General features: G+C 32.7%; 5 protein-coding genes across 7 annotated transcripts; 2 read left to right on the forward strand and 3 right to left on the reverse strand.

Annotated features, from left to right (window-relative positions):
- Positions 1-2,928: 2,928 nt before the first annotated feature.
- On the reverse strand, positions 2,929-10,055 carry LOC114418509 (phospholipase D gamma 1-like). The gene is made up of 10 exons (XM_028383892.1): positions 8,181-10,055; positions 7,806-7,922; positions 7,288-7,482; positions 6,178-6,426; positions 5,999-6,067; positions 5,733-5,880; positions 4,895-5,043; positions 4,388-4,567; positions 3,831-4,028; positions 2,929-3,411 (listed from the first exon to the last, which is right to left on the reverse strand). Exons 1-10 carry the CDS (start codon positions 9,708-9,710, stop codon positions 3,118-3,120), a joined length of 3,129 nt encoding a protein of 1,042 aa, XP_028239693.1. The 5' UTR covers positions 9,711-10,055; the 3' UTR covers positions 2,929-3,117.
- An 8,322-nt stretch (positions 10,056-18,377) lies between these two features.
- LOC114418510 (subtilisin-like protease SBT1.1) lies at positions 18,378-21,585 on the reverse strand. Of its 2 annotated transcripts, none has more exons than XM_028383894.1 (2): positions 21,459-21,585; positions 18,378-20,904 (listed from the first exon to the last, which is right to left on the reverse strand). In XM_028383894.1, exon 2 carries the CDS (start codon positions 20,897-20,899, stop codon positions 18,608-18,610), a length of 2,292 nt encoding a protein of 763 aa, XP_028239695.1. In that variant the 5' UTR covers positions 20,900-20,904; positions 21,459-21,585; the 3' UTR covers positions 18,378-18,607. The 2 variants fall into 2 exon arrangements, with proteins under 2 accessions (XP_028239695.1, XP_028239694.1); XM_028383893.1 differs by lacking the exon at positions 21,459-21,585 and adding an exon at positions 21,287-21,452.
- Positions 21,586-26,296: 4,711 nt separating this feature from the next.
- Positions 26,297-29,680, forward strand: LOC114419566 (receptor-like protein 7). The gene has a single exon (XM_028385279.1). The coding sequence runs from the start codon at positions 26,319-26,321 to the stop codon at positions 29,649-29,651; it is 3,333 nt and encodes a 1,110-aa protein (XP_028241080.1). The 5' UTR covers positions 26,297-26,318; the 3' UTR covers positions 29,652-29,680.
- A 1,896-nt stretch (positions 29,681-31,576) lies between these two features.
- LOC114418511 (putative receptor protein kinase ZmPK1) lies at positions 31,577-35,658 on the reverse strand. The gene is made up of 2 exons (XM_028383895.1): positions 35,129-35,658; positions 31,577-33,729 (listed from the first exon to the last, which is right to left on the reverse strand). Exons 1-2 carry the CDS (start codon positions 35,620-35,622, stop codon positions 31,800-31,802), a joined length of 2,424 nt encoding a protein of 807 aa, XP_028239696.1. The 5' UTR covers positions 35,623-35,658; the 3' UTR covers positions 31,577-31,799.
- A 10,218-nt stretch (positions 35,659-45,876) lies between these two features.
- On the forward strand, positions 45,877-54,422 carry LOC114418512 (lysophospholipid acyltransferase LPEAT2-like). 2 transcript variants are annotated; one of them, XM_028383896.1, is made up of 14 exons: positions 45,877-46,423; positions 47,675-47,855; positions 47,950-48,009; positions 48,626-48,789; positions 48,881-48,944; positions 49,025-49,090; positions 49,992-50,087; positions 51,160-51,204; positions 51,579-51,649; positions 52,778-52,844; positions 53,210-53,260; positions 53,444-53,554; positions 53,639-53,686; positions 53,789-54,422. In XM_028383896.1, the coding sequence occupies exons 1-14, from the start codon at positions 46,026-46,028 to the stop codon at positions 53,948-53,950; spliced, it is 1,584 nt and encodes a 527-aa protein (XP_028239697.1). In that variant the 5' UTR covers positions 45,877-46,025; the 3' UTR covers positions 53,951-54,422. The 2 variants fall into 2 exon arrangements, with proteins under 2 accessions (XP_028239697.1, XP_028239698.1); XM_028383897.1 differs by having other exon boundaries at positions 51,160-51,195.
- The last annotated feature ends 13,477 nt before the right edge of the window (positions 54,423-67,899 follow it).

Genomic DNA, 67,899 nt, shown 5'->3' on the forward strand with positions numbered 1-67,899 from the left:
AATGGCCCATGTGGTAGCAGAGAATATGCTGGAAAATTTGCTGCCACTAGATCGGTCTAGTATCTTTCTCATAAAGTTGCATTAGTTTTGAGTTGGAGCTTGGTTTGTTGTGTCTTTCTGTTGGTCTCTTTTGATTTTGGTTTTCTGGCCTTTGTGGCAGTCTTTCTACTGACCATAAATCTAAAGAGGGTAGAGTGGCCCAACTTGGAGGATGAACTTTGGGTCCATCCAGATGCTAATGGTACTAATTTCTGTAACCTATAGTCAAATACTTTTAACTCTACAACATGAAGGAAGAATTGTGAAGTGAAAAATAGGTGACAAAACATTTTACTTTATCTTAAATACTGTTATAAAGGAATTTTTCTTTACTATGTGTAATAAAATAAGGAAATACTTAACTGTGTTTTTTTTTATAGAAAACTTTATTACCTACGAAAAAAACAAAAAGGAGATGAAAGAAAGGGCAATGGGTTTTTTTTCTTACCTGTTGCAACTTGTTCATAGTTTCATTTCACCTTTTGACTTTGAAATGCAGTTCTCAACTCAATTGCATTTACTATTTAATTGTGTTTTCAATTCAATTCATGCAAACCGCAAAGCTCTCAACCCCAATTGCATTTAATGAAATCCTCACTAATAGTAGCACCCTTCTAAAGCTACTACATTATTGAATAAAATATTAAATGACGTCCAGACACAACAAAATGTAACCTCAAACAGACCGAAGAGTTAACAAACTCAAATCCCAATTAGATTGAACTGGTAGGACTTTAGTTATTTTTGTTGTCACAATTAAAAATTCATATGACAGTATATTAGGAGGAAGGGGTCAGAGTAGTCAAAGCAAAACCATGTTTGTATCTAAATGAAAGGTTTGAAGTTAGATAACATTGTATTGTGAGAGGATGGACTAGAGTATCTTTAACGATGCAAGTCTAATGCGTTGCTTACCGTAATTATTTTTAACTTTTTTATGAGCATAATTTTTTTATATATATAATTTAAGCAACTTTTTTTCTTCATTAATGTAACGTTGTTGTCTCTGCCATTTTTTGGTGACATGTGTTATATCAACTCCTACTTTGAAAATAAAAGTTCAACATATAAACAACTAGTGAGACTCAAGTGCAGCTTTCTTCTTCTTCTTCGATGTAAGGAGCGGTTCCTTAAATGAGGAGGAATCTGTCCTTATTAAGAACCCCTCCTCAGCTTTATTTAATGATATTTTGAGAGAAGATGTGAATGTTCAATAAGAAAAAGTGCTTGAGCAACTGAGAATAAAGTTACTCTTAATAATATGCCAACGTCACATTTATAAGGATAAGTAGTCAATTAACACACTACGCCACCTGTTATTAATAATTTGGTAACATAACAAAAAGGTTTCCTTACTATTATTAGGTAAAACGGAATGTCAATTAATCAAAGAAATTTAGGTAGAAAATTACAACTTTCATTGAGAGTCTAATCAAGCCCTGCTTTCTCCTTCAAGACGGAAACATTGATGTTTAGTTATTGGAAACTAAGTGAAATTCATATTATAGTTTCGTGAAATTATGCAATTGATCAAGAAAAAGGTAAATTAATTAAATAATGTAACAGCATCCGTCAAGAGAACTAAGAACAGTAATACTTGAGATAAATAAAATAACAGATCCACATATAATTGCTGAGATCAGAAAATGGAACACAATCCAGATGATGATTTGATTTCATATCAAGCTTAGTAACTCTCTAAGTTACAATTTTACACAACATGGTGTTCCCGGCCGTCATCTAGTCTCCTGATAAGGAGTGAGGAATAATATGTAGCATTTACCGTAGCAAGTGGGGTTTTATATGTATACAAGCAAGGAAAAAGAATGAAAAAAGATTTTATTAGTAATTTTGGGTCATATATATATATATATATAATGAGTTAGGATCATTATATAATTAGTTAAAATATTAAATAGGTTTAATTAATATAAAAATATGACTGAAGACATATATGTTATGAAATGATAATTATGTAGATACCAGTAATATTTGATGGCCAAATTATAATGATCAAATGTGGGATTAACAGATGCACTATCTCCCTTCAACCCTTTGAGCGAAATGTGACAATAGGGGTTATGGCCCACATTTGTACAAAGGAGTCACAACACAGTTTCTCTTTATCCCGTCACCGATCAGAATAGAGAAAATAAAGAATATTATGCACAAAGAGATTTCATCATCATTCTATTAGGGCTAATCCAACTTCTGTATACATATTTCATCATGATCTTGAGCATGGGGATACAAAAAGATTCTATTCATTTCTGTATAGTAATTTCTCTTTCTCTACATGAATGGAAAACATGTGATTAGGATTGATAATTGTCTGTTACTGTTAGAAAGAAATTAGGTTGATTGATTGAATCCATATATTTGAAATTAAATCCCAACATTTGGTATCAGAGCAACCCCATACTTATTCATGCATGATGTTTGGATAATGTTTTGAGAAAACAAAATAAGATTATCACATTATAACAGAATGAACAATGATATAAAATGATATAAAGGGTGATTAGTAACATCAAATTAATATGACAATTGAAACACATGTAGAGTAACGCTAAGGTGCAGGCATAACAATTTGATGTGTTAATTGGGTTATGCATTTTAGGAGTATCATGCACATATTTCATGTTGTGGGATAGTAGGTATAAATTTAAATGCATCATTTATGTGTTTGTTGTTATTTTTAGAGGCCACTGCAATATATTAAAATAATAATAATGAACTTCTAAATTTAAAATAAATAAATAAATAAAGTTACAATAATTTACTCAAGAAACATTTTAAGTTTGAATTTAGTGCATCAATGTTTAGAATTCACTTATGGTATATCATTTTAATTATTTAGCATTTAAAAAGATTAATTGAATCAAGATATCACCAAAGTGATTTCTCTTGTGTAGATTGTTCACCAGAAAATGTTAAATGTTAACGTGTGTGATTATTTATATGAATGATGATTGGCCCAAAAAAAAGTTATCATTTAATTAAGTTACATGCACACCAGTGATTTACATTCATCCTATTCCTATCCTAATGGCCAGCAACGTGAATGTAAAAAAGTAATCAAATGGTTAGATTCTCCTGAATGGCAATGAATGATCCTACAATCTTTCCTCCCACATCCGGAAACTCTTCGTGGCCCGGGAGGGATCTTACCTTACCCTTTCGATCGACTTCTACCGGGTACTTGAGCAGATGCCCTGTCATTTCTGTTACATCATTTGATGCAAATTGCTTCCAGTTCAGCTCACCCATTGTTCTAATCCTACTAACACATTCAAGGCTCTCTGGTTGTAAGAAGCAGTCTTCAATCGTACCCGTATGTTCAGCCCAAAGTGACATCCTATATCCATGGATCTGCATGGTATTGGTCAGGAAATGTGTATTAATATTAACAAAATGTAAAACTAACTGTGTGGTTCACAACCCATATTCTTTCCCTTCGTACCAGAAACATATATATTAGTAAAACAGAGACGCTAAATTAAGAACTTTTAGTTCCTTAAAAGTTAGATTGACATGCATATTTGGATTCGAGGGAATTAGAGAAACATTAGAGAAACCAAAGTAAAGCCAAAGGTGGTTTTGTGGCCTGAGGATCAAGAGGGTCACGTTGGCTGGTTGATTGGATTTAACTCACCTAAAGTGAAACGTGCATAATTTGTTATACATGTAATTTATCACAACTTCAACTATTCATTTTTCAATCAGTGGTTGTCATAAAGGCTTAAAGTAAATGTGAGAAGCCACTAAGTACAAACTTAAAAAATGCTTACTTGCCCACGAGGATGATACTGGCTTCTTGCCCAGGTATGATGAGGTTGGTACGCACCCATTGCAATCTCGGTGTCCCTTGTTCCTTCCATAGAGCGCTGGTTGATGTTTGCAGACCCCAATATGACATATTCATCATCAACTATCATGCCTTTTGAATGAACATAAATCATGAAACGGCGATTGTTTCTACTAAATGCCTGGACAAAGAGCACCGGTACACAAGTTTAAAATTGCATTAACCAAAGGGAGATTGCATGCCACAAAACAGACGACTAAGATGCTTATATTGATTGTTAGAATATTTGTTTTACTAGTAAGACAAGCATTTCACAGAATTAAGAAAAAACAATTAAGACATTTGGATAAATAATATAACAGCTTTTCACAGTTTACACAACAAAATAACAGTTTATAACGAGCTATTTGGAAGCAACTTTTTTTTATTCATCGGTACTAGATATCTATAACTATATACGAATCACTGTTTCATGGCACTATGGAAGCAGAAAAATGTAACTGAAAAGGGAAGAGGGGATGGAGAGAATAAAATTCATACTTGTGGACTATTTGCTGGCGGAGGAGTTCCAGACACAGTGATATTCTCGTACATATCTATGGCCTCCCTATTGCCAAGACAAAAAAAGTTCAAATAGTCTTGTGGAGAGAATGCTGTTTCAAGCCCAACTTCAACCAAAGCCTTGTAAATTGTCTCATACATCATTTGCATTGTTTTATGCTGAAATTTTTATAAAATAAAATTCATAGTAAGTATGAAACTATAAAAAAGAAAACTATATTTTGGAAGCAACATCTTTAACTAAAATAGTAAGAGAAGTAGGGAAGACACGATACTTTTAGTGTATATTCTGGGGCCAGAATTCACATAACTACAATCCACTTATAAATTAGTTGTTCCAGCTTCACACAAGTTTAAGTAATTTCTTATATTCTGATGAGTAGAGAAATCAACAGATCAACTGAGCATTCAAAATCTCAATTTATTAGCAAGAATTCAAGTGGCATAATATGAAAGTTGGCCTTTATCTTCTGCGAGGTAGCATACCTGCCAAAATAGAATTCTTTGGGTGGCAGCACCAGTTGGAACACCCTCTGGCCACATTGGAATAACAATGTACACTGCAAATCTCTCATTTGCCCTTATCTTTGCAGCAATCTTCAGCGCAATTTCCATAGGAATTAAATTATTAGCACCTGCAAAAACATGCAATTTTAACATTGAAAGGAGATATTTGAAATAAATGTAATTAACCTCATTAATTATTCATCTTCACCATGTTATGTTATACAGAAAAACACTAGGAGTGTCTAGTGGTGAGGAGTTCAAGTAATTTGCAAGAGGTCATAGGTTCAAACCTCCTTGTCATCAATGTAGCCAAAGAAAAAGAACACAGAAAAGATACAGTTTATAGGCGGAGGCTTGTCATTAATGTATAAAAGGCACTAAATATTTGATCACACATCTGAAAATACAAATGCAAACGTTAAATCTTCACTTTATTAACTTTTAAAGGAAACCATGGGGATTTATATTTCAGTGAGCTTTGGCTACAAATAATTTAAAGATATGAAAATAGATATATCAGACCAGCTATGACATACTCATGTAATTTCTAGAGAATATGATATATATAAAATGCACAAAACATAACACATCATAGATTTGAAAGGAAATGATATTTTTTCTTTAATATAATTTTCAATTCATTCAGTTTAATTCGTAAAATAGTTCTACATAATGGATTTTGGCATTGGACGCTTTATCCATACAAAAGCTGATATACCGGGATAATCTATTTATGTTCTACAAAATCTTCAGCACACTAAAAGAAGGAAATCTTGAAGCAAACAAGCCACATGTGTTCAGAAGAGGAGTTCCATACCAAGGTCTTTATGTTGACTCCAATTATATGAAGACCCAATGAAATATTGATTCTCTATATAAATGTAATGTTGTGCAGCACGAATGGCCTTTACATATGCTGTATGTATGCTCATGTCAATCAGCACATTCTTCCCACATACTAGATTCTGCAAAAACACAGTAATGTTTAACTATCCCATCATCACACCTAAGATGGCTCAAGTATGACGAATTGAAATCTAGCACGTGTAAGAAAACTTAGAAACATTAAAATCTTTCACTCACCATGCTTGATGCATCTTTTGGCTCCTTTGGAAACCCCTTGACAGAACTTGAATCAATTGAACGGAATATCTGTATTCCAAAGCATGTACATTAAATAGTTACATTTAACTAGTGTAAATGAGAAAATAAACTGCTTCTAGAAATTCTAAATATTTATTCAGTACTAATTGAGTAAATACCTGAACATGCCATGACTCAGGATTATCATCACCGACACTAGGAGCATTAGATGAACTAATAATATCTCCGATTCTGTCTAGCTTAAGCAACGCATCATCATATGAACTCCTCAACTTTTGAATCCCTTTTGGTTTTGCGGCTCTTAACCAGCGCTCCTCAAAGTTTTTCAAAATGTCGTAAGCTGCTGGACCATCAATTTTAGAATGCAAGTCATGCCATGGCTCCCGTGGACAACCACCAGTATTACCCTGTCATCATCAGAATAAATTGTTCTTCTTGCTTTGAACTTTGTTTTAAAATTGAAACTTAGGGGGTGTTTGGTAAGGGAGAAGTTTTTTCATCCCTAGAAAACATGATTCCTGGGAAAGTCGATTCTTGGGAATTATGATTACGGGGAGAATGTGTAAAATACGTATGGTTAGAATTAATATGCTTCCTGGGAATTAATAATTCATGTAAAACACATAACTAAAACTTTCTCTCCACACGGGCAAGTTGGATTCTTGTTCCTTCTTTGGGAATGTTTTTGCGAGAAAGTGAGCTAAAATTGATTCCCAGAAATCATAGTTTCTGGGAATCAATTTTTTATTAATTGCATACATAAATGAAAATCATAGTTTCCCACTTTAAGATTCTTGTGAAAGTAAAAACTTTCAATTTACCAAATGCCCCCTTATTGGTTCCTAGCTACATACTTCCATTGTATTTAAGTTGCAAGATTCTAAAGCTAAACTAGGATACCATCTCTGTCATAAATTTGCAGGAGCGTTTTAGATGTGCAACAAATATGAAGTAAATTTACACATTCAAAGCTAGATAGAACCAACACTTTACATAATAGGTTATACATGTCATTGGCAATGCTAATTTTACTGTTTAAAGTGTGTTGAACTGATCACTGAATGCATTTCAAAAATAATCTCTTTAATCTCCCCTATACAAGAATACAGAAATATTTCTTTGTTGTAATTTGGTTTCTTCTAGAACTACTAAAATTTGGAGTTATACACCTTTGTGTTTGTGGTTTTATTCTACACACTTTTGTCATTCATTTTTTATCAAATGAATGTGGAATAGTGATCATGCAACCAAACCGAAATATATATTACCGTGAAAGTAGGGTTGTGATAGTCATCCTTATGCAGTGTCTGCAGCGTCCTAAACAGAGGATGGTGGGGAGTATCATATCGCCCATCACACAAATCAAGTCCGCCAACAAATGCTACTATTTTTCTTTGGTTATTTCCGGCATCAGCATCCACAATTACAGTTTTCTGATGATGTGTATATATTGTTCCAACTTCCTGATAAATGGAAGAAGAAATTAATGTGGAACTCTAGAACTGAAATTGTAGAACTATGCAAAAACATATTTAGAGATCCAACGTAAAAATGAAGATAAAGTACCACCTACTAAAACCGAACCTTGCCATAAATGCTGAATTTTTATGAGAAAAAGTTCGGCAAACTACCAAATGGGATCAACCTATCAGTAGTAATATGTGCTACATAAAGTATGCTGAACTGGGCAAAGGAGAACATCATTTAAATTCTTATAATGCAATGAATCAAGGGAGACAATAAATAAAAGTATTTCGATGTGAGTAGAATGATTGTCAAGCCAAACCTTTTGTTTTGCCCAGCTATGACGTTTTGCAGCAATGCGAGGACAAAGCAGCACGTGCACAGAAGAGTGCTTGAAAAATCGTCTAGTTTCCTCATCATGAGTTGCCATCACACCATCCTTCAAAAGAAATAGAATGACATACTTAAGATAACCACATACAGCAAAAATGTCCACATGCAGACAATTGCCAATCAAGTCCTATAGTGTGTTTGGATCTCCATTGGTAAAGCTCAAATTGACATTCAAGATAATCCAACACATTCTTTCCTGTTCAACTGACTTGGAATGAGTGTAAACAATAAACCAAACACACACCTAATCCTCCCCAAAACAGAAATGCAGTAATAGGTAACACCAAAAAATTGCTTTACTAACCACTTTGTAACCTAGAATGCTTCTTGATGTAGGGTCATCCCAAATAAGGAGAAGCACTCTTACTCCCTCCGATGACTTAGACCTCAGAATATCACCCAGGGTGAACTTTGATGGATTTCCAGGATCCCTTACCAGCCTAACTTTGTGCCACACCGACCACCCCGTAATGTAAATCAAACGCTTAGCTCGATTTATGGCGTCAAAGATGTCAAGCCAACACTTTCCATGAGCATAATACACACCATTATCAAGCACAACATTAGGGAGGCAACCATCTGGAACATGAGCATCTTGGTATAGAGTAACTGTTCCACCTTTCCTCAATGGAAAATATGTGCCAGGAACCCCAATGTAGTCAGGACCAGCTCCAACTCCTTGGTAATACATGATAAGTGTATGCATTGGAATGTACTGAATGGATACCATCAAAACAGCACCTGGCTTACAAGGCTTACCATTGCTGTTCAGGATAGGGTAGGTCCCTTGTACCTTTTGCCCTGAGTATATTTTTTCCACAGGAATTGCCACAACGCCAATGAGCTGTGAACCCACCACATCACTGTCCTTCACAACAAAATGAACTTCAGCAGCATGGTGTGCAACAGGAACATAGAAATGTTGCTCCCACACAGGATTCTCACTATTGCTAATCACAAAAGTCCTACCAATTACAGCATTTGACACAGAAATTGTCACATAAGGATCACTAGTAATCTTCCGGCTTACCGTTCCTTCAATCTTGTTGCTCGCAACAGTACCGGGGAATCTACCAATCATGTCCTCCAACGTCTTGTGGAACATGTCCATGTTTGGAAGGTTTTTGGCTCCATGAACCCAAATATCTAAATTCCCATGGAGGAGCAAAACCCTCAGAGATCCTTTGTGCTGAGCCGGCACAATCTGCAAACTCTCACTATTCACTGAGTCATCATTATTATCTGAGAGCCTAGAAGGATCCCCCTGATCCAAACTTGAGGAGGAGTAGCTAGAATAACCATAAAACTCATCCCTCCTATCAAGATATAGAATTGGTGGGGAATGTGTCAAGGGAGGTGCACTTGGGAGGTTATTATTATCTGACAACCTATCATTGCTCATGAGATCATCCAAAGTAGGGTAAGCAGCAGAGTGAGGAGGGTTATAACTATCACTAGCGTGAGAGTGAGACACTCCACCTCCTGTTGTGACACTCCATTCTGGAGGGACTCGGTGAGGGTAAGGATAAGTGTGAGGTGGCTGAGGCATAGGATAGTCAAAGGAGCCATGTGATGAGGTAGATGGAGGAGGAGGAGGAGGAGGAGGAGGAGGGTATGAGGAATAGTTTATGGGGCTAGAATAAGGGGATGAGGAGTGTGGTGGTGGAGGAGGTGGGGGGTATGGGTAGTTTGAGTTGTTATTATGAGGAGGGTTTGTTGGATGTGGATATGGATATGGATATGGATATGGTGGTTGAGCATATGGATCATGAGGAGGGTATGAATAAGGGTTGGGATACCCATATGGATGTTGTGAAGAACCATAATTGTCCATTGATCAAAGCAACAACAACAACTCAGAATTGAATTGGATTATTTATCAGTTGAACTTCAAGATTTGATCTTTCATGCAAAAGGGCCACACCCCAGATGGAATTGACACAAAGGGTATTGATAGCACACGGCAGAATGAAACATAGAGGAAAAATAAATGTGCTGAATTGAAACTAATCGCGTGAAAATTTGATGGAAAACTTTGGAGATTGATGATGGTAATAATACCAATAAAAAGAAGGAACTTGTATGAAAGAGAAGAAATTTGCGAGGTAAGAGAGGGAAAGGTTTATGATTTGGAAGGTTCAACGAAGAAGAAGTTGAAGATGCATTGCAATTGCAGCTCGTGAGAATGGATCTATCGCTTTTTCTCTTTTACACATAGCAGGTCAGCTTGGTCCCACACACTGGCAACTTGAAACAAGGCGTCTTTTCATGTATTAACTGAAAAAAAAATTAGTATCTTGAAAATAAAATAAAAATCTATTTTTTAAGAGGGGAAAATATAAAATATATCTAATTCTTTCTTTATTTGAAAAATATATTATACTTCTAATTTATAAGATTCATTTACCAATGATAATATCTCGTTTTATTCATTTTGTTTTTGGTGAATATGTTTTATTGATCCTAAAAGTGTTTAGCTAATAAAAAATGATTGAATTATTGGTCTGCTTTTTTGCTACAATTTATTAGTCAATTTGAATTTAGCTATTAAATGTTTAAATTGAGCTTAAAAAAATTAATTTTGACATTTTTCAATAAAAAATAGACCTTAAAATATATAATTTAGATTAATTTAAATACATACTTTAATCATTGATAATTATTTAAATTAATTTTGTCAAAATTAATTCTATCAAAATTTAAACCAAACGAATTCTAAGTCTAAGAACATTTATTATATGTAATAATAAATTTAATTGTAAGCTTAAATATAGGTAAATTAGATTTAACATTTTATAAATTGACATAAAAAAAAAATATAATTATGGGTATGTATATAATGATGATGAAAAGATTACTTTTAAATAAAACTAAATGTATTTAACGAATTATAATAATCTAATTAAATTTAAAAGTTCTTCTATATTTATTTTACTTAATATATATTTTCATATAAAATGTTAATTTAATAGTATATTAAAAATATTCTAAGAAACATTTAATAAAAAAATTAAAAATAAATTTAGTAAATCAAATTAAATTTCATACTTAATACTTTTAAATAGAAATGACAATATCTATATATGTATACACATATTTGCATACTTATGACGCATATGGTAATGTATAAGGTTAATAATAATAAATGAAAGTATTAATTAAAATAATTGCTATAAATATAATAACAATTTATTCTTAAATAATTTAAATATAATATTAAAAGTATACACACCCGTAAATATTTTAAAAAATAAATATAATTTTAGTTTGTCCAAACTCAATTAATTAATAAATAAATAAAATTATAAAGATAATCGATTATTAAAATTAATATTATAATCACTTAAAAAAATTTAATTAAAATTTATTATTTTTCACTCTGATAGTAAATATTATTAGAAATTAAAAATTAAAAAAAAAATATTTTTCACAGCAAATGATATATATGGGCGCGTACGCCGAACGAGATGATAATAATGATCTATTCCACTTATAGTAATCTGGATCCATTTATCTCACTACTTTTGAAAAAGTTAGGATTAAAATGACATATTAGCACGCCATACCACACGGTTGCTAAGAGAGAGAAAATAAATTATTAAATAGAATACAAATAAAAGAGTACAGCATTTGAGTTTGAGTTTGAGTTTGATTGCCACTTTTGTTTTACATGGAAAAGAGAATAGAAAAAGTTGGAAGTTGGAACTACAAAAAATATCTTATTCTCTGTGAGTATTTGTTAAATGTTGGTTGGGGTATGAGTCAAAGCTCAAAACATTTTTCTAAGGCTCTCAAGTCTTAATAACGGAAAATAACGCCCTAGTACGGCATACATACATACATACATTCTGCATAGTTTATTTATGCAGATTGCATTGCTAATTGGCCCTCCACAATATGATAAATACTCCCCGCCTTGTTACCATTGTCAAACAAGGCAACCAATTCAATTGGATTCTTCTATGAGGTGTTTCATTCCAATCAACTGAGACTAAAATGAATCTTATTATATAATTATATAATATTGTATAAATGTTGCCACATTTGAGATTGGCAAATAAAAAATGTATATTAATATTTTTAAGGTTTAAAAATATTTTTTTTTTATTTTTATCATTTATATTTATTTGGGTCTTGAAAATATTTCTTTTAAAAATATTCTTGATTTTTTAGAAAAATCTATTTTTGTACTTGAACTTTCCATCAAACTTAATTTTCATTTCTATAATTTCTATATTTTCAAATCAATGAATTTAGTCTTCAAAATTTTAAAAATATGTAAATTTAATTCATCTTCTAACTTTGTGGTTATAAAAATTATCAATAAATGTTAAATTTAAATATAAGAAAATACTAAATTTTTATATATTTTAAAAATTAAAGAATTAAACTCATTAATTTAAAAATATAAGAACTGAAATAAAAAACTTAAAGGACTAAAAGTTATTTTTTTTATTTTTTTTTGTCGTTGATTTGTACTTTTATACATTGCTGACATGATTAACGATTAGTAGTGATGTGAGTAAAGACTATAATATAATAGTTCATATGATATTCAAGCGTTAAACCTAACCCTATATTAGTTCAACCACACGGTTAGTGGTGTTTACAACATTAAATGATATTCAAGCATAAAGATAATGATTTGTTAACAATCTTTGGGACGATTAGGAAGGAAATAAAAGAAAAAGAGAAATTGATGAATATAATGGGTGATGTGATAATGGGAAAAGAAATAAGAAAAATATAAGTTGAGTATAAAAGTTAGATTTCGAAAAATTTAGGATTATAATAAACATTAAAAGAAAATATTTATTAATATCTTAATTAATTAAAATCATATTATTTTTTTAAAAGATAATAATAACACCTTTTTTCAGAGGAATACTAATAATAATAATAATAATAATAATAACACCTTAATGGTATAAATTATGTTGTATGTTTTTTCTCTGTTTTTAAAAGGATTTAATTAAAATGCACTGTGGTATTTGACATGTCATAAGCACTTAGTGCTTCTGTTATGATAGTTATAGTTACACTCATCAATATCTATGTAAGGACTATTGCGTTATGATTTTGGCGAAGTTCCATCAAACCCAATCTTGTTAATTTGTTCCAGTTCGACCCCTATGGACCCAAACCTTAATTAAGTCCATAAGCTTTCAGGAACACCAATACCTTGTCTTTACATCCTATAGAAGACTCAGGACGCCTATTATATCTCACTCATAGCAAACCTCATGCATATTTGTTATGCAGTTAACTAAATTAGTTCCTTGAGGCAACCACTGATGCACATCAATCATACAACCATACACATCTTCAAGTTTATCAAAAGTGTACCTGGTAGAGGACTCTTCTTTCCTTCTAGCTAGCTCAAGTCTATCTCATCATATAATATAAACAACTAGTGATACTCAATAGAGTGCAACTTTCTTCTTCTTCAGTGAAAGGAACGGTTCCTTAAAATGTTGGAGATTAATGTGGTGTAACCGAGATTCTATTGTAATCTTTTCTTTTGTACCTCTGGTACCAGTTATAAAATTTGTTTGCCTATAAAAAAAATGAGGAATCTGTCCTTATTAAGAACCCCTTATCAATTTTTTTTAATGTTTTTTGAGAAGATGCTCAAGCAACTGACAATGATATGCTAATGTCACATTTATAAGGATAAGTAGGCAACTAACATGTCTTGTTACATGTTATTGTTAATTTGGTGGTCAGATAATAAAAGGGTTTGCTTATTATTATAGTTATAACACTTAGTTTTTGGATTAATAATTGCATGAATTTCCAAAAGTCAACTAATCTGTTTTGTTATTTAGAAGGGAAAATTTCACTTATTTCAATTTAGTCCCTTGAAAAACATTTTCCCTTCATCATTGTCACGTTTAAGCTTCATACACTTGTATTCAACAAAATCATTATTAACGTAAATTGGTTGACAGTAAAAAAATCAAGTAAAATTTTGTAACTTCCAATGGTGTCAATATTTATTTTTCTTAAGGCATCAAGCGATATGTCATCATTTATTGTGACGACTTGAGGACCACTAGGACATTCAAACAATATTCCTTCAATGGTGAAATTATGTCACCATCTGAGTATATAAGAGCAAATACACTCTCCACGTTTTAAACAATATGGTAAATATTAAACAAAGGTATGGCGTTGCGTCAAATCCCTACTCCTCTTTATATTAAATGACTTATTATTCTCTTGTGACTCATATCATATCGACAATAAATAGATCTTGAAAGAAGTGGTGTTCAATAAATACGTTTAAGAAAAAAGTAGTCTCAATCAATAAAAAAGCAATAAATGTAACGTTGTAATGTTCAATAAAAAAACACATTTAAGTTTCAAACAAATGTGTTTTTTATTTTATTTTTTTTAAAAACACCACAACAAGATTTTGTTGTGGATAATTTTTTATCCCATCAAAATAAGAATTGTGATTTCATTTTGATAAGGGGGTGTCGCAAAATATAACAACAAAATTACGATTCTGTTATGTTAGAGGTGAAAAAATACAACGAAATCATGATTTCGTTGTATACAAGGGAGAGGGACGAAAATTAATTGATAACAAAATCACAATTTCATTGGACGTTTTATTCAACGAAATCATGATTTCATGAAAATGATATTTTTTGGAAATAAAAAATATCTCAATCCCTGGATAGGGGCCAAGAGCAATTACCAAGGAGCCAATAATAACACCCTTCTTCAAAACACAAAAGGAGCGCATGTGATTTTAATGGGTTGTAGAAAGAAACACCTCACTTACACATGCAATAGTACTAAGTTTTGGCAACTCAGGATCAACTTGAACTAATGGTTAATTATATATAAATGTTGTTTTATTTTATTTTATAATAAATGATTAAAAGAAGACAACCGTAATTATGCATCAACTTGAACTAATTTATCATAGTACTTGCACATTTATAAATTAAATTATTCATTTAAAAAATATAAGAATTAAATTGTCAAAAAACCATAATACATAAGCTAAATAGACTATTTACTCACTTGAAAAACAAAATTAATCATATTTATTAATATAAAATTAACCACGTGTGTCATTTAATAACTCCATGACACTACCAATCACTAAAGAAGTAAATATAACCACTATTAGATATTTCAATAATGTAATGACCCAAATATCAATAGTTACATATACAATTATGTTCACTTTTTAAATCGGTTATAAGATAAAATTAATTTCTCTTCCTATCTATTTAATAATATTACATTTGTATTATCCTTTCTTGTGCTTAATATTATTGCTTGTGCCTTGATCACCCATCTGCATGGTAAGTTTTAGGGGTAATGTTGGGAAACGTTATTTTCTAATAGAACTGGAAAATGTTATCTAAATAAAGTCATCACTAGGGATATGTTGATATTTGTTTAGCCTGTTATACATTTATACTTTTAATGCAATTTACTATTTTAACTCTGCAAAGGAATTTGAGAGATAAAATAGATAAATTAAACTCTTTCATGTGGGGGGAGCAAAGTTAGAGTATACTAATAGATGCAGATGTAAATTAGAATGATTATAAATAGAAAAAAATCATTAACATTACATCAAAGAGTAGCTCTAGTAGGCTAAGTTCCCAACATTTTCATCTTCTGAATTTTCTTTTACAATAATATTGGATTTTCACATCTTTTTTGTCTTTAATTAGTTAATTTAAATTCTTGTTTAATTTCTCCTCTTGTTTGATTAAACTTTCTACCAATTTAAGTTCTTGTTTTTCTCATAACCTTTTCGTGTCAATTTTCTTTAACTTCTTTTATTAATAAAATATTCATCTACCTAAGTACAAATAAAGTTTCTGTAGATTTGACACTCGAATTTTCGTTTTAACTTTACACAAAACCTTCGATCTCTCCTTACCTTCCCCGCATTCCGCCATGCCATTGAGACACTCACCAAGAGTTTCCAGCACCGACGAGTCCTTCACGACCAAACCCTCCCACTCCATGGCCAAGTGCAGCAACACGACCTCCTCCCACGTGTACAATGTCTTGCAGAGCAGCTCCGAGGGGGCCCCAACTCCTTCCTTGCCAACCAACGAATTTGACGTCTTCACGACAGGGGACATGTTGATGACACGGTGAGAAACAGAGAGGGGAATGTGGGGGTTGCGAAGGAGGGAGAGTTGGCAGAGCTTGTTAAAGACGAAGTGGGAGTCGGAGTCGGAGGGGAAGCCAATTTGGAGGGTCTTGAGGTAATGGAATTGGGAGGGGGTGGGGAAGCCAGTTTGGAGGGTCTAGGATTTTGCCAACGCCGATGTTGGAGCCCCACATGAGGTAGATGGGGTGGAAGAGAAGGAGGGAGGGTGGGTGAGAGGTGGTGGAGCAAGATAGTTCGCACGATGGAGGCGGCGGGAGAAAAGGACAAAGGGGAAGTGGAACATGTCTATTGGCAAAGGAGAAGACGAGTAACCAAGTGGGAAAGGAGGAAGCCTTTGCTTTTGACCACCCTTCGCAGGATTGGGGCTTAGGGTTTTCATCAGTGAGGGAGACGATTGTTGAAGAATGTGAGTGGGTGTGAGTGAGAGAGATGCATGCCTTTTGAATAAGTCAGATGTATTTTCGAAGATGATTTTTCACAAAATTGATGTAGTAATGCGTTTTCAAAAATGATTTTGAGAAAATTATCTTTGAAAAGTTACAATTATTTATAAAAATGTCACCGCATTTTTTTAAAATGATTTTTGTATAACCATTGAGGTAGTAGATTAATGATCCAACCAGTATAATTTAAAGACTAAAAATTTAATTAGCCCCCTTTCCTTTATATTTAGAAGGTTCAGATAAGTTTTTAAATTTTTTAATGGGTTAACCTTCTGTTCAAAAGGTAAAATGCACGCTTTGACATGTTCTCTTTTGCATTCACGTTGTTAGTCGTACTTGGAATAATAACTGCAAAAAGCATCCCTGTAATCTTCATTTTAGTCTTTGCTAATGTGTCCATGATTGGACAGTCATGGCAGATTAAATACATCACACATTTTCCAACGAAGTTAGTGGATCAGTGATGGAATCCAATTTTAAGGATTTATTAATCATTTTAATTACTCACATAATTTCAGGACCAAAAGTAAGATTTACTCATTAAAGTTTTGATAAATTACATACACATTTATAACATTACAAGGTTGTTCAAATCCACACTTTTGATTTTTCTATCAATAATTATAATTCCACATCAAAGTTATAAAATTATGGTCATTGATTTAGTTGAGGTAATGAGTAGGTTAGTAATTAGTCTGATTTGATTTAGTATATATTAAAAATTAAAAATTATATATATATATATATATATATATATAATATAAGTATATAATTAACATTATTTGATTAAAAAAAATTCACTCATACTTTAAAATCCAAAATAACAATTGAAGTATTAAAATTGATAACGCAAGTTCACAAATAATAATTCAATAACACAATTGTACAAGTCACGAGTTTTAATAACTAGTCCGGGTAACTGGATTTATTTCAAACTGGCCGGATCTGACACTGGGTCAAATGCATGACCAATCTAATAACAAAATTGATCTGATTATGCCACCAGATTCCAATTGGACCGGTCTGATAAAGCTTTTGAAATATGTTCCACACTCTAGCTTCTAAATGGCACCCTTAACTTTACCCGGATTAAATCCAAATAACCTGACCCTTATGAGTTATGACCATCTGGCCCAAAAACCAACATCTTTGGGTTTATTTTGGTTTCTCTGACTCTGTGGAACACAAATATGCATTTGTAAATGTAACTTTTAAAGAACTAAAAGATCTGAATTTAGCTTCTGGTTTACTTATATATGTTTTTGTTAATGTATCAAGTGAAAGAGTACGGGTTATGAATAGTTACAATATTGTTGTGGCTTAAATACATTTTTATTTTTAATAAATATTTGATTTATTTATTTATTTTTTAATAAATTTTTATTTTAAGTTGAGTCTCTAATAAAACAGTAATTTTATTTTTTATCATTAATATTTTATTTTAATTCCTAATAAATTAATGAATTTTGTTTTAATCTTAACTACTTGGAACAAATGAAAAAATTATAAAAAATAAATGCAAAATTTTTTAATTTATTGGTAACTAAAAAAATTATCAAGAATAAAAAACAAAATTATTATTTTAATAAAACTAAATGCAAAATAAAAAAATTTAGAAAACAAATACGTAAATTAAATATTTATTAAGGATCAACAATATATTGAATTCTATTTATAATATTAATACATGACCTGACTGTAATTCTTTGTGACCTTACACCATGCAGATCTATGGATATAGAATGTCACTTTGGGCCCGAGCATACCGGTATTATTGAAGATTGCTTTCTACAACCAGAGAGCCTGGAATGTATGTGTTAGAAGGGTTAGAAAGATAGGTGAACAGAACTGGAAACAATTTTCGTCAAGTGATGTAACAGAGATTAAAGGACATCTGCTCAAGTACCCTATAGAAGTTGATCAAATTTTATATGATATTGTTTAACTATGAGTGATAATTTCACAACAAAGTGTGTTCTTTTTATTCTATAAAGTTTAAAGATGGTAACAAGGTTACAACAATAGTACTGTGACGGATCATCATTCATCAAGTAAAGTTCCCCTGCTAGCTAAGAGCTTAAAAAATAGTTTTATGCTTCTCTGAAGTCTCAAACGTTACAAAGACCTTTCCTATTATTGCCATGTTACTGCTATAGGACTCCTAACAGTATATTTATCTGATACCCAAGTAAGTGATCCAAATGATGAACTGCCAGCAATTGCTGTTCTTCCATATGAAACAAAGGTCACTTTATAACTCAATTTGTCACCAATTTTTCTGAAACTAATATTCCTTGGTTCAACCGAGACAGATACTCCCTTTGGTTCTTCCACTTTCACTGCATAAGAACTTGAGGGCTTCCCAACATTTGTGACTACCCTCTTGTATGCCACACTAGCATTTCTAGCACTCGTGCCAAATAGCACAGCAAATGAAGGGTAGTTCAAGTCACCAGCATGAAGAGCTGATTTTTTGGCACATTTAAAATTACCTTTTGACAGTATAGCAATCTGGGAGGATGTGTATTTCAAACTGCACAAGTAATTTAAGTAATCTTTGGTGGTGATGTCATAGACTAACCCTGGATCAGAAGCTCTTTCAGGGTTAACATGGCCTGAACCAAATGCAAAAGGGTCAGCAAATGCAGAATTGTTTGAACCGTTGTCGGCAATTGGAGCACCTTTGTTGTTTGATGTGGAAGCAGTAGTCATGAGAGCAGATTTGATAGCTGCAGGTGACCAATCCTTGTGCACAGATTTAATCAGTGTAGCTATGCCACTAACATGAGGACATGACATTGACGTACCTGAGACTATGTTAAATAGTACACTTCTTTTGTCACTCTTGAGCATGCTTGGACTAGTTGTGGGGGGCCAAGCAGCCAAGATGTTCACACCAGGTGCAGTTACATCTGGCTTGATCACATCTGGGCCCACAGCACTTGGTCCTCTAGAAGAAAATGCAGCCATAACTGGTGCTGGGTCTCCATATGTTGTCCCTAGGAAGGAAATTGAAACTGTTGGTGCTTTTGCTGAGTGAATGTAGCTTCTGATTGTTTTACTTGCTGAGGAACCTAAGGATGTGGCTGGCAAAACATGAGGATCAGCAAAAAGCTCTTCTCCTTGGTTTTCTGAGTTGAGTAGTATCATTCCTGCCCCACCTGCCATCTTCACTTCCTCTCCCTTTCCGGTTCTACTATTTATTCCACGTTCGCAGGCGACTATTTTTCCTTTGACAAACTTTGGATCAAGTGAACCTTTGGTGCAATACTGTGCTGTCCTTTGTGCTTTTGAGGAGTTTCCATACACAAGAGGCAATAGGTTTGTTTGCTTGCCTTTGTATAATGATGACCCTTTGAAAACCTTTCCATTCCCAAGCTTCACTTTTGTTGGAAAGCTTCTGTCAGTGTAGCTAGCAGCAACAGTCATGATCCATGGGGCAACATTTCCAGCAGTTGAACTAGAGGGACCAGAATTGCCTGCTGAACAAGAAACAAAAACTCCTTTTTGTGTTGCTCCAAATGAGGCTATGGCAATGCTGTCATTGTAGTAAGGTTTAGCAATGCCACCTAAAGAGAGTGACAACACATCAACACCATCAGCAACAGCTTGATCAATAGCTGCCAATATGTCAGAGTTAGCACAGCCTAAACGCCAGCATACTTTATAAGCAGCTATTCTTGAGGTGTACCTCATTCCACTGGCAGAACCGCGTGCCAAGCCGAAAAGGCTGGCATTGCTCACCATGTTACCAGCTGCAGTTGAGGCTGTGTGTGTTCCATGTCCTTGCGCATCTCTCGCGGAACGATAGTCCAATGTTTCATTGATTCTTCCAGCAAATTTTTCATACCCTTGTAGAAAGACTCTTGCACCTACAAGCTTCTTGTTACAACTTGAGGAAGAGAAGTTGGTGCCTGCTTCACAAGCACCTTTCCAACGAGAGGGTACTTTGGACAAACCTGTGTCTTGGAAACTGATGTGTTCAGGCCATATTCCTGTATCAAGGACTCCTATGATCACATCTGAGGCCAAGTTAGAAGCACTCCAAAGTCCTTTTCCATTCTGTAGGCCAAGAAAATGGGAGCTGTATGTTGTGTGAAGGTTTAATAGTTCATCAGGTATGGCTGAAAGGAAACCATCTATTTGGTTCAAGTACCCAAGCTGTTTATTTGAAAGTTGGGCAGCAAAACCAAACATGCTGGTTTCATAAACATAAAGAAGCTGAGGGGCTATGTCTTCTTCTAATGACGCTTCAGAGATGAAATCAACGACTGATTTGAACCAAGGTTTTGTGTTGTCTTGGGAATGGATTGAGGCTTTGATCTTGGTCTTGTCCATGTGTATTATGTATGTCTTCTTGTCCATCACAGCAACTGAATTTGTCACCATAAAGGCCAGGAGGAATAGGAGTGTCCTGAAGATCATGTTGCCTACAGAAAAGTCACAAATAGGACAAAAAATTAAATAAACAAACTCTTCATATGATATTTGGTCTAAAAAAAAAATAGTATACCATTTAAACAAACTTCTATGAACTCTTTTTTTCCTTAATACATTTTCTTTGTTTAGTTTTAACAGAGACGTGATTTTTGGCTATCTCAAATATTTCTTTATGGAACATTATTTTGTACTCTAGAAACATGAATAACTTAAAGGCAAATTTCCACTGTTTAAATAATACTATGCAACTAAACTATGCAAGGAATATTGTAAATAATACTAGGCAAGTAAATGGTACATAGCAAAATAGTGTTTACTCTAAGACAATCGGCTATGAATAAACAGTCAGAGAATGGAGGTAGAGGTCCAAACCTATGCTGGATTTAGCACAAGAACACTAGAGAAAAAGATATGATGGATGAAGGATGCCAATAACTGCTAACATTGACTCTTTAAAAAGAACCGGAAGAAGCTAAGCCCGAAAAAGTTAAAGGCATTAATTTTCTGTATGTTCATTGAAGTTCAGCAATGGCAATGAGTCTACCTTTTGTATTCTTATCTTCTACTTCACGACTGCACGCTTTATATTAGATGATAACAAGTCCTTATATACTTATTGTGATGAGCAACAAGTCCAATCATGTGTCATTGTATATTAAATGGTACAAATATCTTTCTCCATTCTGTGCCAAGTTATATCACTGACCACGATATATAGTTGTTTCCAATTTTAATTTTAGCATTCTTTTATTCTCTCATGAGAGCCTTTTAAATTCCAAATTGGCATTTATAATTAAAACATCATTTCTTAATTATAGAGTATTGAGGTATCCTTAGAGACAGTTAAAACAATTGTTCATGTGGGCCAAAAGCTACAACACATGGTAAAGGTGCATCTTATTTTACTCAAGTCAATTAATAAGCACTATAATTGGAAATGACTCTTCCCCACCAGGGTCTTGCCATGGGAGGATGTTGACACAAACTCCATCGGTTAATTGAGTTCTAACTATTAATTTACACCATGTGGAAGATTCATTTAATTTTTTCATTTCTTTATCTTGCTACAGATAGCATTTGTGATGGATATGTGTTGAAGTACAAGTGTAAAACTGAAGTAAAATATAGGTAAAAAGGCCTGTAAATCTAATTTCTTAAAGATTTTGGGTTGAATGTGATGTCAAATTAACTTATTAACTTATTATTTTAAAATTTTGGATTGAATGTTCTTATTCACTTTAACATTATGCAAATATAGTACCAAAAGTATTCAAGGAACTGTATTTAAATTCTAACATTATGCAAATATAGTACCAAAAGTATTCAAGGAACTGCATTTAAATTGTCTTTTACTTTGATCCTATATGTCTTCATACACTTGCACAGCTAAAGCCATATACTAATAGTAGTGTGCATTAAATTAAAACTCATCCTTTATTCAGTGTATGAAGCTACCACAAGAGCTTGTTTTGATGTCATGATGGCATTGCCCATTTAGTTGAATTTAGTGGAGTCATGGTAATCTTTTCAGACCCAGAAGGATTGTGGGTCCAAAATTCTATTAGGAGATTTCTAAGTGGGTTACAATACTTCTGATCATCACGCTCACATGCTACTGCTGTTTACTATCATTACAAAAGTTCTAGATTTCTAAATAAGGGAATTAGTACGTGTCAGCTAAGCAAGCCCCGAAGACACTTCCGGGACCACCACTTAAGTGTTGGATAAGCCATGTACATGTAGTGTGTTTATGAATGTTGTGCACTCATTGATTGAAGAATTTTAGTTAAGAGCTACCTATGTAAGGTATTTTTTCCTTAGTTTTGTGTTATTCAATGTGTATCATGATCACCATAAATAATCTTTATAACATTATATATGTAGCTATTGTGCATATATATGGTCCACATAGTTAGAAAGGTACATATTCATTAACAGAGATCTAGAGTAAGTGCTTCTAAAGTACCCTAAGAATATCTATCCTCTTTGATATTTTGAGACCAGCTGTTACTTCTGCGCTCGCGGTATGTGATCATTGCATGGTGATCTAGGGACATCTCAAACCTTCCTTTGAGTCTAATTCAAGGCATTCCTCATTCATATGGCAAGTGCATCTGACATTATTAATAGAAAATGAGTAGAGTGAGTCAATTTGATTATAATTATGGAAAGTAAGCTAATTTAACTCAAAGTAAACAGAGACGCACAAGAGTCCCAATACAAGGTTACAATGTGGAAATGCTTTTCCTTATAACATTCCGTGTTTGAAAATCTTTCATTTCTTTCAAATCAAATGGTATGCAACTAATCTAGCTATTGAGGACTTCATCTAACTCTTGTTGAGATAGAACACACTCTTTTTAATAGGGACAGTCCAGAAATGTATTTGCGGGATTTTTTTTTTTACATAATTTTTTAAATATTTTACCTCTAATAAATAATAAGTTTAATAAAAATATTTATTATTAATTTTATGTATAAAATTAAAGAGATAGGATTCACTACTAAAAATTTAAGCAAATGAACGTACAAATGAATAGAAGAGAAGAAAAAAAAACCTTTATATTAAAAAGAATAAACAGTAAATTTGATTAATATCTTAAGGTAAGAAAAAGCTAAAATATAGGAAGCTAAAATATAACATTTAAAAAAAAACACTTAAAGTGATGTATCAAAATATACGTACCAAAAAAAGTGATGTATTAAAATATGAACTTAAATATATTTTAATTTCTCAAATTAATTAAGTAGTAACCGATTAAAAAAAGTTAATTACAGTAAGTCGACGGAAATTAATAAATAAATTCTAGCAATATTTTGATGAATGAAAGTTGTTTTTCCTTTTTTAACTACGATGCAATAAAAATACCTTTTATTTTCCTTATTCTTTTATTCCAAATAATAATTCTGACTGATCGACCATTAAGACGCCGAAAAATAGCTATCTGTGTTTGTCCTACGTACCAGGTTTATTGATAATTCCACAAGTCAAGACTCCCCTTTTTGTTTCTTCTATTTTGTTTTTTCCTTCCAATGGTGACACAAAGAAATTGTGGATTCGGATGCTAATCTTTCTCTATTACCGTGCAAGACGGACAATTTTCAAACAAAATTTCACCAGATTAAGTCTACTCGAATACTGCCAACACCTTGAAATATTGTGTTCCATGTTAATTTATAATTTAACCACTAAGTGAATAACCAACTAATTTTCAACTAATTAAAGCCTGACAAACCAACTAATTTTCAACTAATTAATATCCAATCGATGGGTCACAGTTTTATTCTTATAAAAAATGTTTTGATGGGTTAAAAGGAAAAGATGTTTAGAAATGATCCATGATTTCAATTGTTAATCGATGTGAAATTTTGAGTACAGAAACACATGAAGAAACATGGTGGTTTTGATTGTTCAGGACACCATGCATGGTGAATATATTTTAATTTTGTACTACCAGCGAGTCAAAGTGTAGTTGTTTAGGTATAAAAAAGAAAAGGGTGTACCGTAGTTGTTTGGCCGTCAAATGCGTAAAAAATAGGGTAATTAAGTTTAACAATTCATAGTTCTAGATTAATATTTTGTTAGTCAATAACTGAATAATAAGAAATTTCAAAATGACATTTCAAAGTTTAGACTATATTAAGTCGTGAGATTAGGGACGTACGCGTGCTCTGAATTTCATTAAGAGTTGGCGCCGTAAGAAAATGAACTAATGGAAAGAATAAAGTGTATAGTGTATGTTAACAGTTATTAAGCTAAAATATACTTTTTCTTTTTTTATTTATTTATTAAAATTTGCCTTAGTATCTTTTAAAATATTTATTTTGGTTTTTATCGCTGAAATTTGGATTATCTTTGTGTTTTAGAAAGTGATCATTATCATTTTGTGGTCCAATTTTGAATCATTTATCAATTAATTCAAGATATTAAATTTATCCCATTAAATTATTTATATATAAAATATGGAATCAACTTATGTTTGAACAAAAAAAGTTATGAATATTATAAAAATATTATCAAAAGTGAATTTCATCAACTAAAAAAGTAAAATTTCTAAATGGCTAAAATAAAATTTTGGTCTCATATTCATATTTTAGGTTTCATTTTAGTTCCTTATATTTAAAATTTTTCACTTTGGTCACTTAAAGTCTTTCTATTACTTAGTGTCAAAAATTGACTCAAGGATGGAATTGGTCAAATAGAGACACTAGGAGAGATATTATAAGGGGGTAAAGTGAATTTTTTTAAACTTAAAGATAAAGTAAATTTTTTTAAACTTAAGACAAGAAATTGAAATTTCAAATGTAGATAATGGAACAAAAATTTATTTTAGTCAATCTAATATCAAATTTTTTTTCTATTATTTGTATGACTCACTTTTCATATAACTTTTACTATGTTTATAATTATTTTGGTTTGAATATTAGTTAGGGGCCATAGTTTTCATGTAGTCATTCGAATGAGACAATTTTCATGTCTTAAGTCAATAAAAAAAAGTTTCAATACATTTTTTCATTTCTGTTCATGCAAATGTATTTTTTTTTTGTTTTTTTCATTTTTAAAGCGTTTTAGATAACACTTGAACAGTAAAAAAAATATTTGAACAATGAAAAAAGTGTTACCTAAGTGCTTTAAGAATGAAAAATAAACAAAAATTGCAAGGAATAAAATAAATAAAAATTGCATAAAAACAAAAAAATACTAAATTACAAGGATGAAATATATTTAAACATAAAAAAGTTCAAAATTGTATTCTTAATAAAAAAACAGTCATTGTTTTGAAAGGACAACATTGACGTAAATTTGAGAAATAAATAACTAAAATGAATTTTAGTAAAAATATAAGGGACAAAAAAGTATATTTTAACATTATTATTATTATGCGCAAGAATATGAGGAAAAGGCAAAAATAAATATTTTTCTTAAAATATATTAATTATAAGAAGCATGCTAATCAATATGTTTAGATTGTTGATTAAGGAATAAAAAGTAAAAAAAATATAATATAATATTAAATGTTAATTACCATAGAGCAAATTTTAATATTGAATTGGTAGAATTTATTATTATGATGTCAACTATGCCTGTTTTCGGTAACGTATGATTTGTACCTGACGTCCAATGTTATAATATGTATTCTTTCCCCACTGAAAGTTTTCAACTTTGTTGGATGATAACCTAACCAATTTAGTCATTTAGCAAATTGTTTGATGTGATATGCTTAGATATCTTGGACTTCCAAGGAGACCAACACATCAGGTTAGACTTGTCAATTCGTAAGTTGGTCATTAGGATCTATAAAAGGGAGAGATAGCATGTCCTCAAAGGCAAAAAAAACCACCTTCAACCTTAAACTTTGTTAATTGTTATAAGGTCGAGACTCATAAATCATAACCATTTCCAATGAGTATAACCTTATGGTTTTTCTTGTTGCCCTTCTGCCTCATAAACTTGAGCACCAACATCATTTTGGCAACTGGTCATTGTCTTGGCCATCAACAATCTTTGTTGCTCCAATTGAGGAACAACCTCATATTCAATTCCACCAAGTCCAAAAAACTGATTCACTGGAACCAAAGTGATGATTGTTGTGAATGGAATGGAGTGGCATGCAACCAAGGCCATGTTATAGCTCTTGACTTGAGCCAAGAATCCATCTCTGGAGGTATTGAAAATTTAAGCAGTCTCTTCAAGTTGCAAAGTTTGAATTTGGCCTATAATGGATTCCATTCTGGGATTCCTCCAGAGTTTCAAAAGCTAAAGAATTTGAGGTATTTGAATTTGTCAAATGCTGGCTTTGAGGGGAAAATTCCAATTGAGATCTCTTACCTGACAAAGTTAGTAACTCTTGATTTGTCTAGCACAGTTACTTCACAACATGCTTTAAAACTTGAGATGCCAAATATTGCAATGCTTGTGCAGAACTTCACAGAAATCAAAGTGCTACATCTGGATGGCATAGCAATATCAGCTAAAGGAAAGGTGTGGAGCCATGCTTTATCTTCACTTACAAACTTGCAAGTCTTAAGCATGCCATCTTGTAATCTCTCTGGTCCTCTTGATTCTTCATTAGCAAAACTACAATCTCTTTCAATACTTCAATTGGACCAGAATAATTTAGCAAGTCCAGTGCCAGAGTCTTTGGGAAGTTTGTCTAATTTGACCATCTTGCAACTTAGTGGCTGTGGATTGAATGGAGTTTTTCCAAAAATCATTTTTCAAATACCATCATTGCAGGTGATTGATGTGTCTGATAATCCAAGTCTTAATGGTTCTCTAGCAAACTTTCGAAGTCAAGGTTCCCTCTATAACTTCAACCTTAGCCACACAAATTTTTCTGGACCTCTGCCAATGTCTATTCACAATTTGAAGGAATTGTCTAAATTAGATCTTTCGAACTGCAAGTTCATAGGGACACTTCCTTATTCAATGTCAAACCTCACCCAACTTGTTCATCTAGATTTGTCATTCAATAACTTTACTGGTCCTATTCCATCATTTAATAGGTCCAAGGCCCTCACAGTTTTATCCCTTAATCATAATAGATTCAAGGGTACACTTCCATCCACCCATTTTGAGGGCCTTACAAATCTCATGAGCATTGATTTAGGAGATAACTCCTTTGATGGAAGAATACCCTCATCTTTATTTAGACTTCAATCTCTTCAGCATCTCATGCTTTATTACAATAAATTTGATGGTGTGTTGGACGAATTTCCAAATGCTTCTTTGTCATCATTAGAGATGCTTGATTTGAGTGGCAACAATTTTGAAGGGCCTATTCCCATGTCTATCTTCCAACTCAAACGACTTCGTTTGCTGCAACTTTCCAAAAACAAGTTCAATGGCACCATACAACTTGGTATGCTTGGGAGGCTGCAAAATTTGTCTTCACTGGATCTAGGACACAATAACTTGTTAGTTGATGCAGGCATTGAGGATGACCATGACGCATCATCCTTTCCCAGTTTGAAAACTCTTTGGTTGGCTTCATGCAATTTGAGAGAATTCCCTGACTTTTTGAGAAATAAATCTTCACTACTCTACCTAGACTTATCTAGCAATCAGATTCAAGGAACAATACCCAACTGGATTTGGAAATTTAATTCTATGGTTGTTTTGAATATTTCTTACAACTTTTTGACAGATATTGAAGGGCCTTTACAGAAACTTAGTTCAAATTTGTTCAAACTTGACCTTCACTCAAACCATCTCCAAGGGCCTGCTCCTACTTTTTTGAAAAATGCCATTTACTTGGACTACTCAAGCAATAGATTCAGCTCTATTAACTCAGTTGACATTGGTAGTCACATTCCTTTCTTGTATTTTCTCTCCCTTTCAAACAACAGTTTTCAAGGAAGAATCCATGAATCCTTTTGTAACATTTCAGATCTTCGAGCACTTGACCTTTCCCATAACAGATTCAATGGTCAGATCCCTATGTGTTTGACAAGTAGAAGTAGCACTCTCAGGCTACTAAATCTTGGTGGAAATGAGCTCAATGGATATATTTCAAATACATTATCAACTTCATGTTCTTTGAGGTTTTTGGATCTCAGTGGAAATCTTTTAAGGGGAACCATCCCAAAATCTTTGGCTAATTGCCATAAACTACAAGTTCTAAACCTTGGAAACAATCAACTAGTTGACAGATTTCCATGCTTCTTGAAGAGCATCTCCTCCCTCAGAGTCATGATTTTAAGATCAAACAAATTGCATGGGCCTATTGGATGTTCCAATAGCATTGGCAGTTGGGAGACACTTCAAATTGTTGATTTAGCCTCTAACAATTTCAGTGGTACATTACCAGCATCACTCTTACTGAGTTGGAAAACATTGATGCTTGATGAAGATAAGGGTGGACAATTTGGTCATCTATATTTTGATCTCTATGATGACTTTAATCCTATGAATTTTATAACTGCAATTGTAGATCTCAACCATGAGCTACAAATCAAGTTAGCCAAAATTATAGCATTAGAGCCACATTTAATAATAGACCACATAATCTCTCATATCTTTGAGGAGGGTGTTGGTGTTCGAGCTTATGAGGATTCGGTTACAATTGTCAACAAAGGTAGACAGTTAAATTTGGTTAAAATCCTCATTGCCTTCACGTCTTTGGATTTCTCATCCAACAATTTTGAAGGGCCAATACCAAAAGAGCTTATGAATCTCACAGCACTACATGCTCTTAACTTGTCACAAAATTCTTTCTCAGGTAGCATCCCTTCTTCCATAGGAAATCTAAAACATCTTGAGTCCTTAGACTTGTCAATCAACTCTTTAGGTGGAGAGATTCCTATGGAGCTTGCAAAGTTATCATTTCTTGCTGTCATGAACATCTCTTATAATCATTTGGTGGGGAAAATACCAACAGGTACACAAATTCAGACATTTGAGGCTGATTCATTTATAGGGAATGAAGGGTTATGTGGACCTCCATTGACCCCAAATTGTGATGGTGAAGGAGGGCAAGGGTTGTCACCACCAGCATCTGAAACACTTGATTCTCATAAAGGGGGTTCAATTGAATGGAATTTCTTAAGTGTAGAGTTGGGGATGATTTTTGGTTTTGGAATTTTCATCTTTCCCCTTATTTTTTGGAAGAGATGGAGGATATGGTATTCCAAGCATGTAGATGACATCCTTTGCAAGATCGTCCCTCAGCTTGATTTTGTTTATGTGCATCGTGGGGGACAAAATTATAGAATTATGAGGTGGAAGCCTTATTGATGGTAATTTGCAATTTTTTCTATATTGTATTTGACACTTTCTTGATCTTATTTGTTTATAATCACTGTGGAAATAAGGATTTCATCCATAGAATAGGTTGAACCTAGTAATAAGATGTGACATGAATTACTTCTCTAATTTTTTTAGGCTTGTTTTAGGATTCTCGTTTAAGCAGGTGCGAGACTAAGTACATGTCTGCTTCAATGCTTAAAATTGTCGTGCATCAACCAAATGCTACAATTTCTAGCTTCTGCAGTATTTCGTTAGAAAACGAGCATATATGACACAAAATATTAAGCACATGGTAACCCTCTTGCATAATTGCCTTATGCTTTTAAAAAATGTCACTTGGTTTCAGAATAAAGATATGGTTAAGATATTGCATACCAAACTCAACTGCACTAATAACATACAAGAGTTTTTTTCATGATGGACAATTGAACATTTTAACATGTCGCCTTGAAAATTTTATTTTAACTGTCCTTTCTTTCTAAAGCCTCACTATATATTAACACATCTAAGAAACATGACACAGATATCAGCATGACCAAAGCCTCTTTCAGAAAATGATACAGCTATCAGCATGACCAAGCCCCTTTTAAGAAACATGTTAATTTTATTTCTGTTGCCTGCGTTGCACAAGACACGCACGTCTCTTAATTGTTTAAATCGCAACAATTATATCATTTATGTACAATTGGAGTTGACGCCGTCAAGGTTTAAGTTTTAACTGTTTAATTTTACAAGTAGTGGGGATTTTTAACCACCACTATGTTTATTATCTATTTATAAATAAAAATTTAAAAAATTGGCAGTTCGATCTTAACCGTCACTTATTTATTTATGAACCTCAAAAACATTTCTGTCTTGGATTTTTCCTTCACAGCATCTACGGACAAAAAGACATTGCAGTGTCTTTAAATCCACTGCAAATCACAAAATGACGCACAAAAAGAATACTTACAACCCACTCTTGGCATCAATAAAGACATTGCAGCCCAATCCAAAACCAAAGACCAATAAAATGATTTGATAGTCAACAAAACATAAAAATCCAGTCTCTTATTCTGAACAATTGGCTTTTGAAGTGTGCTGTTTTAATTGCAATAACAGGTACCCACACCAACCTATTCACATTCCAACAGAGCTTGTAGCACACCCACCACATATTCGAGAAAAATCTCCTTAAACAAATATTGATACTGATACCATCAGATCGGCGAACACCTCGCCGCCGGTTAATCGGACAAACACGTCCACCACCTGAGGGATCGAACTTCGGTGCCATTGCACCACTGTTTTTCTCTTCACTCGAGTGGTGTGAATTAGGAAGAGGATGATTTTTTAAATTTTTATTTTCATTATAATTTTTAATTTCAATTTAACGGAAATGGTATAATTGTTGTATATATGCATTATTTTGTCGTGTGAAATACTACACCGGCTTTCTCATCCCGCAATTCAATTGTGTCGGCTGCTACCTGTGTCAACTATGGCAGCAACATTTCAGAACTTTATTCCTACTTTTTAATTATTAGTAGTATAAATTAATAATTATGTCAGTGTAATCTAACCATGCATCATGCACGCCTTTTTTGTGTACAAATATACCATAACAAAGTTGGTTTACATCATTTGAATGGAAAGTTAATACAGCCGCGTTAATTAAGATACTTTTTTCTTTTAAGACTAAGTTGTTTTTTGTTTTATAAATAATACTAGAAACATAATTACAAATTAAAAATAAATTGATCCAAATACCCATTGAGGTTAAAAACTACGTCCAAAATTGTGATGGCATCTCCCATCTTATTAGCAAACCTGATTGTTAATTGCAATACCAGCTAGTAATCATTTGGAGAACAGAGTAATTACACAAAGATAGGTTAATTAAACAATTAATAAATTAAAAAACACAAGCTAAGTGGAAAGAAAAAAACCGTGTTGTATTTGGGCTTGGGGCTTGGGGAGTAATTAACTTCAAGATGGATTTACATTAAGTACATGTGAATCTAAACAAACACTTATTAATTTAACTCTACTGCTCAACATGAGAAATATAAACACTCCTTAATTATCTAAACTGATGAAAATATCTAGAGGCTAGCAATAGACAATGATAAACAAGAAAGTGACATGCACAAGAGATTAAGAATCATGACTTTGGAGCCTCTCAACGACTTGACTCATGCTAGGTCTCACATCTTTCTCTTCCTCCACACATTCCAAAGCCACTGTTGTCAATATCTCCATCTGCTCCACATCATAATCTGATCCCAAAGTAGGGTCAACAATTTGTTCCACCCAACATTCCCCTTCTCTTGCCTTTCTCCTTCTCTCCCTCACCCATGTTGCCAACCTCTCATTATGAGATTGATCAGCTCCTAATTCAGTGACTTGGACACCAATCATTGGACTCCTCCCAGTTATCATCTCCAACACAACAATTCCATAGCTATAAACATCCACCTTAGAAGTGATTTGCAAGTTGAAAACCCATTCCGGTGCCATGTAACCCCTTGTCCCTCTTATCCTAGAGAAGCTTGAGTTGTTGACATTGTTTCTATTCAATGGCTTGGACAAGCCAAAATCAGCCACCTTGGGTTGGTAATCAGAGTCAAGAAGTATGTTTTGAGGCTTTATATCACAATGCAAGATCCACTCCAAGCACTCTTCATGTAAATAGGCCAAACCCTTTGCCATTCCCACAGCAATGTTGTACCTCTTGCTCCAATCAAGTGCATTTGATGGAAGATTATGTGCCAAAGAGCCATTTTCCATGAACTCATAAACCAACATCCTATGCTTTCCTTCTACACAATACCCCCACATGCCAATTAAGTTCATGTGGTTGAGCCTTCCAATGATGCTCACTTCAGTAAGAAACTCACTCTCTCCTTGGTCTGCAAATTCGTGCAATTTTTTAATTGCTGCAATGCGTTTATCTGATAACACGCCCTTGTACACTGTCCCTCCAGCACCCCTTCCAATCTCTTCGCTGAAACCCTTTGTGGCTTGTTTCAGTTCAGAGTAAGTGTATCTTCTGAACCCAGTAGCTGCTGCAAGAACATACCCTTGTTGATCTGCACTAACCAAATGATTACTACTCCTAAATAGAAAACACCACACCATAAAAATGCACAAAACCTCAAAACCTCCCAATCCAATTGCAAACCAAAGCATGAACTTCACCGACCCGTTTTCCTTGCCCTTCACGTAAGGTCTTTCTAGTACTTTTTCTGCATTTCTCGAACAAGCCAAGTCATCGCTGTTTTGAACCCGATTCTCTTGAACATCATTCTTCGGCAAACGAAGGAAGATTTGTCCGGTGAAACCGGGCGAATGATGTCCGTTTAGCAACTGTCTCTTGGGGTAACACCAAAAGAGACCATTTTCCCTCGCAAAGGAGTACTGAAACCCCATGCACTCGCACAATCCCGAGCACAATTTCTCACATTGTTTATAAGTGTAATTTGAAAAAGATGAACCATAGTCGTATCCATAGAAATCCACTTCATAATAGGGTACAAAGCGATATTCTGTCTTGTTGTCACAAGTAGGTTGGAAATTCGGCTTGCAACCTAAAGTCCAATCTTGGCTATCAATCCAACTATACCCTTCAAGACACGAACACTTTCTACCAATTACTTGTTCATGACTGCATATACTATTGGGTCCACAAATTCCATGAATGAAACAAGGTTGTGACTTGAATTGCCCTGTTATGGACCAATTCTCTTCACCGTTTTTTCTGCTATAGACACGAACATTGCCATCGTGATCAAGGGTCAATCTTCGTTGGAGGAGTAAACCATAGTCAATTGTCTTGAAACTGAAATGATCTGAAGCACTGAATTCGCCCAAGTTGTCTAACACTGCAACTCTGCTACTGTTGTATGTGCTTCTTCCGTTGCCAAAACCAACGTTGTCGCTGACAAGCCAAGGATCTGGCCAGTAAACGCTTGAAACTTGAGGACCATCGTAGAGAATACGGAAAACGTTGTCGTTGTCGAAGTAGAGGTTGTAAAAACCAGAGGAATGGTTGCCCTCACTTCTTGAGGAAACAAGCTTCGTGAACCTGAGCGGTAACCATTAAATTTGACCACAAAGTTTACTCGTGCAAATTAATTTAGTTTTGAAATTATAAAAATGTAAATCCATTGATTAACAGTTACTCCTATTTAAGTTATTAATGTCAGCTAAAGTAATTAATCTCACTTTCATTGATGAGGATATAAACGAATCAGATTAGTTATAAACGTATAAATAACATTTTTTTATACAAAGTATAAGAGCATGTGCAATGCAAGATTAAATTGTGATTTTAGCCAATTTTTTGGTGGACTCACAATATTATATATCTCTGAAGATTTTTTTAAAATTTTTGTTCTGATAATAAAATATCAAACTTATCATCTTAAACCATTTTTTATAAGTTTCACATTCACTTACCTTCTATATTTTTTTTAGAATTTATTTTAAAATAACTAAAACTAATTAATAATCTTTTTAGTTTTTTAGTTTTGTAGAGAGTGGCATAAAACATCATTCTTTGGATCTGTATGCAGATCTTGCTTGTTTTTTTTTTTAGAAGAACATATCTCCATATCAATTATCTTGCTCCACATCAGATCTTACTAAGATTAGATCTTATATGGAAGATAAGGATCAAAGTGTGAAAACGCATATTAGAGATGTTCTACATAACATAGATTTTCTTATCAATAATTGATATAGTGAATTATTTACTTTAGAAAAGTGGGATCTTATAAAAATAAAGAATTTAATTAAAATATAATTTATTTTTGCGCATGATAGGAGCCCATGGAATCCATGAATGCCGACAAATACTTTGAAAGAGATTGAAAATTATGTACTACTAAGAGTAATGTCATAAATTTATTGATTGATTTTTATGATATATCCAAAAAAATGCATGGTACACCAAAATTAAATTCTAAAATAATTTTTTTTAATATATTTAATATTGAAAATGATATTTTTTAATTTTAAATATAATAAAGAGTAGTCCTTAAAATTAAGGATTGGTCCATGAAATCGGTCAATTTACTCCTAATATTATCATTTCAATTAATTTAATCTTTAAATTTGACTAACAATTATATAATTCATTCCCAATCGTACGTTTCTTCAAAATAAAAAATCATACTAACGCCCTTAAAGTACAAAAAGTAAAGCAATCGATATTCAATGATCGATTGATAAAGTGCAACTTTTGTATAATTTTGAAAACTAAATTTGACCATGCATTTAAATACTATATATCAAGCACGAGGACTGCTACTAACAAACTTTAGAACGCATTCTTTTGGACAAATTATATAAAATTTAGGGATTTTATTAATTTTAACAACAAGATATATAGTAGTAGTGTATTAGATAGCATATATTGATAAAATTGTTGACTAAAATATCAATTTGATTAATGAAAAATGGAAATGACTCATAGTACATACCTAGTGAAAATCTGGCCAGGAAGGAGGGTATCCGTGGGAAAACCGAAGCTCTGCCACAGAACCGCGCTTTGATTACTCTGCTCGCGGAGTACGAGGTTGCCGGTGTCGAACAAATGCAGCTCAAGCGTCTTCGAGGAGAGCGTGTTGGTGGACCAGACATCGAACTGTCCCGCGTCGGTTAAAACGAGGTTCCCCGTCTTGAGGAGCGAAAGCGTGGACCGTTTCCCGTTAACCGGTTGATCGCGGTTCGCCATCCACACAACGGTCTTTGTCGTCGCTTGCGTGGAGAACCATATCGCGAAGCAGTACGCGTTCTCCCCCACGGGGCTGAACCCTGCGGTGAAGGTTCCCTTCGGCGACGAGACTATGACGTCATCTTCGGGGTTCTCCACGGAGAGGGGGAGGGAGGAGGAACGGTGGAAGTGGAAGTGGAAGAGGAAGAAGATGAGGAGAAAGGGTATTAAGGTTGGTGAAGATGCCATGTTTGCATTCATATGAAGAGAGAGAGAGATAGAGATATGTGATAAATTGTATTATTTATATAGCATAGCATGATATGGTGAAAAAAGCCACTAGTATGCATGGACATTACATGTGGGTCATTGCGGCCTTCGTGGGTCGTGGCTTCATCTTCTCGTTTCACATTCGTATTTTTAATTTAGAAATAACGTAACTTTGAGGACCAAAATAATAAATAAAGGTTAATGTTCTACACTAACTAACCAATCTGATATTCTCGTGAGGATTTTTATACCCTTAACCCATAAGCAATAGTAACCGTTAATGATGTGCATGAGATCTCGAAGCAACATATAAGTTAAACATGATAGATCCTCGATCACAGGAATATTTATGTTACACAGTCCCTCAATTCTCAGTGCGTAAGTGCAAGCGATTAAAGTATGAAGACAGGATTGACTCATGTTGAAGGGATACAAATGTTAAAGACTTAAATAATTTTTTAAAAAATGTCAGAGGCTTATTTAAATTATTGTTAATTTTAGAAACTAAAATGATAATAAATATAGATTTAGAGACTAAATTGATCATTTACTTTAGTTTTTTAACTCATTTGTGTAGCATTCTTAATTAGAGAAACACTAATTAATAACATTTTTAAGATATTTTTTAAGAGAAATACTTCTAATACACTTATGATTAACTAAAATTTATTAAAAATTATTAATTTTTATAGGTATTACTTCTTATTTAACTATTCTTTCTTAGTTTAGATGTGAGACCCACTAAAATTAATAATTTTTAAAAAACTTCCATCAATAATAGAGTATTAGAAAGAAAGAGTGGGTTAGTATTTTTCTTTTTTTAATACATTCTATATTATTATTGATTCAAATTTATTAGGAATTATAAATTTGTTTTTTATGTCTCACATCTTATTTAAAAAAAGAGTATATGATATCTTAATTATATGCTTAAATTTATTCTAAATAATGGACGTGAGTCTTTTATTTTTATTTTATTCATCTAAATTTATTACGAAACATTTAGTGTGGAATTGTTTTAGCTCAATAATAAATTTCGAATTCAGGATTTGTATATAAAATTGTGTTAAATTATCTTTTATAAAAAAATATGCAAACTCTATAAAAGAACGTGATATAACATTGTTAACATTTTTCAATTAGTACTAAATAGTATGAAGAATTTATTACCTATATACGATTTATACGAATGCAGAGAAATGGGTTTTGTAGTTTATTAATAAGTTAAATAATTTAAAAATTAAAAACAGTGAAGCAGAAATCAATCACGTAATTTCGTGTGGCAGATTTCGTAGAATAATTTCTATACCAACTAGCATTTTGGTTTTTTTATTAATTAGAATTTTGGTTTTAACCCATGTGGATATAGACGTGGATGCCGTAAACTACTAGGACTTCAAGAAGCACAGTTTCCAATTAAAGAAAATAGTGTTTCGTAGAATAATTTCTATACCAACTAGCATTTTGTTTTTGTTTTTTTTTTAATTAGCATTTTGGTTTTAACCCATGTGAATATCGACGTGGATGCCGGGTACGACTAGGACTTGAAAGTTCAAGAAACACGGTTTCTAATAGTACTGATAAGATCGAATGCGCGCGAAAATAGTAAGTAGAAACACGAAGTCAAACGGTGAATGAGTTGTTTACTTATGTTAGTTAAAAGACTAAAAATAAACTTCTTTTATTATAAAAGGTTACTTATTGATATACTTAGTGTTAATTTTTTTACACCCATAAATTCTAAACACTTAATTGATAATCTTTTTTTATTGTCTTTTCATGTATCATACTTATATTTTTCTTTCTTTTTTTTCTTTCTCTCAAGATGTCAAAAAATTTGGTTGGCAAAAATATATTTTTTTCATACTTTTATTGTAATTCTAAATATATTTTTAACATGAGTTTTTTAGGAAAAAAAAGAAAAAAAATTAGGTATTGCCTAGCACTTGAATCATGTGAAGTTATTCACCTGACCCCGTAATAATCTTTGATTCTACATACTCCAACAATTGTGATTAAATACTTTGAAAGAATAATTTTTCTGTCCATAATGAATCAATCGTGCTCAAATAGGATTAAGGATTATATCTAGTTAAGATACTTGTGATCTAAATAAAAATAAATAAACAAATTAGATCCTGAAAACTTATTAAGACAATGACATGTTTCAAAACTCATAATATTTATAAACTAATAAAGTCTTTACATCAACATTCAAATTATGTCCTACCGGGATATAAGTTTGAACCTTAACATAATTTATAATTATTTCGCGTATTTCTTTAACTTAGTAAAAATTAATTTGTGTACTTAAATAGAGTATTATCCTTCTCCATGCGATCATTAAATTCACACCATTGAGATTGCAAGATTTCAATTCTCCAATGCCCTGCCCTGATCTCATAAGAGTAAAGCATCTAAGATGAAGCTTCTTTAAGATCATAACTAAGACTTCACGCTTGATGCTTGCATAGGCATAATAAACTTTGTAGGGTCCAAGAATAATAATCACATCATATGATTAACAAAATGTGAACATTAAACACAAGAAATGCCATATATCTTAGCATGCAAGCAATGAAGTATGAATGCTACATGCTTGATTTTGGCAACTGCTAACAATAACCTAATGGACTATATATAACTACGGGGCTTCTAACAAGGTAACGTAGGCTTCTCCAAATAAGAGAACCTGACATAATTTCCATGCTTGCCATAGGTTTTGCTTTCACCACTACCTTGGAGCTCTTCTTTTGTGGAGTGTGAGAGAAAATGAGGCTAGTAGGCTTCACTGTGATTTCTACTCCTTTGAGAGATTTGATGGTGGCATTGAAGATGGTTGGAGTAGGACCAACATTGGTAACTCTTCTCCTGAAAACTCCTATTATTGTGCTTGTGTTGTTTTGCACACTTAGTTGCATGGTGGGATAGTTGATAGCCTCATGGCCAAGCCCTGGAAGCAAATAGGTGTAGTTCATAGGAGAGCCAACTAACATTGATAGAGAGGAACCATTATAGCCCTCATGGCATAAGAACTGGATATATGCAAAGTTATCCATGTCATAGATTGAACTAGGGCTCAGAGCTCTTGTAGGGTGCACTTGACCAGCAAATTCTACCTTCTTGTTAACTCTATGGCTCATTGGTTTAGGCTTAATATGTTTTTAGTCCTTGATATATACATGTTTTTGGTATTTGGTCCCTAATAAATTTTTGCTTCGAGATGGGTTCCTAATATTTGAAAACTTTTATCCGAGATCCTTGCCGTTAGTCAGAATCTATTATCTACTTACGTGAATGTTAATCGAACATGTATGCATGTGACATGTGGTGTCACGTGTAATATTTGTCTAAATGGGATTACACGTAGGAAATTTTTTTAAAAAAAATCGTTTAACGTTAAACGACATTACCTCTGAAATTCACACTTTACCGCACCCTGTGACTCTGCATGGGTTTGGAAAAACCTTCTAGAATATTCTTCCATGGAGGTTATCAGAGTTCTAGTGGCGACAATCACGATGGTGGTTCTAGCGACAGTGCTTCCAACGGACGTCGGCAACGGACGTCGGCAACGACAATTGAGTATTCGCGCTGTGCTCAAGCACGCGAGTGCAAAGATTCGACAGATTCACATTTAGAATCATGTTCGCTCCAAAGGACAAGTTCTTCTACAACAACAACATCGACAACATTCAGTTGTCGTCATGCGATATGAGACTCTCGCTCTCCAATGCGAACTCTCAAATCTTTGTCTTCAGACCCAAGGTCGACAAGATCTCGCACCTCATCGTTAACTTCTCCTTGTTCGTCACAATTCGTTCTCTGTTGCTTTGTTTCGGTTCTCGATTTTGACTTTTGGAGAACAAATTGGCTTTGGCCCACTCTATCACTCATGAAGAAACTGTCAAAGCTTGTACGTCACAAATTAATGGCACCTCCATGCGCTGCACAAATGCCGCAAACACCTGTCGAAAAAACATGGAGTATCTGGAGTTTGAAGAGGGTTTGATCTTGGTGCAACGCGTGGCAACTCCCTATGCGATAAGGTGAATCTCCACATGACGACAATGAGGTCGAGGCAATTGGTATTGGGATTGGAATTCTTGGTGAATTCATTTAGGGTTTCGACAACGTCGTTTTGCTAAAGCTTTTCGCGGAGGTGGAAGGGTTTGTGAGTTTCAAGGGTGAGGGTTTCGAAGGAGCCGGCGGCAACTTGCTAGTTGTTTCATCGTTGCCATTGCAATGGTTTCACTGTGTGCTTCCTTTGATGGCATCGTTGTGGTGGTTACAGTGATGTCGTCTCAGCGATTATGTGCGAGCTATTGGTGAGTGGGAGAGATGATTGAAGACAAAGTGGGAAAAGGAGATAACGAATTCCAACTATATGTCTGATTAATGGTCACGTAAGCAGATAACGGATTAATGCCCAAACAAGCCGCTTAGCACAAGAAGCCACATTGGAAGACAGTTGTCACGAGCAAGTGTGCTAAGCGGCATCCTGCGTTTAGCGCATGACCACTTGATCCAACTGGACATGTGCGTTTAGTGCGAGTATCGCGCTAAGCGCACAAGAAAGTTCTATTTGGTCAATCAGTTGGTAAAGTATATAAAAGAATGGAAACAATTGTTTCCTTAACGATGATGAAAAAGAAGCAGAGGGACGAAAAAACAAAGGAAAACAAAAAAAGCTAATGCAAGGAAAATCCATTTTCGGAGCTATAGCCGATCCGTTTCAATCCATTTCTCTTCCATTTGCCTCCCTTTCATTCCACTTTTATATTTTCAAATCTCTCATGACAATGAGAGACTATAACCACCCGTTGTTGGGAGCTCTACAAACCAAACTCTCTTTGATGTAATGATTCTAAACTATCTTTTAATATAATGTTGTTATTGTTATTCATCCCTGTGCTTATTCACATATTTATGGTTTGATCATTCATCTTTATGTACTATTTTAGGATATATATATATATATTGAAAAATGTTTGTATTCTAAGAACTTGAGAAAAATATCTAAAGTGAGTCATATCTAGGGATAGAATGATCTTCTTTAGCCTTTTCATGCATCTATGCTCTTAATGCTAATCATTTAGTAATCAATTGCTAAGGGATTGAGAGCGATATTAAGTGATTTAGGTTTTTTCACTCGAGGGATCTTGGTTAAAATAGACTAATAGATGTGGGTAATAATCACATTAATGTTAAAAGAGAAAAATTTGTTAAGATTACATCAAGAGTAGTTCTAGCAAGGGGAGCCCCCAACATGTTCCTTAACTCATCATCAACACCATTTCACAACTCCGAGCATTTGTTTCCTTAACCTTTTATGTTCCTTACTTTGTGGTTAACTCATTTAGTTTTTACTTGCAGTTAATCAATGAACAAGATTCGATTTGAATCACTAATTACTTAACAATTACACGCACACACAACTCTGAGTACAAGCATATTCCCTATGGAATTTGATACTTGATCTTACTGTTTTATACTACTTGTGCAACTTGGTATGCTTGCTAAGGAGTCAACACTTGCTCTTTCATGTTCCTTGCTTTGCAGTTAATTTACATTAATTTATATTTGTACTTAATCAATGAACAAAATTCGATTTGAATCAAAAATTGCTTAAACATTATATATATATATATATATATATATATATATATATATATATATATAACTTTAAGTACAATGTGGACTTCATACTCGGTCTTATTGTTTTATTACTACTTATACGAATTGGTACACTTGTCAAGGAGTCAAAAGATTTTTGGCGCCGTTGTCGAGGACTTTGCTCCTTGAACTTAGTAGTTGAATATATTCTGATTTTAAGCAATTATTCTTTATTCTTTGATTCTTTATCTTAATTATGTTAATACATTTAATTCTTTGACTTGATAACTTGTTTTGGAGTTGTTTTCTTTCTTGTATGTGAGGTAAAACTTTTGAGGTAGACTGTGTCCCATTAAACCTGGAGATTGAGGCAACCTGTAGGAAGAACAATGCCTTAAGGAAGAGAAGAGAGCAACAAGAAAGGCAGGCCAATCAAGGAGATAAAGGAGTCTCATCCTCTACATTTCCATTTGATTTAGAGGAGCCGACTATATCCACTCATTTTCTTATCTTTGAAGCAAAGTTATGAAACCTAATCAAGTCATTGACCCGGTTGAGGTAGTGGGTCAGCGGATCAGTGGTCCAATCGGTGGGCTAGTAATTGGCCCAGTTTGATCTGGTATATATTAAAAAATTCAAAATTATATATGTGTCTATTATATATAAGTATATAACTAACATTATTTGATTAAGAAAAATTCATTTATACTCCAAAATCCAAAATAACAATTGAAGTATTAAAGTTGATAACACAAGTCTACAAATAATAATTCAATAACACAATTACACAAGTCCCGGGTTATTTTTGGAGCATTTTTTTTTTGTTTTTCTTTTACGCAAAATGGGTTTTTAAAATCGGCCCAAGTCGTCGGGTTTACCTCGAACTGGTCGGGTCTAGCCGAGTTATCCAGGGTTAGATGCATGGCTGATCCAATAACCAAACTGGTTCGGTTATACCACCGGGTCCCGGTCGAACCAAGTTTTTAAGCTATGCTTTGAAGAGCTTTCAATGGTTGTAGATGGGCCACAAAGACTGTGACATTGGAGGACTACTCTAGTTCCTCAACACCACAGTATTTCACTGGTATTGTGCGACAGATGTACAAGTGACCAACATTTCATATCCACATTCTCTCATACAGCTGATTTAGAGCAACCTTTTCCAAGGTCTACCCAATGAAGATCCTTATGCTTATTTGGCTACTTACATAGAAATATGTAATACAGTCAAGATTGCAAGTGTTTCGAAAGGTATTATCCGTCTTAACCTACTCTCTTTTTCCCTTGCCGGTGAAGCAAAAAGTTGGCTTCACTCATTTAAGGAAAATAGTTTGAGAATCTGGGAAGAGATTGTTAAGAAGTTATTGAAGAAATATTTTTCGGAATCCAATACTACTCAAGGCAAGATTGAGATTTCTTCATTTCACCAGTTCTTGACGAGTCACTCATTGAAGCTCTAGACTACCTCCATGGTATGCTCCGCAAGACTCCCACTCATGGGTCCAGTGAGTCAATTCAGTTGCATATCTTTATTGATGACTTACGATCTCATTCTAAGCAACTCCTAGTTGTTTCTGCTGGTGAAAAGATTAAGTTGAAAACTCCTAATGAAGCCATGAAACTTATTGAAAATACAACAGTGAATGATCATGTCATTTTTCATGATAGGGTCTACATGCATACCAAGAAAAGTTTTATTGAACTTACTTCTCAAGATGCATTACTGACGCAAAGCAAGCTACTGGCAAATTAGATCAGAGCGGGGGTAAGGTTACGCTAATTCATGCAACATCTTGTATGAATATGAGGAAGCTATGCAAATTAAGTAAGTGTTGCATTTGAGTTTATGAAAAAGCTCTTATCGTTGTCTCGTTGATCATGTGCGTTGAAAAGATAAAACCTTCGGAGCTAAAATTTTCACTCTAATTTGAGGTTAATTCCCTAAATTTGGATTGTCAAGTGTCATTTTCAGAGTATATTGTGTAATTTAAGAAAAAGGTGGCATTTTGTAGTAAAAAAGAAAGAAAGAAAAAGGTGGCATTGCTATAATGCTTTTCACAAATTGTATAATCATTCCTTATCGTGAGTGGTCCATAGGTTCGTGTTATGTACTTATGTTACATGAATTTAGTTACTATAATCTGGTACAAATATAAATACAGATTATGGTCTTTTTTTTCTTCTAAAAGAACAAATAATAAAGGTACAGATACGAAAATATTTTTGCTAAAATCAATTGATATCGTCATAAAATTATCTCTGATAAAAAAATAACAAACTTGAAATTCACATTTTAAAAGTAAAAAGGAATTGATCAAATAAACATGAAAAAATTGTATAGAAAAAAAAAACTAAATCTAGCTAAAAACTATCATGGGGGATTAATATAGTTGGGACTTCATACATGCAATAAACTATACTCCAAGTCACATCTAGTCTTATTAAAATTATACTTGAGTCATTTATAACTGTTTAAAAGAAATTAGTTTTCATAGGTATCCCATTATACTAAATATGTACTAGTATTTAGTGCATATTAAATACAAACATGCTTCAATTTTAGAAAGACGTACTAAAAAAATTTATAGGAAAAAATAAATATTTTTAATTTTATAGAAACAAAAACATATCTTAACTTTATTTTTATGATAAGATGTTGTACTGTCAGATTTTACAATAGTTTTTTGAACACATGATTTAATTTTTCTTTTTCTTAAAGGTGGCCAAAAGGCTGAATTGTTGCGCCCCCCACACCTAAAAGAAAACATATCCAACACGATTAGATCAAACCAGATCACATGCTTGATCTAAATAATTCTTCCCAAAAGTCAGTTTACTTTATCATTTCGCTAGATAATAATTTCACATACATCATAAAACTCCATTTATTTTGGTAAACTAAAATAGAATGAAAGGATATTATACGAAAAAAATAACCATACCAATGTTTAGATTTTCTATAATAATTATCAAACAATAACTTACACGTTTGAATTATTAGACTTTAAAAACTATTTATACTATTTATTAATTAAGCAATTTCAAACAAACTACCTTGCTGTCACTAACAACCATTCAAGGAGGCAAGGATGATCAAATTATATTGATATAATTTTAATAATTATTATATTATTTTATAACTGTTAAATGAATAATATTTTTTTAAAATTTATTATTGAATTAAAAAACTTTTGTATGCATACAAAATTTTATATTAATTCAAAATCATTTATATAAATTTAAATTCACACAATATAAATTATTTGATTACGTTTTAATTGTTGATCAATTTTAATAAAATTTGATACATGTTATAAAAATTATATACTCTAGTTATTGATAATACATAGATATCTCTTCATATATATATATATATATATATATATATATATATATATATATATATATTTGAGTATAATATAATCTAATAATATATAAATTGTTTTTGGTTCCCAGATTCTCAGACTACTTTTTTTTTTTTTTTTTTTTAACAATGCATGTGAAAACCAGTTAAGTCAAACAAAGGTTCGAAGCTGGGCGTCCACATCCATGATCCATGGCAACATGCACAGGGCAAGTGGCTACATCATGTTCCTCTGCAAAACCCTTTCATAAGTCAAATAATTGAACTACAATATTAACAAGAAGGAGACACTTGCCAAGGTGCCACGTGCTCACATACGTACTCTAGAAGCGAGTACTTCATTTTTTACAAGTTATATTAAATAACTATTTTTAACATAGTTTTAAAAAAATATATTACATACAATGAAGTATAAATTAAATGATAAAATTCAAAGCATTTAAAATTTTAATTTATAAATATTTTATCTACCGAGAACGTCATACTTTAATTCGATATCTTTAAACAAACAACCATAAATTTATTGTCAAATATCTCTTCTATTTTAAAATTTAATTTACTTAACACAATAATACTTTTGATCTTTGTTATAACAAATAAGTTTTAGTGTAAAAATACCCTCAAACTTGTTTCTTATAAAAAAAAACACCATAATATTATTTTACTAATTAATCATAAACACATCATCATATTAAATATTAATATTGAAAAAATATTTTAATTAAATTTTTTTAACTCAATACAGTGTAAAACATAAAAAATGTACTTATTATAATATAAAAATGATTGTTAACTCGTATTTTTAAGGTACTAACTAAGGAAATAATAATAGAAAACTGTTATTAAAAATTTCGTTTAATTTTAATACATTATTACAGTAAAAGTATGTTATTAATTAAATAAAATTTATATTAGATATAATTTTAAAAATTGTTACTTCTTTATAAAATTCATTCTTCCATATTATTAGACCTGTTCCAAACACATGCATAAAAAAATCTGAAAAATAAATAAACTCTAACTTACAAAAGCAGAAAACCAACGAGTAAATCAAATAATAAATCCCTAGACAACTTTATTATATTATTATAATTATAATATAATATAACATAACATATTCTTTTGATTTGAATATTTTTAATATGAAATAAATCATATTAAAATAAGAATATATATGCCCGTAATTTTTTATAAAAATTAATTATTACTTTTTATCAATATTAAAAGAAGAAGAAAAAATCTTACATATAACAATACAACACAAGGCACCGCAAATCAGAAACATAACACACACCACTGGTCACTCTCTTTGGTTCCTTTCCCCTTTTTCCCTCTTCCTTCTTTCGCTACGTCTCGGGTCACTCCCCACTCTACACTGCGTATATTTATACGTATCTCTACGCCCCACCGGCCAATGGCGGACTCCGACCTCTCCTCCCCCCTCCTCTCCTCCCCCGACCACATCGTCGTCACCGTCCACCCCTCCGCCGCGCCATCCGCCACCGGCAACCCCTTCATCGCCCTCGGCTGCGACGACGACGACTTCTCCGTGCCGCCACCGTCCACCCTGGACCCGTTCCGCAACCGCACGCCGGCGATCGAGGGGCTCTACGAGTGGGCCAAGACGGCGCTGTGCCTGCCGCTGGCGGCGCTGCGGCTCGCGCTGTTCGGGCTCTGCCTCGCGGTGGGGTACGTGGCGACGAAGGTGGCGCTGGCAGGGTGGAAGGACAAGGAGAATCCCATGCCCAAGTGGAGGTGTAGGGTTATGTGGATCACGCGCTTGTGCGCCAGATGTATTCTCTTCTCCTTTGGGTACTCTTCCCGATTTTAATCGTCTTTTCTCTCTCGATTTGGATTTTTCAATTGATTTTAGATCTTAGTTGATTGTGTTTGTGTGTGAATGTTTTTTTTTTCTTTCTGTTTTTATTTTTTTATTTTTTTGGATAGTTATTGAATTAGTGAATAACAACATTCTGTTAGGAGAGAGAGGATACTAGTTAGGGATGGATGGTTAGCACTAATTCTATGTCTTTTTGGGAGGTTTATGATGAAGTGTTTGTTTGGATGTTGGAACTGTTTTTTTTTTTTTTTGTAAAAAGAATTATTTTTTAAACAGGTAATTTGGGGAAAATGATTATTTAGCTAAAATGAGCTGATTTATTTGCTGATTTTGGCGTTTTGGAAATAAGTTAAGTAGTTTGCAAACTGAGTTTGCTGAATTGGAGTAAGTGCAAGGGAAAAACAATGGGTTGAGAGTACATGCAGTGAGTACGTTGATGTGGCATTAGGGTACTTGCTGCAATTATGGCTCCTCTGACGTGGTGATTTGTTATGTTGTGATGGGAATCGTGTAATAAAGACTGGGATGGCGTGAAGATCATAAAGTGTGGTTGGTGAGGAAAATGACAAAGCTTTAAGCTGAGTGAGGATTGAGTATTCCAGCTGCTGGATAACTAACTGATGTAATTATTTAGTGAACTTCTTGGTTTCATTCTGGAGTAGTGCATGTAAGAGAAAATGCATGATAGAATTGGCTTCATTCAAATTAGCTATAGAACTTATGTGTGCATCTCTGCTTGATTTATGATAATTATTTTGTTTAGGGGAAAAAAGGGGACAGGTAAAAGGAAATGAAATATATATATATATATATATATATATATATATATATATATATATATATATATATATATATTTAGGTCTCCTTTGATGTTATGATTTATGGAAGGGAGCATATGGGGATGGGATAGAGTCTTTCATTTATGTGTGGGTGTGTGTATAATTATGTATTGGTTTTATTATGAGAGAACACTGGAAACCAAAGGTAAATTAGGGAATGATTGAAGGAAACAAAACAGTTCCTTTGCATGTTATATGACTACAAACCACAGGTAGATACCCTGTTCATGTTGTCTCATTGGAAAGGAGCTTATGATGGTTAGGTTGTTTTTACTTGAAGGTTGATTTCAGTTTCATTTTATATATTTACATGCAGGCCCTTAACTTATTTTGGTTCTGAATTGTGAATGTCTCTGTATTGTTGTCTGCTTCTGTCCATTGCAGCTATCAGTGGATAAAACGGAAAGGAAAACCTGCACCAAGGGAAATTGCTCCAATAATTGTATCTAACCATGTTTCTTATATTGAGCCTATCTTCTATTTCTATGAATTATTTCCTACCATTGTGGCAGCTGAGTCTCATGACTCCATACCTTTTGTTGGCACCATTATTAGAGCAATGCAGGTAATTTCATTTCATGGTTACATTTTATGTATGCCCATTAAAAAATATAAGAACAATTGCCATTTTCCATTTCTTTCCGCTTTTATGTTTTCAGGTCATATATGTTAACAGATTCTTACCATCATCAAGGAAGCAGGCTGTTAGGGAAATAAAGGTAAAACATTTCTATTAGTATGTCTATTGTTATTTTATCTACGTCCTAAAGATTGTCACTCTTTGATTATTGAAATGGTTGTCAATTGATACCCAGTTAATCACATTTACCTCTTTTATGCCCCCTACTTTTTGACAAAATCACTAGATAAATTTCGTGAAATATATTTGATGATTTAGGAAAGTGTGAGTAGCGCAAGACACACTAATAGAAGTTTTTTGTTCATGCACAGCAAAGTGATTTCTCTGTTTTTTTTCCTCTTGGCCTCAAGTAGGAGTTGTAAATATGTTATTAGTATGAAATTTGCAATGAAAAGTGTATGTTTGGATTAAAGTTTGCAAATTGAGTTTGCAAAAATTTCCAAATCTTGCTTCTCAAAAGTCTTGTTGGACATATAATCTGGAAGAGAACCTCAGAGTTGAGTGGGAGTTCACAAGTTGTAAAGCGACATTAGCTTCAGATTGTGAAATTGAATAGCAACATGCTAGAATTATTCAAAACTAATGGGGCTGAACAACAGATATTTTGGCTATGAATTTACTTGATATAATTTGCATGTTATCAATTTTATAAGCTATTTGATACAGAAATCTGCTTTCAAGGAACTGAATAACAGAGAAGGGCCTCTTGTGATAAATTTCCTCGAGTACTATTATTTCCCGAGGGAACAACAACTAATGGCAGGAACCTTATCTCCTTCCAACTTGGTGCATTTATCCCTGGATACCCAATCCAGCCTGTAATTATACGCTATCCTCATGTACACTTTGACCAATCCTGGTAGGAAATTTGTTTGTGAAGATCCTTGCATTTCATTACTGTTTATAAGCATAAATTATCACTCTAACTGTTTTACTTGCAAATCTGTTAGGGGTAATGTTTCTTTGGGAAAGCTTATGTTCAGAATGTTCACTCAATTTCACAACTTTTTTGAGGTATATTCTCTTATGGAATCCACCACCTCTGGAAACTTATTTTTCTTGAGTAATTTAGAACTTTTCCTTAAATTGAACAGGTAGAATATCTTCCTGTCATTTATCCCCTGGATGATAAGGAAACTGCTGTACATTTTCGGGAGAGGGTGAGTTTTCTAGTTTTGTTATCTTTCATATGTTGTCAAAGGATTTGAATATTTATGCTTGTAATTTGCTAAATGCAGAAAACAATTGTAATAGTTTGATCCTTGAAACCTCTATAGGTATATAAAAGTTTGCTATGAATTGAGTTCAAGATTCCTCTCTGGAATCTGAGAATCTTCTTTTACCTCTATGGGTCAGTTTGGTGTTCCCTTACAAAGGGGTGAAAATTCAGGGGTGAACTTGATGTGAAAAATTATATATAAAATTATTCTTGATTATTTTTTCACCCTAAATTTCAAGGAGGCACTAATCTGACTTAAAGCCTAATCTTGTGCGAAAATGAAATTTCAGTAATGTGCCAATTAGCAACAAATAATAGAACACCAAGCCAGAAATCACTTTATAAAGCACTAATTGCAGAGTCTAGGTCTCTAGGATACATCTTGCAAAGTGAAGGCTAGACTAATGGGGATGTTGCACATAGGATTCAGGCTTAGGTGGATGGAATGGAGGATTGCTTTAGACATTACTATTTACTAGTATTACAAAGTGCCTGTCAAACTCAGGAAAATTCTACTCAGTTTATGTTTGTCAATGTCATTCTAACAACACATAAAACTGTGATAAGCTGAGATGATACTGCTGAAGTGGATGAATGGACATGCAAGACAAGAAAAGATTAGGAATCAATTTATACACATGACAAAGTTGGAGTAGCACCTATTTAAGGGAACGATTAAAACTTGTCTAAGATTTTGTAAACATCACGTGCTTTTGCCCCTTTTTTTAATCTTTTTTATCATTGTCTTTTGTTACGAAGAAATAAACTGTATGTTTTGTTGAATATAATCTTTCCTTGTGTCAATAGTAACCATTCAACAATTAATATGTGGATAAATGCAGACTAGCCGTGCTATCGCAACTGCACTAAATGCTGTCCAGACAGGACATTCTTATGGAGACATAATGCTTCATATGAAAGCACAAGAAGCAAAACAGGTGCTTTATTATTATTATTATTGGTTTCAGTTATAACTTCATCCTAGTTACGTGATTGCTCTTTTGCATTTTTAAATTTCTTTGCCTTTTATTATATAAAATGGTCAAATTCAAACTTGCAAATAAAAAATCAGGATGGTTTGCATTTATAGATTATTTTCATGTAGAACTAACATTAATTGTGACATTGAATATCCATGGAGTTTCTCGTATTTAAACACTTTTCTGATATCTCAGTTACTGTTGTCTAATGTATGTAAGCTCTACTAAAGTGAAAACATGGCATATAAGATGTAATGTAAAAATAATGTGATAAACCACTGTCTTGTAGGGGGAACAAGACATCATAACAAGATTTTTATTTATTTATTTTGATTTTTTTTGCTTTTATCAATCCAAAAAGTATGCCTCTAATCACTTATATATGTGTCTACCTATATAACTATATTAAAGAAAGCCAACCAAAAATGGAAGAAAACCAATAATTAAGCTACGAATGGAATTTTAGTAGAAGAAGATTCATGTATTAGAAAAACAGAGACAAGTAAACAAATTTAGAGTTGTGTTTCTTTTATTTACTGCTTTCTTCTTGGAGATTGATGATTTCAATGCGTTGTGATCAGGGTGAAGCACTCTGCTCTCTTGCTATTTTTCTTTTGATGAACAAAACTATGTATATATTATATAATATTATAATTAGTACCAGAGGTACTTTCGTATTAACATCCCAACCTCACTGTCCACAAACCTGCTAAGGTAATTAAATATATATCAGTCGTCGTGATATATATTGACATTACCAAAGCTGTTTGCAACTTAGCACAGAGTGGGTAAGCCCTCAACAAAAAATCATCCATATCCCCCCCATACATGAGTCCAGCTCTCTTGCTATTGAATGACAATCTGGGTTAAACTAAAAATTTCATGTTTTATACCAAAAATATTTGTTTGCTAAATCTTAGAAAATCATTCTTGACTATGGAGACATGGCCAAGAATCTTTGAAAATTTCAAGTCATGCTTAGCATTTAAGTTTTGTTGTTGCTGATGTTTTAACTTGTTGACTTTTTCAGGAGAACCCCTCAAGTTTTATGGTTGAAATGACCAAGGTGGAATCAGTGAGTCCCTAAAAGCAAATGACCTTACCATTTCCTTTTTTTTTCTGCCATTTTCAAGTCCCTTGTAAATTATCTTTTTCTTTAACTTTTTAAGTAGGATATTTAGGTTAAACCTTTTGAAGTACATGCAAATGCCACAGTAACCCTTTGCTTATGCCAATGGATGACAGACATAAGTGACCCAGGGTGGCTGCATAATGTTTGGGCCTTCTAATCTATGGGAAATATGTAGTGAAAGGGGAGAAATATTTTATATTGTGATTTGTGGTATATTATGGTGATAGTATGACTATTAGTGTATGACAGCCTGTATCTAACTGATCTGATCTGCCCATATGGTATACGGAAGGATAAAAGAGATTTTGTGCTTTCAGTTATTTCATATCAGCAGCACGGAAGCTGTGGACTTTCTGGATAAATTCTTGGCCATGAATCCTGATCCCAGGTACTATTATCACATTCTTGTATGTTGTATAACTAGACAAACCAGTTTTGCTAAAGTACAGTGGGAAACATCAGTTAAATTGATTTTTATATTTGGTGGTAAGCAGTTGATTGTAAATTGATAATATTGATGACAATCAATGTTGAGTTTTTACTTCAGTTGATGGTGTTACCGTGCTAGTCATATTGAAATCACCTTGTTTGTGGGAAATGATTCTTTAAATACTTGTTACTTATTGTTGCTAACCTCAAATAATTCCATGCAAGACCTCTCAAATTCTTCACAGGAAATGAACTGTTGGGGTTGAAATAAATGTTAACCCAATAATAGGTTTGATTAAGTTTTGTAATTGCCCCAGTTCTTACATTTATTTATTTTCTATAAAAGATATTTTTGTCTCTTTGGGGCAAGGACAACATGATTGAGGATATCAGCTTTAAAATTGGAAGTTACCATTTATATAACATCAACATGAATTTATTTCTTTGGTTGGGCATTTATTGGGGCACTTGGTGCTGAGACATTTTCACTCAAATTGGAGGCTTGAACAAGATGTATATGTTTGGTACATGGGTGTGACTTAAGAGATTACTGCATGCATCTCAACTCCCCCTATTTACCTCAGATGCCTTAGGTGTATGGGCATGTGTTGCTCTTTCTAGCATGGGAATCTTAGATGTTTGTGCCTGTAATCCTTGAAGTTAGATATTTAAGATTACCAATTGCAGTCAAACAAGGGCATCACACATGCCTAAGAATGTAAGATGATTAACAAATAACAATTGTCATACTAACTGTAGGAATCCTTAAAACCATAGTAAATGGTACATGTGCACCAAATGCCTCCTCATAGAGTTATTGAAAAAGCCTTATTGCAAGCTAATCAGTCTCCTTTCTATGATGATTGCTGGAAATTCTCAGTGAAAAATCTATAAATCCTTGCATTCATACACATTGGGGCCAAACCATTGGAGTATCATAATGGTTTTTGAATCCATGTTTTTGTGCAAGTCTTTCTTTCTTTCTTTTTTTTTTTTGCTTTTCCTTTCTAGCAACTGTGGCCTATACATGTGATTGTATTTGGTGAACTTTACCACTTTTATGATGGAGTCTGTATCTTGCTTACAGTGGTCGTGTTCAATATCATGACTTCTTGAGGGTTTTAAGACTTAAGGCTTGCCCACTATCTGCAAAGGTTAGTTATCAAATAGCTCAAAATTTCTTTAATATTGTGGGATTAAAATCCCTCAAGATTTGATGTTCCGATCCTTATATTTTATGTTAAATTCTCTAATTCCACATGCATGACATATTTTATAATAAGTTATTATCAGAATGCTACAATATTATTTGTATACTTGTAATTTTGAAATAAAATTTTCTGCATTCTGTTTTTCTTCCCTTTTTGCTGCATTTTTTCAGCTTAGCAAAATTTATCCTACTTCCTCTTTGCCACCGGTGTTCTTTCTGTTACCAAAACCTGAACTCCTGCATGACTTGAGTTCATTTTGCTGGCTTTTTTTGCCTGTTGATTGTCATGCTTATCATATTATATTACAGATATTTTCATTCATTGATGTGGAGAAGAGTGGGACAATTACGTTCAGACAGGTAACTATTTGCAATAATTTACCCTGTTTCTGTGCTATATTGATCAGAAGTAGCAATTGATACTACAACATTTTTACTATTTTGTTTTTTGTGCCAAAAACTGCAATACAAGGTTCAAAATGTCCTTGTTGATTACAACTCTTATGTCTTGTGCACTTGATTGTAATTGTATGTTGCTTCCAGTTCTTGTATGGATCTGCCCATGTTATGTCCCAACCTGGGTTCGATCAAACCTTTGAAGAAGCCTTTGCTGGCTGTGGCGGTGCAGTAAAGACCTATGTTGTTGAACAAGAGGTATTATAGACTTTTGTTTTCCTATTTGCCCTTACTGTGTTGGGTTATCCCTAACATGTTCTTTTCAATTCCTTTTAAAATCAGTTACGAGATTTCATCCAACCTGCTATCCTCAATTGGAGTGAGGATGAGGTAATTTATATTTAGTAAACACTTCTTCTCTCCAGTGTTTCTGTCATTAAAATTCTTAACACTCTTGTTGTAGTCTGACTGACTTAAACTGGTTACTTGTAGGTCCATGAGTTTTTTATGTTATTTGACAATGATAATGATGGAAGAATTGACAAGAATGACTTTCTTTCATGCCTTAGAAGAAATCCTCTTCTCATAGCATTTTTTACACCTCAGCCACAGCAAAAAGAATTTGAAGGTAATGGAGTGATAGAAATAGTGTGATGGATGGATTTCACATTCAGGTCTTTTGTGGACTACAAAGAAAAGAAATGGGTAGGGATTCCTGGGGAATACATACAGTATAGGATGCAGTGGCCTCATTTTTTTTTTTTTTCCTTTTCTCTTTTAATTTTTTTACCTTGCTCTGATTAATTACTCGTAAAGCATAACTATTTGGTGAAGATCTGTGCCATCCATCCTGCTTCATTTGATGTTTTTTGTTAGCTAGGTCAGTTTTGCACAGCTAGATGTCAGTTACCTGGATGTTGTGATCACACCGATCCAACATTTGAGTTTTGGTTCAGGGACCATGCTGACATTTAGGGTCCATGTGGTTCATGTAAAGTTTGAACCAACGTGTCAATTTGTAACAAACATTATAACTGTATTTTTTTTCAAAGATGTGAACATGAAGAAAGTAATGTAATTTATTTGGATTGTTTAGTATCATGAAGGAATGGTTTGTTGCTTTAGAGTTCGTCATGATTTCATTTATTAATTCTTTTGTTGGTAGTTCTTAGAGGTCTCAGATAAGAAGTGGGTATATGCTGCTTCTCAGCCAGCAGCATGTTCTCTCTCTCTCACACACACATTAATATAAAGTAATATACATTATTCTAAAATTAATAAGAAAGTTATATTTTTTTTCTAAAATTATTCATAATTCCATCAAGACTTCGCATGATTATGAATTTATATTTATACTAGACCTCCTTCGTAGTTTATTGTTTTGGTATTTAAAAAGTAGTGATTCGTATACAAAAACAGTGGAAATTAAAAATAATATTCGATGAAAATATAGAAATTAAAAATATATTTTATCCTTGTGAATAACAGGAATGTTTAGAATTGTGCTAATTTCAAAGGTATATAACTTATGAGTTACATTTTGAAACTATGGGGAAGATGATTAAGCATAAATTAAGAAATTTAAGACAAGGATTTAAGAGAACAAATTTGGTTTATCCCTGAAAGGTATACTATTGAAGCACTTTATCTTTTGTAGAGGTTGATGGAAAGGTACCAAAGTAAAGATGGAGAGCTACATATGATTCTTATTGACTTGAAAAAAACTTATGATGGATCAAGTGTCCAGAGAATTGTTATAGAAGACTTAGGAAAAGAAAGTTGTTAGTGTGGCTCATATTCAACTATAAAGACATGTATGAGGGACTAACTTCTAATGTGAGAACATTAAAACATGGAGAGTTACATAGGATTCTTATTGACTTGAAAAAAACTTATGATGGATCAAGTGTCAACAGAATTGTTATAGAAGACTTAGGAAAAGAAAGTTGTTCATGTGGCTCATATTCAACTATAAAGACATGTATGAGGGACTAACTTCTAATGTGAGAACATTAAAAGGCAAGACTAAAGGCAAGACTAAGGATTTTCCAATAGGATAGGTTTACTTCATGGTTCAGTCTTAACTCCTTGTTTAATCTAATTATGGTTATGCTTAATAGGGGCATACAAAAGTCTAACCCCTGTTGCATTTTTTCCCAGATGATATAGTTTTGATTGATGAATCAAGGGAAGAAGTTAACTCTCAACTTGAACTTTGAAGACAAACTTTAAAAAAAAAAAAATTAAAGGGTATCAACTTAAGTAGAAGTAAGACATAGTACATATATTATAATTTTAGCAAGAACTAAGAAATGTCACATGGAAGTAAAAATGAGAAAAAAACGTCATATCCTACGTTTTTAAGTTTATATATTTAGGATCAATACTAAAAGAAAATAAAGAAATTAAAGAAAATTTCACATACAAAATACAAATGAGATGACTTAAATAATAAAAAAAAGACAACAAAAATTACATATGATTGAAAAGTGTCTATCAAACTTAAATGTCAAAGTTTTACTTTACTACTGTACATATGACTATACTCTATGGTAACAAATGTTATAGAAGGACAATAAAAAACTAAAGTGAAATATGATTATTAACTTAACAACTAGCTGGATGGATTCTATATTGTACCACTTGTTTATGTTGTCCAAGGTGCACTATCTTTAATAACCATTAGATTAATTTATTATACAACCTTTTACTTTGAACTCGCAATATCTGATATCGGAGCCATTGTCCGCCATGTGTCATCAGAGGGATTTGCAGCCACGATGCCATTTTCCCCCCTCTTTCCTGCTTCTCCCTCCTTATCAAGATCCGGATCTTTCTATCTTCCACAGAAGCTATTTGATTCTCTACATGATTCCATGCATCGAGTAAAACTATGCACGCAAAACCTGAAAGTTATAAAGTGTATGCGGAAGTTAAATATCGTAAATAATAGTATAAAAATAATACACTTTTTCTTGTTGAAGGTTATAAAAATAAGACCAAATAGAAGGAAAAAAAATTAAAAACAAAAGGCACTATATGTAACAGATGGACGAGGGACCGTAGCTTTTATGAAAATAATTGAATTCATCAACGAATTCTGGTACGTGGCCGACAAACATTTGAACAGACAACCAATATATGTAAAAACTTAATCTGGTACGTGGACATTTCTCTCTCACAAACAGTGTAATAAATTGACAGGAGTTAACAGCAAACCTAGTGAAATTATTTTTCCTAACTTTTTAGTTTTATACACTTGTATGAAATTTATAAACATTGTATCAGATACAATGGAGAAATTAACAAAGATATTACACTTAAGATATGAATAAAATAGTTAAGATAAAGAAAGATACTGGAATAAGATTTTGTTGTTGTTATTTATCTTCTGTTGTTAGAAAAAAAGAGAGGATAATTTTAAGAACTAAAATAATGTAAAAAATTGTAGAAAAATACACATTTGAAAATTACAAAATTGAAAAGTTGTGAAGCAAGATGTCAAACTAATAAATAAAATACCATGAATTATCTTTTTTTTTCTATGAAGATCGGAAAAGATGAACAAGTTCTTAATAAAATTAAAGATAAATTTATAAAAATATTATAATTATAAATAAATTTAATATTAACAACTAAACTAACTAACTTTTTAAATAAACAAATTAATTAATTATGTCTTATAATTAGGATTCTTATTGGATTTACTCTGGATTTGTGTATTAACAAAAAAAAAAGTAGTCTTAGACTTAAATATTAATAAATATAATTAATTTTAATGCTGTTATTCTTAAATTATTATTTATTTAATTTTATTTTTATTTTTAATGACTCTTTTTTATGAGTAATAACAAATTCTAATAAAAAAATATTCTAAAAAATGAATTTATTTTTATTTAAGATTTTAAAAAAATATTAATTAAAATTTTAAATCGGTGTTAAATTATTATAATTATTTTTAGTTATATACTAGTCTAAAAATAAATACTTTATTATGATATCAGAAGAAATATAAATAAATAAATAAAAGGTGCGCACGAAATGAAAGGCAAAGAAATCTGAGAAAAGGTGACGGCAACAGGTATATGGGGAGTGACGCGCAACATAGATTGATGCAAAAATCTGATTCAGATGAATTCTAGAGTTTTGTGGCCGTTGGATCATTAATAGATGCATTGAAGTAGGCGGTACACACACAGAGCACGCTTTGTGGTCCATTCTTATCCGGCATTTATTTTCATGTGCGCTGTCAGTGTCCACACACGTTTCGCTCCCATAAAAAACCTATGTACTTTGACATAAATGGCATATCTCATCCTATCCTGCCACACATCAGGTCGTGTCATAACAACTGTTCATCCCACCACCACACAAATAGTCCACACCATTCACATGCCTCCTCTCTCCTTGTTAATTTTTCTCAAACTAATTCTCAGTGGTTTAACTTAGTCCTCAATGAATTTTTTATTTTAGTTTTGAAATTTTTAAAAATTAAAATTATTTTTAGTTTTGGATTTTGAGATTGGGTTTATTTTTTTTAAAAAAAAACTTATAAATTAAAGATAAATAAAATGAGGCAATCATTTTATTTTATCTTATTCTATTATAAAATAATGATGGTTACAAAGGTAACAAGATTAGTGATGTTGATAATGACGATTAGACAATAATAGAGGGGATGAAATAATGACAATGATGATGGTGACAGTGGTGATGATAGTGAAATGGTCATAATGACAGAGTAACTGTGAAATGACAATGACAGTATTTTAAAACTCAAATCGACTCAGTCTGTTAGATTAGTTCAATCACAACATGGAGGTCTGGTCAGGTTTAGTTGTCTATCTAATCAACCATGCATTAAACTTGGTGCAACATGAATGAGTTTGTAGTTAAACTAATGGCCCACTGACCTAGGTCATATCACATCCAATGGAAGAAATGTGTTGGGTCATATTGGTTAATTAAGGTTGGACATAAAATTTTAATTTTTTTTAATGAAGATCGGATAATGCGAGTCAATTAATAACCCATTGATTCAACCATTGACCTTGTTGTGCCAAGATCAGATTTCACTTCACAAAAGAATGAGTTTCTTATATGATCAAGAATAAGCAAAATGCAGAAAAAGGGATGAACAAAAACACTTCACAGAAATGTGATTTTTTCTGGAGAAAGAAAACTCTCAGCAGTCACTTTTATTCAATCTCTGCAGAATTTTTTCTCTGGTTATAGAATCTCTCTCTAAACTAGACTATGCAGTAAAAGAAATAGAAGCACTATGTTAAGCCTAACTAACTTAACCAACTTAAAACTACCTAACAATTACATGTTATAACAGAATAACAGAGAGTAGAAAAATAACTAAGTTGGTAAAGTCTAAGAGAACCTAACTAATGGTTGTTAATGAACCAACATACAACAATTCTCCACCTTGGTTCAATAACAAAACATTAACAAAAACAGTGGCTGCAAAAATAGGATTCAATCACCCTTCAGTTGAATTAAGTCCAAACAATGGAAAAATTTGCTGCTTGGAAGAGCCTTTGTGATCATATCAGAAGGATTATGATAAGTTGAAATCTTCTTGACTATAACTGATCCTTGACCAATAACTTCTCTGACAAAATGCAGCTTAATATCAATGTGCTTTGTCCTCTGATGATGCACATAATTTTTGTATAAATCAATGACACTTTGGCTGTCACAGTGTACTGTGATCACTTCATTTTGTATCTTCAGCTCCTTTGCAATGCCTTCAAGCCACATAGATTTTTTCACAACTTCTGTAAGAGCAATATACTCAACTTCAGTGGTTGATAAAGCCACTACCTTTTGAAAGCTAGCTTTCCAACTAATTGCAGTGCCAAAAGCAGTGAATACAAATCCTGTGAGGGATTTCCTGGAATCTAAACAGCCAGCATAATCAGAATCTACAAAACCTTTAATAACAGTTGTTCTTTGGCTATTCCTAGCTCCACCATAAACTAGAACTCTTCCAAGTGATCCTCTGATATATCTGAGTATCCATTTCAGGGCTTGCCAATGTGCTTTGCCTGGATTTTTCATGAACCTACTTACTAGGCTCACTGCATGAGCTATGTCAGGGCGAGTACATACCATAGCATACATCAGTGACCCTAAAACATTAGCATATGAAATATCTTCCATGTAAATTATATCATCATGTGTCTTAGGTGCTTGACTTGTACTGAGCTTAAATTGTTGTGACATAGGAGTAGTTACAGGTTTGGAATTTAACATTCCAAACCTTTCAAGAACTTTTCTGAGATATAACTCCTGGGACAGATATATCAATTTCCTTTTTCTGTCTCGTTTGATTTCTATTCCCAATATTCTCTTGGCTGCTCCCAAATCCTTCATTTCAAATTCCCTGCTCAGCTCAGATTTCAATTTTTCAACCTCACTCTTGCTATTACTTGCTATCAAAATATCATCAACATATAATAGCAATATCACAAACTCAGCTTTAGAAGGAAATTTGAAGTAAACACAATTATCATAGTGACTTCTATGAAACTGTATGTGAGCCATAAATTCATTAAATCTCCTATTCCATTGCCTGGGGGATTGCTTTAAACCATGCAGGGATTTGTTTAATTTGCAAACATAATCCTCTTTACCTTTGACTTCAAACCCCTCAGGTTGTTTCATCAATATCACCTCATCAAGCTTTCCATACAAAAATGTTGTCTTCACATCCATTTTTTCTAACACAAGATCAAATTCTGCCACCATAGCCATAAGAATTCTGATTGACCTGTGTTTCACTACAAGAGAGAAAACTTCATTGAAGTCAATTCCCTCCTTTTGAGTGAATCCTCGAGCAACAAGTCTAGCTTTAAATTTGTCTGGTTCAACTCCTTGGATGCCTTCTTTCTTCTTGAAGATCCATTTGCAACTGACCACTCTAGAACTAGGTGGTTTTTTAATCAATTCCCATGTATGGTTGTCATGGAGAGACTTAATCTCTTCATTCATGGCACTTAGCCATTTTTCTTTCTCCTTACTAACTAAGACAACTTTAACAGTTTTTGGATCTTCCTCCAAAACTTCACTAGCAGCTACCAGAGCAAATGCTATTAGATTAGCATATCCATACCTCTTAGGTTGTTTTATTTCCCTTCTGATTTTATCTCGAGCTAGCACATAGTCAGCTTCTTCTTGTTCCTCTTCTTCAGATTTCACTTCATCAAGAGACCAATTAACAACTTGTGTTTCCGCATGTTTATCCTCAGTCTCCACCTCAAAATTTAATTTTTTAGAATCAGTTTCCTTACTCTGATCAATGCTGGATTGAACCATGTTGGGCTTGGTCTTGGTCTTGTAGGCCATTTAAGCTTCATTGAAGACAACATCACGACTCACTAAACACCTCTTAAAACCAGCCTCCAAACACCACAACTTATACCCTTTCACTCCCTCAGGATATCCTAGAAAAATGCACTTGACAGCTTTAGGTTCCAATTTGTCTTGCCTAATATGAGCATAAGCAACACAGCCAAATACCGTTAGCTGTTTTAGACTCGGTGGATGGCCAAACCAAATCTCCTCAGGGGTTTTAAAATTCAGAGTTGTTGAAGGACACTTGTTGATGAGATATACAACAGTCATTGCTGCTTCAGCCCAAAAAATCTTGGGTAATCCTGCACTCAACAACATACATCTCACTATCTCCAAAATGGTCCTATTGAGTCTTTCAGCTAAACCATTTTGTTGAGGGGTGCCCGCAACTGTCTTGTGCCTTGCAATGTCATTCTCTTTGCAAAACTCATTGAAAGGTTCAGAGCAAAACTCAAGACCATTATCAGTACGAAGCCTCTTGATCTTTCTGCCTATTTGGTTTTCCACAAGTGTTTTCCAACTTTTGAAGTTATCAAAAGCCTCATTTTTTGTTTTCTGAATGTAGATCCACAAATTCCTTGAGTAGTCATCCACAATGCTCAAGAAATACCTTGCTCCAGAATGAGAGAGAGTCTTGGTTGGACCCCAAAGATCAACATGAACATAATCAAGGGTACCTTTTGTTCTCTGCTGTCCAACATTGAATTTGGCTCTACAGGCTTTGCCATAGACACAATGTTCACAGAACTTTAATCTTTCCATTCTGTCCCCACATAGTAGCTTCTGTTTTGCCAATTCAATCAACCCTTTCTCACTTACATGGCCCAACCTCATGTGTCATAACGCAGTTTTTGATAAAACTCTTCCGGTTGTAGTGGCTACAGAGGCAATTACAACTTCACCATCTATAGAATAGAGGTCATTCTCCATAATTCCCCTCATGAAAATCATGGAGTCTTTAAATACATTCAATATTCCTTTTTCACCCTTGAACGCATACCCTCTTTTATCAAATTCACCAAGAGAGATTAAATTTCTCTTTAGCTCAGGTACATATCTGACCTCTGTGAGAATTCTTTCAGCCCCATCATGACACTTGAATCTTATAGACCCAATTCCTTCAATTTTGCAAGGTTTGTTATCTCTAAGGAGTACTAACCCATCTACTTGATCAGAAAATTGTTCAAACCATGATCTGTTTGGTGTCATATGCCATGAACACCTTGAATCCATTATCCATTTAGTTTTTGGATTCTTTTCAGACACCATCAGTGCCTCTGCATATTCATAACCATCATCTTGAACAATTGTAGCATTTCCTGAGTCCTTCTTCCTATTGTTACTGCCACCATTTTTTTGCCTTTCAGGACAAACTTTCCTTGTATGACCCTCCTTTTTACAGTGATAACATCTGATTTTGAAGATGTTTCCTTCACCATTCTTCTGGTTTTCTAGCTTTTGTTTCTTCTTATCAAATTTAATATCTTTCTTGAAGGTCTTGCCTCTTGCTGTCAGCCCTTCACCACTTGTAGAGGACTTCTTTTCCTTTCTTTCATTCAATTCCTTTGAATTCAGAGTAGCCTACACTTCATCAAGAGAAACAGAGTCTTTCCAAACAGTAATGTCTCTTTGAAATGATAGTAACTCTTAGGCAAAGAGCACAACAATAGCAAAGCTTGATCCTCATCATCAATGGTGACATCGATATTTTCAAGATCTAGAATCAATTTATTAAACAAGTCCAATTGTTCTCATACTGATCTATCTTCATGCATTTTAAACGAATACAAAGACTGCTTTAGGTAAAGACGATTAACTAAAGATTTGGTCATGTACAAACCTTCAAGTTTTAACCAAACCCCAACAGCAGTTGTTTTCTTAGAGACTTGCCTCAGCACCTTGTCTCCAAGACTGAGAATAATTACACTGTGTGCCTTCTGTAGTAGTGCTTTCTTATCCCCATTAGCCATCATTTTTTCAAGTTTGGCTTCTCAATCAAGTGCTTCCACCAGGCTCTGATTGGCCGAGCCCATTTCTTGAATCAAACTCAAAATCGCTCCACGCTCACCACACCAGTTTGTTGTGCCAAGATTAGATTTTACTTCACAAAAGAATGAGTTTCTTGTATGATCAAGAATAAGTAAAATACAGAAAAAGGGATGAACAAAAACACTTCACATAAATGTGATTTTTTCTAGAGAAAGAAAACTCTCAGCAGCCACTTTTATTCAATCTCTGTAGAATTTTTTCTCTGGTTACAGAATCTCTCTCTGAACTAGACTATGCAGTAAAAGAAATAGAAATACTATGTTAAGCCTAACTAACTTAACCAACTTAAAACTACCTAACTATTACATGTTATAATAGAATATTAGAGAACAGAAAAATAACTAAGTTGCTAAAGTCTAAGAGAACCTAACTAATTGTTGTTAATGAACCAACATACAACAAACCCAATAACCTAATGCCTTGATCAGATGACATGGATGGTGGGATAAAATAGAAATAAAGGTGTTGACGACATTGATGGTGACACTCAGAATGGTGATAGTGATGATAGTTGCGGTGTGATGATGAAATGGTGGAGACAACATCAAATGACATCGTGGCAAAATGGTAATAGTGATAATAATTAATATGTTTTTTAAAACTAAAAAATCAAATTTGCATAACTTTTTTTTTTAATTTTGATAATAAATATAAAACTATTTTAAAATTAAGTTAAAAAGTAATTCAACTCTATTTTTATTAAATATATTTTATTTTTAAAATTAAAAACCAAAAACTCATAATTAGTCCAAACAATTCTTTAGTTAGTTAATTTTCCACTTATTAAAAAATTAATTAATTTCATTTAAATGAATCAATTCCTGTCATTTATAACTTTACTTTACAACATTTTTTTTATCACTTTTCTTTAACTTTAGCCTTTTACAATTTTTATTTCGTCACAAATATATTAAAAGTAGTTTAATATAGAAACTTCAGGCTCACAACAATTGCTATAATTTTTTTTTTGGAGTGGATTGCGAACCTGATCGAGGAATAGAGTATATTCTCTCGTTCATTAGTCTGAAAGGGAATTATTCGTTAGCGTTTAGTCATTTCACCATTCGATAGTCTCGGTTTCCGTACCAACAAAAATAAAGTGACTGTACCGATATATTAATTGTTTGATTTAAGAGAAATAAAGATTAATTTATCCTTTCATAAAAGATTATTTTTTCAGCATCGCCACCCATATAACTAATTTTATGTACACATTTATTATTTTAAAAACTGTGTAGTAGATAAAAAAAAAGTAGATTGAAGGAGTAGTAAGCTGAAGTGGGTGACGAGCTAAAATCACCAGCACGATTAGAAATTTCATGAAAAAAACGAGTATTTTGGGGAGTTATTTTGAGTGAACATTTCCTCATATTTTTCTCATTTTAGAGCAGAAGTTTGAATGTGTGGGTCCCTCCCTTTTTTTAAAAAAAAAAAAATTCACTCCATCTCTTGATGTAACATCGGATTACTTAGGTAATGCTCTAAATAGTATTTTAAATTATACTGGCAATCTGTTTTCAAAATTTACAAGTTTTTAAGCAATATGAGTATCGTTTAATTGTGTGACAGCTATGTCTTTTTTTTTTTCCTTTCTCTTTTGTCAAGCTTAAAAGTTCCTATAAGCGAATTAAGAAGCTTAAGATAACTAACGTAATTTATTTTACTCTTGTGAAATGTTTGATTTAGGTTATATGCTGAGTAAAATTAGTTGAAAAGCAAATTAATAATTGAAAGTTGGAAATTAATATATACAAGTTCAAAAATTATTTTATTAAATTATAAATATTTGATAAAATTAATCGTTGAAGTAGTTAAAAAATATAAAATAAAAAAAATAATAAAATCATAATTTATTAAAAATAATAACTAAAAAATTGAATAAATATATTAAGGATTAAAAATTAGAAATTAACATTTTAAAAAATATTATTTCAAATAACGTTTAAAAAACATTAGAAGTTATTAAAAAAAATTATTTACACAACTGTCAGATAAATTTTTTAATTAATAAAAAAAATTAAAAACTAATTAAAATAAATTGTCATACATTAATGATTAAGAAGAGATGAAAAGAAATAGAGCGGTACCAAAATGCTTATACATATGTAGGATCCCATCTTAATATTATGCTTCATCTAATTTTGGATGGAAAGAGAAGCATGATATTAAAATACGACTCTACATATATACAAACTTTCACATATATGCAAGCTTCCACACTTAAGAAGTCTTAAAGTCATAATACTTAAAAAAAAACTCTATTAATAGTCTTGCATTATTACTATAAATGTTTACACATCAACCAAATTAGAAATTATTATTTTTTATATAACTTTTAAAACGTGGCTTACATTATATATCACGGTATCACCTATAAGTACCCATAAGTCAGCACTCAGCAAAAAGAACACATAATTAATTTTTGCCGATCAATCGATCTACCTAGCAAATGTTGGGTTGAACATAACCCATGTTTTTTTCAATTCACCAAGTGCTTCCTTTTTCGTTTGCAGCTTTAGAAAACGTGAACAAATGTTTGCAAGACTGAAAACTAAATACGCATTTAATTCCCCTCCAAACACCTTTCCCATCCTTTCTTCACCATGAAACTTAAAAATGTTCAGTTCTAGTTATGTTGTAGTTTTATGGAATTGTGGTTTGAAATTATATCTAAAAAAAACTTGGATATTAGTACTTCTTTTATCATTGAAGCGAGATGTTTTTTTAACAAAATATTTTTTACATACGGTTAGCAAGAATTTTGATCAACAAGTTAAAAGACTTAATTATACCATAATTTGCTGATATCTAAAAAAAAAAATCAAATTTATAGTATACAAATAGAATAAATTAGCTCATGGAAGATGTATTTTTGCCATACTATTTCTGAAACAATAAAATTTGTATAATATATTTTCCATATTCTGAAACAATAACGTTTTTGATAAATCATATTTTTAATCTCTCATAAACTAATTTGATGTTATTAACTAATTTGAAAAGATAAAAAATTAAAAATATACTTAAACTTACATCTAGCTGTCATTTTAAATTTATTGATTATATAATAAGTTATGTGTCTATCATATCGTTAATTACTTGATCACATAGACTAAAATAAAAATAGAGAAAAAATATATATGTAAAAAATTTTAAAATTTTTGTTTACAGACTAATAATATTTTTTTTTAAAAAAAGTTTAGAGAAAAAATATAATTAATCTTTTAAAAATTAATATAGTCAGTACTATATTTATTTAAAATTAATTCATCTACATATTTATAGATTTTAAATTAATTTAACAATTTATTGTTGTAAAAATAAATATATTTTAATAATTATTTATTTGTTTAAATGCATTTAAACAGTATGGTGAAAGGAAATGTGTGAATGCAACAGAATGGTTATAATCACATTTGATGACAAGTTGCTTAGTTTTCGAGGCATTATTGGTGAGTCAATATACGATGTTGTACGGACGAAGTTGACGTGTTTTTAACATTGTACCGTTTCCTCTACTTTTAACTGTGCAGTGCTGCTGTGCCCCCACAGTTGCTGCACCTGCACTGCACATCACAGCACCACACTACTTCCCCCTATATTTTTCTCTCGCTTTTCATGCCTCTAATTCCCTAAATAATATCAAAACAATAACTATAAATATCACAAAGGGACATATTTTATGCTGGTAGCATGAAAATAGGCGGGGAGAGTGGAAATAAAGTGGGGCCTATTAATATTTTTTAATTCTATTTCTTATTTATTTTTATTCATTTCTTCCTTTTTTATTTATTTTTCATCCCTTTTCTCTCTTTTAATTTTTTTTTATTTATAAATTTTAAAAGATATTTTCTCTCTCTTTTTCCCAACAATAACAATAAATTAGGCCGTGGGGGTTACAAATTTCTGATTTTCGATTTTTCGATCAACAAAATATTTTCGGCAAAATTCCACCACTATTCTGTTACTTCCATCGTCATTGTGATCATCGTTGCCACAATTCCACCCCACCACTCCCCATAATTTTAAAAATCGAATTGGTTATTGGTTGAGTCAAGGCATTGTGTTATTACATTGACCCGCATGGTCAAGTCTTTATTAAAACAAATTTAAATTCTAAATTCAACCTTAATTGATCTGCATGACTCAATGTGTTTCCTCCCTTGGACGTGATCTGACTGGGGTTAGTGGATCATCAGTTTAATCACAAACCTGACTTGATCATATCGGGTTGCATTAAGTTCAATGCATGATTGATTCGATAGGCAACTCGACTCGTCCAAACCTTTGGTCACAATCAAACTGACTAGGTTGATCCAGGTTTTAAAACACTGTCATCATCATTTCACCGCTACTACTGTCACCATCCCCATCCACCACTACTGTCACTATTGTTGTCGCCACTATTTCACCCCACTACCATCATCACCACTACCATTCCATCGGCATCATCACTATTGCCACACCATTATTGTTGTCACTCCCAACCAGCTACTTTTATCAGTCCCATTATTTCACAGTCCCATTATTTCACAGCAGAATAAGATAAGATAAAATGATTAACTCATTTTATTTATCTTTAGTTTGTAGCAACTTTTTAAAAACTAAAATACCAAACAATAAACAAAACTCAAAATTAAAAACTAGAATTGATTTTGATTTTTAAAAATTTTAAAACTAAAAGTGAGAAACCACCCCAAATGGAGCCCTAGAGTTTAATTCCTATGAGCTATTAGTTTAAATATGAAAAATACTAAAAATATAATTTTTAATACATAATTTTATAATTAACTAAAATTTATTGATAATCATAAAATTATGCCAATCCCACTCCTATTTAATGGTCTTTCACTTATTATTGTACATTTTTTTAATAAATATTAACTAACTACGTATAGTATTAGAAATAACGTGTATATTTCTAACATTTCTTTGGAAAATTTTTATACTATCAATTAATAAAAAAAATATTTAGGTATGATTTTAAAAATAAGTATTATAAAATTAATGAACTTTGTTATCTAATTAGATTGAAATTATTATTCTTTATGCATAAAAATCTGTACACATGTTTACATAAAATAAGAGTTTAATTTACATAAACCGTCTAAAGTATAACCTAAAATTATAAAAGTCACCAAATTATCATCCTAATGCGTTCTATTTTTTTACGATAGGAAAGTAATTGC

This window comes from Glycine soja, chromosome 7, assembly GCF_004193775.1.
Source record: "Glycine soja cultivar W05 chromosome 7, ASM419377v2, whole genome shotgun sequence".
Lineage (NCBI taxonomy): Eukaryota > Viridiplantae > Streptophyta > Magnoliopsida > Fabales > Fabaceae > Glycine > Glycine soja.

Excerpts from the sequence above, each read along its gene's own strand:
- LOC114418510 (XM_028383894.1), bottom strand. The coding sequence starts at position 20,899 with ATGATCTTCAGGACACTCCTATTCCTCCTGGCCTTTATGGTGACAAAT.
- LOC114418512 (XM_028383896.1), top strand. The coding sequence starts at position 46,026 with ATGGCGGACTCCGACCTCTCCTCCCCCCTCCTCTCCTCCCCCGACCAC. Across the intron at positions 49,091-49,991 it reads CTGTACATTTTCGGGAGAGG|ACTAGCCGTGCTATCGCAAC; the intron begins GTGAGTTTTCTA and ends GGATAAATGCAG. Across the intron at positions 51,650-52,777 it reads GCCATGAATCCTGATCCCAG|TGGTCGTGTTCAATATCATG; the intron begins GTACTATTATCA and ends TCTTGCTTACAG.
- LOC114419566 (XM_028385279.1), top strand. The coding sequence starts at position 26,319 with ATGAGTATAACCTTATGGTTTTTCTTGTTGCCCTTCTGCCTCATAAAC.
- LOC114418511 (XM_028383895.1), bottom strand. The coding sequence starts at position 35,622 with ATGAATGCAAACATGGCATCTTCACCAACCTTAATACCCTTTCTCCTC. Across the intron at positions 33,730-35,128 it reads CCTGGCCAGATTTTCACTAG|GTTCACGAAGCTTGTTTCCT; the intron begins GTATGTACTATG and ends GTTACCGCTCAG.
- LOC114418509 (XM_028383892.1), bottom strand. The coding sequence starts at position 9,710 with ATGGACAATTATGGTTCTTCACAACATCCATATGGGTATCCCAACCCT. Across the intron at positions 7,483-7,805 it reads ATAGCTGGGCAAAACAAAAG|GAAGTTGGAACAATATATAC; the intron begins GTTTGGCTTGAC and ends TCCATTTATCAG. Across the intron at positions 4,029-4,387 it reads CGCCAGCAAATAGTCCACAA|GCATTTAGTAGAAACAATCG; the intron begins GTATGAATTTTA and ends CTCTTTGTCCAG.